Below are 72089 nucleotides of genomic sequence, written 5' to 3'. Positions count from 1 at the left end.
CCATATCTGATCATCCACCATGAGAGTGGGTGAGTCATTTTAAGTCTTTGAGTCTCCCTTTCCACATCTTTAAATTAAGGGTAATTAGATGTGCCCTGCTGGAGAAGGCAATGGCACCCACTCCAGTACTCTTGCCTGGAAAATCCCATGGATGAAGGAGCCTGGTAGGCTGCAGTCCATGGGGTCACGAAGAGTCGGATACGACTGAGCGACTTCACTTTCACTTTTCACTTTCTTGCATTGGAGAAGGAAATGGCAACCCACTCGAGTGTTCTCACCTGGAGAATCCCAGGAACGGGGGAGCAGGGGAGCCTGGTGGGCTGCCGTCTATGGGGTCACACAGAGTCAGACACGACTGAAGCAACTTAGCAGCAGCAGCACCACCAGCAGCAGACGTGCCCTGTGTTTCTCTGAATATTATTATAGGGATCATATGAGGTCATTCATGTAAAAAAATTATTCATAATAAATCTCAGACAAAAGAAAATTTCCAAACTAATTTATCCCTGGCCACTTAATTCCTACCCAGATGACATCTACAGGGATCTGGGGTTCTTATGATCATGCTAAAAAAGGAGTAATCCCACTGAAGTATCCCTTCACCCCAGGCCCTGAAGGAGCTGGAATTGTGAAGAGTATTGGTGACAGAGTGAGCTCAGTGAAACCAGGTGGAAATGGACCACAAAAATCTCTGCACAAACAGCCCACCACCAAAATGCATTAGCATATTTATAGGAGAAATAAGTTGGTTTGCCTCTGAATTGTTTTACCTAATCACATATCATGGTAGTAAATATATCCAGTGATCCCAAGGGTCGCACAGTTTCTCTGCTGTCAGTGCTAGCAATCCAGAGAGGCAGTGGCTGAGCCAAGTGACTAGTCACAGCGGAACAAGAGTTGAGATAGGACCAGTGTACTTCTAAACAGATTAAAATCTCCTTAGGAGCAGGGGCTGCTTCTTTTCTTTCCAAACAGACAATGAAACTATGTTATAAACATTAAACTTTCTAAGTGACTAGATTTTAATTGTTACTGAAACTAAAAGAAATTATAATTACATGACACAATAGAAGTGTTAGCTAATATGAAAATGGCAATCATATTGCAATTTAAATGTATCAAATCAGTAAAACTTACAATTTTGTTTATCAAATATATGTCAGTGAAAACTTTTTTCTACTGAATTATTTGTCAGCAGAAAGGGAAATTTTATAATCTGGCAAGTTCATTTATTCTGACATAGCTGCAGAAGAATTCACTGTTTCCTTTTTTATTGAAATACAGCTGACACACACACAATACTATGCTACAGGAATTCCCTAGCAGTCCAGTGGCTAGGACTCCATGCTGTCCTGCCAACAGCCTGGGTTCAAAGCCTGACTGGGGAACTAAGATCTTACAAGCTGCATAGTGTGGCCTATAAAAATACATCTATGTGTGTGTGTGTATCAGTTCAGTTCAGTCGCTCAGTTGTGTCCAACTCTTTGGGACCCCATGGACTACAGCACCCCAGGCTTCCCTGTCAATCACCAAATCCCAGAGCTTGCTCAAACTCATGTCCATTGAATTGGTGATGCCATCCAACCATAACATTCTCTGTCATCCCCTTCTCCTCCTGCCTTCAAACTTTCCAGCATCAGGGTCTTTTCCAATGAGTCACTTTATTGCATCATGTGGCCAAAGTATTGGGAGTTTTGGTTTCAACATCAGTCTTCCAATGAATATTCAGGACTGATTTCCTTTCGGATTGACTCCTTTGATCTCCAAGCAGTCCAGGAATTCTCGAGTCTTCTCCAACACCACAGTTCAAAAGCATCAATTATTCAGCACTCAGCTTTCTTTATACTCCAACTCTCACATCCATATATGACTACTGGAAAAAACGTAGCTTTGACTAGATGGACCTTTGTTGGCAAAGTAATGTCTCTGCTTTTTAGTATGTTGAATAGTTTGATGGTAGCTTTTCATCCAAGGAACAAGCATCTTTTAATTTCATGGCTGTAGTCACCATCTGCATTGATTTTGGAGCCCAGGAAAATAAAGTCTGTCACTGTTTTCATCATTTCTACATCTCTTTGCCATGGAGTGATGGGACCAGATGCCATGATCTGGTTCACATAATGAATAATAATGTAAGAAATGCTGAGACAAGAGAAAAGTTTAGAAAGAATAGTAAAGATTGGTGAAAGGTAGCCGGAAAGAACATAAAAGAAGGACCAAAAATTTAGACAAGAATTGTGTTAGGACAGAAACCTAATTCAAACTGCAAAATGGGTATTCAGTGGCTCAAATATTCAGCCAAATAATACATGTCATCTGGTTTTAGAAACAGAAATATCTAGAGCAAGCTTTCTCAATCTTGCCAGTCAGTCTGTAATAGGTATTTACTGGTTGCCTGCTGTTTCTCAAGTACTTTCTGTGTTGATGGAAACAATGATGAATAAAAATGTTTTAAATAAGACAGTGTCTCTGAGACCTGCCTTTACTTAAAAACTCATTTATCTTGTTTTTTAATTTACCATTTTATCTTTCTGCCGCCATACTGTCATTTAAAATTTTCAATCTGTTCTTTTTGTTTAAGCTTACTCTTTTCAAGGAAGTATTTTAAACAATTAAATATTACATCATTGATTTTTGGAAAATTATGCATAATTATTGCTTAAAAACATTACATAATAGTATAGTTATGAAGGTAAGAATTAGCTGAAACTTCACAATGGCAGCATAGACACTATTAACTTTTGAGTGAACATCCTTTCAGAACACTCTCTTTTCTATTCTTTTCCATTCCATTCCATTATCTGTCTGTAGAATCTATCTACACATTATTTATAAAAAAGGTATATAGCCTTACGCAAATGAGATTATACTTCAATCAGTGTTTCTCAAAATGTAGTTTGGCAAGATCACCAGCATCAAACCACCCAGAGTTACTGGGATCTGCCTCTGAGTTAATGAATAGAACCCCCCTGTCTGGGGTTTTAGACAGTTTGACTTCCCATTTTTACCTTATTTTCCATTTTTGATTAAGTAATGTAAATGTATAACAAAAAATGAAATATAAGGACCTATAATGAGAAAGCAATTTTTTGTTCCCAACTTCATTAAACAGAGGTATACACACTTAAAATTTCCTGTTTTTAGATCTTTTGGTAGTTACTCCATGGAATGAAGTCATATGCCTATGCTTTATTTATCAATTTTAAACAAAATATATTAATACATTGCATAAGTAACAGCCAAGTCTTTCTTTTTCTTCCTTAAAACTTATTATTATTTGTAGTTCTATTGGTTACATTTATAATTTTAAATTGAAATGATGGAAGTAAGATAATTAGTATTTAGTTCTCTCATATTAAAATTCATATTCTAAGATAGGATATAATATTTTTCAAGAAAAAGCAATAATAGAAATGAAAAATGAAAAGACATGATAGAAAAGACTGGGGAAGTAACAGTAGATCAGGTACAAGAAGAAGGGACCAAAAGGGTCAGGAGTGGTTTCTGCCTTGCTGCTCGTTTCCTTGCTCTGGGCGCTTAGCACAATCCTGTCTTGAGATATGGAAGTGTGAAATCCTACCAATAAGGACAGTACAGTTTAGATTTATTACTTCTATCACACTAAGGTAAGGTAAGGTAAGGTAAGGTAAGGTGAAGTCGCTCAGTTGAGTCCGACTCTTTGCGACCCCATGGACTGTAGCCTACCAGGCTCCTCCGTCCATGGGATTCTCCAGGCAAGAATACTGGAGTGGGTTGCCATTTCCTTCTCCAGGGGATCTTCCTGACCCAGGGATCGAATCCAGGTCTCCCGCATTGGAGGCAGACGCTTTAACCTCTGAGCCACCAGGGAAGCCACTACTTGAGTGCAATCTCAAAAATGACAAAATGATCTTGGTTCATTTCCAAAGCAAACCAAAAATGACAAAATGATCTTGGTTCATTTCCAAAGCACAGTAATCCAAGTCTGTGCCCCAACCACTAATGCCAAAGAAGCTGAAAAGTTCTATGAAGACCTACAAAACTCTCTAGAACTAATACCAAAAAAAAAAAAAAAAAAAAAAATGTCCTTTTCATCATAGAGCACTGAAATGAAAAAGTAGAAAGTCAAGAGATACCTGGAGTAACAGGCAAGTTTGGTCTTGGAGTACAAAACGAAGCAGGGCAAAGGCTAACAGAGTTTTGCTAAGAGAACACTGGTCATAGCAAGCAGTCTCTTCGAACAATACAAGAGACAACTCTACACATGGACATCCCAGATGGTCAATACTGACATCAGATTGATTATATTCTTTGCAGCCACAGATGGAGAAGCTCTATACAGTCAGCAAAAACAAGACCAGGAGCTGACTGTGGCTCAGATGAACCCCTTATTGCAAAATTCAGACTTAAATTGAAAAAAGCAGGGAAAACTCCTAGACCATTCAGGTATGACCTAAATCAAATCCCTTATGATTATACAGTAAAAGTGACAAATAGATTGAAGGGATTAGTTCTGATAGAGTGCCAGAAGAACTATGGAAGGTGGTTAAAAACTTGGTACAGGAGGTGGTGACTAAAACCATACCCAAGAGAAATAAAGACAAAATGGTTGTCTGAGGAGGCCTTACAAATAGCAGAGAAGAGAAAAGAAGTGAAAGGCAAAGGAGAAAAGGAAAGTTATACCCATCTGAATGCAGAGTTCCAAAGAATAGCAAGGAGAGTAAAGAAAGACTTCCTCAGTGATCAGTGCAAAGAAATAGAGGAAAACAATAGAATGGAAAAGACTAGAGATCTCTTCAAGAAAATTAGAGATACCCCAGGAACATTTCATGCAAAGATGGGCACAATAAAGGACAGAAATGCTATGGACCTTATAGAAGCAGAAGATCTTAGGAAGAGGTGGCAAGAATACAAGAACTATACAAAAAAGTCTTAATAATCAGGATAACCATGATGGTGTGGTCACTCATCTAGGTACATTTCCTGGAGTGTGAAATCCAGTGAGACTTAGGAAGGACCCCTACAAACAAGGCTAGTGGAGGTGATGGAATTCAAGCTGAACTATTCCAAATCCTGAAAGATGATGCTGTGAAAGTGCTGCACTCAATATGCCAGCAAATTTGAAAAACTCAGCAGTGGCCACAGGACTGGAAAAGGTCAGTTTTCATTCCAATCCCAAAGAATGGCAATGCCAAAGAATGTTCAAACTACCGCACAATTGCACTCATTGCACATGCTAGGAAGATAATGCTCAAAATCCTTCAAACTAGGCTTCAACAGTATATGAACTGAGAACTTCCAGATGTATAAGCTGGATTTAGAAAAGGCAGAAGAACCAAAGATCATATTACCAATATCTGTTGGATCATAGAAAAAGCAAGGGAATTCCAGAAAGATATCTACTTCTTCATTGACTACTCTAAAGCCTTTGACTATGTGGATCACAACATATAACTTGTGAATTATGTTTCATGGAAAGAGAGAAAGAAGGAAGGAAGGAAAAGAAAGAAAGAAAAAGCACACAGTTGTGTCTGACTCTTTACAATCCCATGGACTATAGCCTGCCAGGCTCCTCTGTCCATGGAATTTTCCAGGTAAGGATACTGGCGTGGATTCCCATTTACTTCTCCAGGAGATCTTCTTGACCCAGGTTTTGAACCTGGGTCTCCTGCACTGCAGGCAGCTTCTTTACCATCTGAGCCAGTCTTAGATAATTAAGATAGTTGAAATCATAGGAGCAGGGACTTAGACACAGAAAGGAACAGTGTAAAAAAACATTATAAGTTATTTGTTTATGATTAGCAGTCCACAGTCAAATATGACCAAATTTTATTCTCTAGAGGTTTTAATAATATTACAAAAAGTGTTGAGAAAAATGAGATCACAGGGCAGAGAATTACATCTCTATTCACTGACCACAAGCATTTAATAGGCATACCACACGTTATAGAAAATTCCTCTAGGCCTGAACAGAGTTTCTATCCCTAGGGTTGTTAATAGTGATGCCTTTACTCTAGGTTTATTTTTTAATCTGTTTAAAGCTGCTTGAGTCAGCTTTCAATAATATTAGATCCTTGAAGAGTAGGATCTTGCTTTCTATCAAAACAAGAGTGTATTAACTAGCAGCAAGGGAAATTATTTAGTAATGGAATTAATAGTGAAATTTTATTTTATGAAAATTCTCAATTGATTCCCCAAATTGACTTTACCACACTAATAGAATAGTCCTCTCACAACTGACTGTCACAGCTGAGAAGTGAAGATTTTTTCCCATGGCTTTCCTTGTCAGCTTTAATTTTAACATTGGAAACTTCAGGAGAGATAATTAGAAAAGTAATTAACATTGGAAGTAAAAAGCACATTTTAACAAATTGAAGCTATTTGGGGAATTAAGAAGATGAGACCAGAACAAAACCACTCTAGATATGTGTTTTATTTTTTCTCAGTGAGACAGAAGACATTTGTTTATACTGTCATATAGCCTTTCACTTATTAACCTATTCATTTTCTATTTCTTTTCTTTTCTGTTTTTCCTCATTTTTAGTCAGGCAGGCTCACTACCTTAGTGTCATTTCAAACTCCTCCCTTTCTGCTGCTTTTCATGTAATTTCATTTGTTTCCAGGCTGCTTGTTCTATTTTTTCAATGATTTCTGCTTCCATCCTCTTGCCTCCACTCCAGTATAGGTACTCTGTTTAATTATTTCTCCCTCGGACTACTATAATAGATTAACAATGTGTCTTGTGTTATTGGCCACTTCTCATTCCGATCATCTTTCTCTTTGTTGCCAGTTCAATTTTCTCAAGACATACATTCACTTATATCCTTCTACCATGAGCCTTCTAAGCTCTGCTTCCAACAACATTCTGACATAAAAAGGGGAGAAATCCTTCAAGTGATTCCCATTGAATGCATTTGTTTATTCAGTCTGTTTTTTCGCTTGCTCTTTAAAAAGATGCAATATCCAGTATATCCCCAATGGTATCCATAAAGACTAATGCAATGAACTGAACCGTCATATATCTGTTAGTTGGATTAAGAAATGAACTGAGGTTATGACAAATCCAGACAATGTTTTTAAAAGCAGAGACATCACTTTGCCGACAAAGGTTCGTACAGTCAAAGCTGTGATCTTTCCAGTAGTCATGGATGGATGGGGGAGTTGGACCATAAAGAAGACTGAGGGCTGAAGAATTGATGTTTTCAAACTGTGGTACTGGAGAAGACTCTGAGAGTCCCTTCAGCTTCAAGGAGATCAAACCAGTCAATCCTAGAGGAAATCAACCCTGAATATTCATTGGAAGTTCTGATGCTGAAGCTGAAGCGCCAATATTTTGGCCACCTGATGTGAAGAGCCAACTCATTGGAAAAGACCCTGGTGCTGGGAAAAATTGAAGGCAAAAGGAGAAGAGGGCAGCAGAGGATGAGATGGTTAGATAACATCACCGACTAAATGGACATGAGTTTGAGCAAACTCTGGTAGACAATGAAGGACAGGGAAGCCTGGCGTCCTGCAGTCCATGGGGTTGCAAAAAGTTGGACACAACTTAATGACTGAAAAACAGGAACAACATACCTTGTTTCATTGCACTTTGCTTTACTGAGCTTTGCAGATACCGCATTTTTCACAGATTGAAGGTTTGTGGCAATCTTGTAGCTGAGCTAGATTATCAGTGACATTTTTCCAACATTTGCTTACTTTATATCTCTGTCACATTTTGGTAATTCTTGCAATATGTCTAAGTTTTTCATTATTATTACAATTGTTACGATAATCTGTGATCAATGATCTTTGATGTTATTACTGCAAAAATATTAAGACTTGCTGAAGGCTCAGGTGATGATTTCCATTTTTTAGCAGTAAAGTATTTTTTAAAGGCATTGTACATTTTTTATCCATATGCTATTATATACTTAATAGACTAAAATATAATGTAAATATAACTTTTATATGTACTGGGAAACCAAAAAATGTCTGTGATTTACTTTATTAGTATTCTCAGGAACCAGACCTGCAATATCTTTGAAGTATGCTTGTAATTTATGTTTTCTCAGTAAATCATTAATCAGCAAGTGTTTCAAACATGTTTGCATAAAAAATTTACATTGCATTTTCTTGTAATGAAAAGAAAATGTCTATCTTTGGTTAGTTTTCTTTCTTACTCCTAATCCTGTATGTGTGTATTTTTGTTTTCTCTCTTTTTCTTGATTTTGCTTTGCTCAAGATCACTGAGGGTGGTACAGGCCCTGGTGAAACTGCTTTTCAGACAATCTAGAAAGAGCAAACTGGCTTGAAATCTTTACATGGAATCTCTGCGGATATTCAATACAGTTAGGCCTGAGGCTCTGGTCTGGTATTTGTATGAGCGCCTTTTCTTTATCTCAACCTAGATCTTGCCAGTTTCTTCTATGTGATTGTATACCATGCAGGTAGGGAGGAGTATGTGTGGCACTCCTGTGATCCACTTGAGTCTCTCCCAATATTCCATTTTCCAGCTATAACTGTGAAAAGACACATGCAGCAACCATAGCTCAGGAATGCTGTGATTCCTCAAGCCATTATGAACCTGCTTGAAAGCATGCCTGCTTTCTTCAGAAAGCCTCATGATGTCAGTAATAAGCCTTTTCATATCCTCTTGGCCTCATCGATGACATGTGACGTGATCAGTGACATCTGTGACATCATCAGTGCACATCTGGACAGATTTTAAGTGAGAGATCCACATTCCTAAAAACAGATTGTTCACTAGGACTTTTAAGACTTGTCAGAAATACTTTGCTCCTGATGCTGCCTATGGCTCTGTCACCAACAAAGATCCTGGTTCTCAGGTTTAGGGAAAAATACCTATGGCACATTAAGCCAGGGGTTAGCACTGTAGAGCCAGCATTGCTGTCGAGGAGGCCCTAAACCCTGGCAATGCTGATATGAGACTCTCTGGAAGAAGAAACTAAATATAGAGTAGAGAGGATTTCCTCCAAGTGTGGCTGGTAACTACCCTAAAAATACAACTATTTGACCCAGCTGTAAATACAAAACTACTAAAAACTTTATAAAATAGAAAAGCAAACAAAAGAAGTTTTTGTGTTTCTATAATATAGGTTCTAAATTAATATCTGCTGAGATACAACAATTGACAAACTTTCATGAACTTAATATTAGGACTCAGGGTATAGTTATAATTGGGGATCCTACTACATTTAAACCAAGAGATTTGACTAAATTTAAGTAAATGGCTCTCTAAACTCTTAAGGGTGTGACCAAATAAAAAACAGAGGAAAATTAGGTATTCCTTATCTTAATGCCTTATCTATTGCCTTGCTTAAATTTCCTATGGTCATATAGCATTCTTGTCCTAAAATATCCCCTAGTGGTTATGCATACTCTGGCCCAACAAGTAATAAAATAAATCTCTGGCACTTAAAACTGGCTTTCAAAAACAACCCCTCACCCCAGTTAAAATAGTTGATACAGCACAATATAAATTAAAATAGGGATTTTAAGGATTGAAACCCATTATTCAAGACCTAATTAAAGAAGGGATGGTTATCTCCACTCTCTCTCCATTTAACAGCCCAATTTGGCCTGTTCTCAAATCTGGGAAGAATGATTGGCTCCTTATGGTGGACCACCATAGCTTTAATGTTGTGGGCATACTGTTAAGGACCCTGAAAGTGAAAGTATTAGTCACTCAGTCTTGTCCAACTCTTTGGGACCCCGTGGACTGTAGCCTGCCAGGCTCCTCTTTCCATGGAATTCTCCAGGCAAGAATACTGGAATGGGGTCCCTGACCCAGGGATCAGACCTGGGTTTCCTGCACTGCAGGCAGGTTCCTTACCATCTGAGCCATTAGAGAATCCCATTGAGGACCCTATACCAATATTATTGAAATGAATTATTATTTTCTGCAAAGAGTTTTTATAGTTACAGCTCTTACATTTAGGTCCTTGACCCATTTTTATTCAAAATGGATCATATGGGGTGAGATAGGGATACAATTTTACTTTTTTGCATGTGAGTATCATCATGTCAGCATTATTTGTTGAAAACAAATTCTTTGCCGACTGAATGGTCCTAGCACCCTTATCAAATATCAATTCATCACAAATGTATGAATCATAGATAATAAACTAGGGCAATTAATTGTAGGGCTCCATTCTTCTGTTTCCTTTCACTCCAAATACTCTTTCATTGCCTAATGTTCTGTCTTAAAACCATTGTCATATACAGATGTGAAAGATATATACATTATATCTATATAATACATGTATATGTATATATTGTACACATTTATATTTTATACACAAATATCATACATGCTTTTTTTTTTCCAGTTCTTTTTTCAGATGGGAGGGTAAATCTCATCTCAGTTACTCATTTTTGACCAGAAGTGAAAGTCTGGGATTAATTCATACTTTTTCCAAATGATTATTTTTTTAATATATGGAAAAAAATGAAATAAGATCTGTCCTCTTAGTAATTGTTGAAGTGTGCCACACATTGTTGTTAACTGTAGGCACAATATTGTGCAGACTTCTAGACCCTTTTCTTCTTTTGTAACTGAAACTTATACACATTGAGCACCAACTCCCTGTTTCCCCTTCCCATAGTCCCTGGCAACAGCTATTCCATTTTCTTCTTCTTGAGTCTGACTACCTTAGATGCCTCATAAAAGGGGAATCATGCAGTTGTCTGTGACGGACTTATTTCAAATTAGAATAATGTCCTTCAGGTTTATCCAAGTTATCACATATAACAAGATTTCCTTCCTTTAGAAGGTTTCTTAGTATTCCATTGAATGCATATGCCAGATTTCTTTATTTCAAACATTCTAGTGTAACAATGGGGAGGGGATTAGTGTTTTCTGCCCTTACATTTTATATGACTGATTTTGTTGTTGTTTACCTGCTAAGTCATATCTGGCTGTTCTGCAAACCCATGGACTGTAGCCTACCAGGATCCTCTGTCTATGGACAAGAATACTGGAGTGGGTTGTCATTTCCTAATGCAGGAGATCTTCCTGATCCAGAGATCGAAACTGCATCTCCAGTATTGGCAGGCAGATTCTTTACCACTGAGCCACCAGGGAAGCCCCATATGACGGATTACTGATGATAAAAAGAAAAATGCTGCACTTAAGTAAAAATTCAAATCTTGTATAGTAGAGGGGAAAATGTAATAAAGGAGAAATAAAATTTTTGCATTAAAAAACCCATTGGTTGTTAAGGAGTGTGTTCCTAATTTCCTTAGATTTGTGATTTTTCCAGCTTTCCTCGTGTTATTGATTTCTAGTTTCATACAGTTTTGATTACAAAAGATACTATATATGATTTCAGAAATCTTTTAAAATTTGTTAATATTTGTTTTGTGACCTAGAATATAATATCTCCTGGAGAACTTCACTTGACTTGAGAGAAGTGTATATTCTGCTGTTGTTTGATGGAAAATTCTGTGTTTGTCTACTTGGTCTAAGTTGTTGTTCAAGACCATTATTTCCATATTGATTTTCTATATGGTTGGTCTATCCATGGTTCATTGTTGCCTATTTCTGCTGAGCTCTGTTAAAATTTGCTTAATATATTTAGCATCCTCTGATGTTAGGATCATATATATTTACAATTGTTATATCCTCTTGCAAGACATGTTCCCTTGGTATCTCTAATTTTCTTGAAGAGATCTCTAGTCTTTCCCCTTCTGTTCTTTTCCTCTATTTCTTTGCATTGATCTCTGAAGAAGGCTTTCTTATCTCTTCTTGCTATTCTTTGGAACTCTGCATTCAGATGCTTATATCTTTCCTTTTCTCCTTTGCTTTTCACTTCTCTTCTTTTCACAGCTATTTGTAAGGCCTCCCCAGACAGCCATTTTGCTTTTTTGCATTTCTTTTCCGTGGGGATGGTCTTGATCCCTGTCTCCTGTACAGTGTCATGAACCTCATTCCATAGTTCATCAGGCACTCTATCTATCAGATCTACTGCCTTAAATCTATTTCTCACTTCCACTGTATAATCATAAGGGATTTGATTTAGGTCATACCTGAATGGTCTAGAGGTTTTCCTTACTTTCTTCAATTTAAGTCTGAATTTGGCAATAAGGAGTTCATGATCTGAGCCACAGTCAGCTCCCGGTCTTGTTTTTGCTGACTGTATAGAGTTTCTCCATCTGAGGCTGCAAAGAATATAATCAATCTGATTCTGGTGTTGACCGTCTGGTGATGTCCATGTGTAGAGTCTTCTCTTGTGTTGTTGGAAGAGGGTATTTTATATGACCAGTGCATTCTCTTGGCAAAACTCTATTAGCCTTTGCCCTGCTTCATTCCGTATTCCAAGGCCAAATCTGCCTGTTACTCCAGGTGATTCTTGACTTCCTACTTTTGCATTCCAGTCCCCTATAATGAAAAGGACATCTTTTGGGGGTGTTAGTTCTAAAAGGTCTTGTAGGTCTTCCTAGAACTGTTCAACTTCAGCTTCTTCAATGTTACTGGTTGGGGCATAGACTTGGATTACCGTGATATTGAATGGTTTGCCTTGGAAATGAACAGAGATTATTCTGTCATTTTTGAGATTGCATCCAAGTACTGCATTTTGGACTCTTTTGTTGACCATGATGGCTACTTCATTTCTTCTAAGGGATTTCTGCCCGCAGTAGTAGATATGATGTTCATCTGAGTTAAATTCACCCATTCCAGTCCATTTTAGTTCACTGATTCCTAGAATGTCAACGTTCACTCTTGCCATCTGTTTGACCACTTCCAATTTGCCTTGATTCATGGACCTGACATTCCAGGTTCCTATGCAATATTGCTCTTTACAGCATCAGCCCTTGCTTCTATCACCAGTCACACCCACAACTGGGTATTGTTTTTTCTTTGGCTCCATCCCTTCATTCTTTCTGAAGTTATTTCTCCACCGATCTCCAGTAGCATATTGGGCACCTATCGACTGGGGAGTTCCTCTTTCAGTATCCTATCATACTGTTCACGGGGTTCTCAATGCAAGAATACTGAAGTGGTTTGCCATTCCCTTCTCCAGTGGACCACATTCTGTCAGACCTCTCCACCATGACCCGCCTGTCTGGGTTGCCCCACTGGCATGGCTTAGTTTCACTGAGTTAGACAAGGCTGTGGTCCTAGTGTGGTTACATTGATTACTTTTCTGTGGTTATGGTTTCAGTGTGTCTGCCCTCTGATGCCCTTTTGGAACACCTACTGTCTTACTTGGGTTTCTCTTACCTTGGGCGTGGGGTATCTCTTCACAGCTACTCCAGCAAAGCGCAGCCGCTGCTCCTTACCATGAACGAGGGGTATCTCCTCACAGCCACCCCTCCTGACCTTGAACGTGGAGTAGCTCCTCTAGGCCCTCCTGAGCCTGTGCAGCCACCGCTCCTTGGACGTGGTGTTGGTCCTCCCAGCCACCACCCCTGAACTCAGACGTGGGGTAGCTCATCTAAGAAGCCACCCCTGACCTTAGATGTGGGGTGGCTGCTCCTGCACTGTCACAGCCTGGCACTCTCGGCCACCGCCCCTGACCTCAGACGTGGGGTAGCTCTTCCTGGCCACCGCCCCTGACCTCGGACGAGGGATAGCTCCTCTTGGCTGCTGCCCCTTGGGCATGGGATTCTCTCAGCTTCTGCCCCGACCTCAGACGTGGAGTAGCTCCTCTGGGCCACGCTTGTGCGCTGTCACAGCCACAGAAGATATTAGGAGGAGGTGGCAAGAATACACAGAAGAACTGTACAAAAAAGAACTTCACGACCAAGATAATCACGATGGTGTGATCACTCACCTAGAGCCAGAAATCACGGAATGTGAAGTCAAGTGGGACTTAGAGCATCACTATGGACAAAGCTAGTGGAGGTGATGAAATTCCAGTTGAGCTATTTCAAATCCTGAAAGATGATGCTGTGAAAGTGCTGCATTCAATATGCCAGCAAATTTGGAAAACTCAGCAGGGGCCACAGGACTGGAAAAGGTCAGTTTTCATTGCCATCCCAAAGAAAGGCAATGCCAAAGAATGCTCAAACTACTGCACAATTGCACTCATCTCACACGCTAGTAAAGTAATGCTCAAAATTCTCCAAGCCAGGCTTCAGCAATACGTGAACCATGAACTTCCAGATGTTCTAGTTGGTTTTAGAAAAGGCAGAGGAACCAGAGATCAAATTGCCAACATCCGCTGGACCATCAAAAAAGCAAGAGAGTTCCAGAAAAACATCTATTTTTGTTTTATTGACTATGCCAAAGCCTTTGACTGGGTGGATCACAATAAACTGTGGAAAATTCTGAAAGAGATGGGAATACCAGACCACCTGACCTGCCTCTTGAGAAATCTGTATGCATGCCAGTAAGCAACACTTTGAACTGGACATGGAAAAACAGACTGGTTCCAAATAGGAAAAGGAGTACGTCAAGGCTGTATACTGTCACCCTGCTTATTTAACTTCTATGCAGAGTACATCATGAGAATTGCTGGGCTGGAAGAAGCACAAGCTGGAATCAAGATTGCCGGGAGAAATAGCAATAACCTCAGATATGCAGATGACACACCACTTATGGCAGAAAGTGAAGAGGAACTAAAAAGCCTCTTGATGAAAGTAAAAGAGGAGAGTGAAAAAGTTGACCTAAAGCTCAACATTCAGAAAATGAAGATCATGGCATCTGGTCCCATCGCTTCATGGGAAACAGATGGGTAAACAGTGGAAACAGTGTCAGACTTTATTTTTTGGGCTCCAAAATCACTGCAGATGGTGATTGCAGCCATGAAATTAAAAGACGCATACTCCTTGGAAGGAAAGGTGTGACCAACCTAGATAGCATATTGAAAAGCAAAGACATTACTTTCCCAACAAAGATCTGTCTAGTCAAGGCTATGGTTTTTCCAGTGGTCATGTATGGATGTGAGAGTTGGACTGTGAACAGAGCTGAGCTCCAAAGAATTGATGCTTTTGAACTGTGGTGTTGGAGGAGACTCGAGAGTCCCCTGGACTGCAAGGAGATCCAACCAGTCCATTCTGAAGGAGATCAGCCCTGGGATTTCTTTGGAAGGAATGATGCTAAAGCTGAAACTCCAGTACTTTGGCCACCTCATGCAAACAATTGACTCATTGGAAAAGACTCTGATGCTGGGAGGGATTGAGGGCAGGAGGAAAAAGGGACGACGGAGGAGGAGATGGCTGGATGGCATCACCAACTCGATGGACGTGAGTTTGGGTGAACTCTGGGAGTTGGTGATGGACAAGGGGGCCTGGCATGTTGCAATTCATGGGATCACAAAGAGTTGGACACGACTGAGTGACTGAACTGAACTGAACTCATATCCTCTTGATGAATTGACCCCTTCATAATTATTTAATCATCTTCTTTTTTTTCTGTCAGATTTTTGACTTATAGTCTATTTTGTCTAATATAAGTAAATATAGCTACTTTTCTTCTCTTTTGCTTTCTATTTTCATGAAATATCTTTTCCCACACCTGTACTTTCAGCCTCTGTGTATCCTTGGAGCTAATGTGAGTCTCTTGTAGAAAGTGTATAGTTGGGTCTTATCCTGTTTTTTTAAAATCCATTGTCAAGTCTATATCTTTTGGTTGGAGAATATAATCCATTTATATTTAATTATTGATGGGTGAGGATTTACTATAGTCATCTTATTGTTTTCTGTGTGTTTTGTAATTCCTAGTTCCTTCCTCTCTTGTCTTCCTTTCAGATTTGACAATTTTCTGCAGTTATGTGCTTTGATTATGTTTTCTCTTGTGTGCTTATTATAGGTTTTTGCTTTGTGGTTACCATGAATCTTACATAAAATACATTTTGTTTTTAATAAAAGACAATTATTTCTACCTCTTTTTTTCCCCTATTGCCACATTTTGTTTCAATGTCTCTTTTTATATTGCACATTCATTAATAAATTATTATAGCTAGATTCAGTTTTAGTACTTTTTTCTTTTAATCTTTATATTAAAGTGATTTACACACCACTTTTATGGTATTAAAGTATTCTGAATTTGACTATATGCTTACCTTTATGAATTTATTTTGTATTTTCAAAAGTTTTTATGTTATTAATTAGCATCATTTCATTTCAGCTTGAAGAACTTTAGTTTTTCTTGTAAACCTGGTCTAGTGATGATTAAACTCCCTCAGATCATTTATGTCTTTATCTCTTTATCTCTTCTTCATTTCGGAAGGACAGTTTTTCTAGGCAAAGTATTCTTGGTTGGCCAATTTTTTAAAATTTGAGCACTATGAATATACCATTCTATTCTCTTTTGACCTGCAAGGTTTCTATTGATAGCTTCATAAGGATTTCACATATGAGATGAATTTTTTTCTCTTGCTTTTTATGAATTTCAAAATTCTTTGATTTTTTACATTTTATTATAGTGTGTCTCAATGAAATCCTCTTTTTAAAAATTATTTTTTAATTAAAAAATTTTGTTGATATATTTTGGCCACACTGCAAAACATGTGGGATCTTTCCCTGACCAAGGATTGAACCCATGCTCCTGCATTGGAAGCACAGAGTCTTAACCACTGGACCTCCAGTGAAGTCCAGATGAAATCCTCTTTTGATTGAATTTGTTTGGGGACCTTCAGGTATATGGATGTCCATATCTCTCTTTAGATTTGGGAATTTTTTTAGCCATTATTTCTTTAATTATACTTTCTTCTTCTTTTTCTCTCTGTTCTCTTTATGATAATATCATAATGAAATACTATTTTGCCTGATGTTGTCCCATAATTCACATAAGCTTTCTTCACTCTTTTGAGTTGGATTGAATTATCTCTATCTGTGTTCCCTTATAGCTTGCTGAGCTTCCTTCAAATAATAAGTTTTTTTTGTCAGGCAGTTTGCATATCTCCATTTCTTTGAGGTTCTCTACTGAAAAATTATTGTGTTCCTTTGGTAATGTCATGTTTTCTTGGTTTTTCATGTTCTTCAAAGTCTTATACTGTTGTTTTCACATTTAAAGAAGCAGTAACCTCCTCCACTCTTTATCAGCAGGCTTTGGATTCACCTGTTAGTCCAGCTAGGGATTCTGAGGCTTTTTCAGACCTCTCTATTGATGCACCTGCTATGCACTTCTTGTTCCCTCTCAGGAGAGGGGCATCCTTAAGACTGTATCCCTTCTCTCAATCCTGCAAAACCAGACCAGGTGTGGAGGGCCCCTCATTTGTTTCCCAAGGACAGTGCCCCAAACTGCTCACGTTTGTGAGCCTTCAGTCCATCTTGCAGAGTTAGGGCAGCTTTCTGCACTTGCTCATAAGCTGTCTGCAGAGGCTTGCTCTTTCTGGCCATGGATGGACAGAGAGGGTAAAGGGCGTCAGTGAGGAATTTGGAGTGTTAGGGATGACAGTGGGTCAGCTGGGGTTCATAGATGAGGCACCCCAGAGGCTCATCAGTAGAATTCCTGACAGAGTCCATGAAATGGTTAGCAGAAAGAACAGTGAGGTGTTTAGTAGAGTTTCTTTGGTGACCTCAGCCCTGGCTGCTATGTTCCAGCCTCTCCCAGTCCTTTCACTCTGCAGACTACATCAGTAATCTGGGTTAGGTGAGAAAGAACTGGGCCTCTTGGAAACTGTCTCCCACGTTGGGGAAACTGGACACTCACTCCCATGCTCTCACTTTCCCCTTTGGGAGAAATTGTCTGTCACAGGGTCTCTCCTAGCCCCAAACCTTGCTGCCTCAAGGGAAGAGTAATGCAGACAAAGGGAAATGTTCTATTTCCCTCTTCAGTGTGTCTGTTCTTAGGATTTTTTGCTCCAAAAATGTGCTAGAATTTCTTTGCTGGACTCAGACTCCCACAAAGGCAGGCTCAGCCCTGAGTCACTGCCAAATCAGTGTTCTGTGGGAGGATGATGGTTAAAATGTTCTATTCTGCCATCTAACTGATGCCACTCCCAGACAAATCTCTTTTCTGAGCTCAACAGTCCTACTTATTTTTTTTTAGTAGTTGTCCTAGGGTTTGCAATATACATTTACAGCTAATACAAGTCCATTTTAAAATAAAATTATAGTGATTCATGGGTAGTGAGTACCTTGTAATAACCAAATGATCCTAATTCTTCCCTTGTTTCCCTTGTATCATTGCTGTCATTTATTTCTCTTATACATAAGCATATAATGTATATATACAAACACACATAATTGAATACATTTTTGCTGCTATTGTTTTGAACAAACTATTATCTGCTATTTCATTTTAGAAAAAGTAAAATGAAAGATTTTACTTTTCCTTTACTTCTTCATTCTCTGATGCTGTTTTCTTTATACAGATCTGAGCTGGACCTATATAATGTTCCTTATTTCAAAAGAACTTCTTTTAGCATGTCTTGCAAGGCAGGTGTCCTGGCAATAAATTCCATCCATTTTTTGTTTATCTGAGAAAGTTTTTATTTTCCTTCAAGTCTTTTCTGTGGATGTGTTTTCTTCAAACTTGTGTTCGTAAGGTGCTAATTAGAGGGATTTGCAAGTTTCTTTTTTCAGGAGCTTGTTGTATCTTGTTTCCTCTGTTGTCTGTGTAGCTCAGCAGGTTCTCTGATTCTGCAGTTGCAAGCCATTCTGTTCTTCCTGGCCCGCCAGCCAGCTCCCCTACCAGGGCCCTGAATCAGGCCAGAGAGATTGCAGACTCGGACCCTCCTCTGAAATGCCTGCTCCTGGATGTGCACTCTGTTCTTCACCTTCTCTCTCACTCTGAGTGGGATGAGACAAAAATTGGTCCATCTGGCAGGCTACTCTCAGAAAAGTTGGTATGATGGTGGCACACTCCACTCCTTTCCCTTCCTTCTGAGGGAGAAGTTTCTGGTTGTGCACCTTCTCTCCATCGAGCAAAGTTGTGAATTCAAAGTGTTAGTCACTCAATGTGTCTGACTCTTTGTGACCCCATGGACTGTAGCCTGCCAGGCTCTTCTGTCCATTGAATTCTCCAGGCAAGAATGCTGGAGTGGGTTGCCATTCCCTTCTCCAGGGGGTCTTCCCAACCCAGGGACTGAAGCTGGGTCTCCTGCATTGCAGGCAGATTCTCTACCATCTAAGCCACCAAGGAAGCCTGAGCAAAGTTGTGCTGGCGTTTTCAGCTGCCTGCCACTTTTTCATCCACACATTGTGCTGGTTCATCAGCCCCCTTATTAAGGGGTGAGGAGAGACAGAAATTAGTCCTTCAGGCAGCTCTCAGAAAATCAAAAATGTAGGCGGCATGTTCTTCTCATCTCTTTCCCTCCCTCCCAGAGAAGTCTCACGGCAAGCTGTTTATCCCAGATAGGCAAAGCTGTGGCAACTAGGCCTTCCAGTTTTCTGCTCTGCTCAGCTGCCTCTGGGCCTCCAACCTACGGTGGTTCTGCCAACAGTGAAAAGTGGGGCAAGACAGAAACCAGGCTCTGAAAATGTGGTGTTGAGTCTGAAAAGAAGGGTTTACTCTGTTTTCTACCAAAACAGAAGTTGCAGGTTGGGGCCTTTCTCCCTTGACACTGAGCTACGTTAGCTTGGGGTGGAGCTGATACAGGTAAAGTGATGCTGCTTTTCTTACCCTTTTCAGTGCAGCTGTTCTAGGTTTTGTGTTTGCTTGTGGTATTGCAACTTCTTAAGTGGAATCTTGGATTAACATAAAGATGTTTGGGTTTACGTGAAAGTGCAAGTGTAAGTCGTGTCTGACCCCATGGACTACAGCCCGACAGGCTGTCCATGGAATTCTCCAGGCAAGAATACTGGAGTGGGTTGCCATTTGCTTCTTCAAGGTATCTTCCCGACCCAGGAATTGAACCCAGGTCTCCTGCATTGCAAGCAGATTCTTTACCATCTCAGCTGCTGGGTTATATCATTACTAAATTGGTGTTTCTGCAGGGAAAGGAGGACTAGGACTTCCTATTCAGCCATCTTGCTGGTCTTACTCTCTGGGATTAGTTTTTCATTGGTAATCCCAGGGTTTATTTTCAGTTTTATGATGTAGGTAATATGTAATTAGGTAGAATGGTCTTCAGATTTTGCCTTGGTGTCTAATAAGATACTTTTACATAGGTAATATCTGAGATGTTATGGAAAATGTGTTAGTGATTTAAAAATACTAGTTTTAATGTATAAGCCTCAATTTTTGCTGTTTAGATGGTTACATAGGAGACATTATAAGAAGCACTTGATAAAGTTCTTGTAAGTAGTGCTCAAAAAGAGCATTCATAATTTAAGTGTATATAGCTATATAAGATTAATTCAATGTGTAGTCACACTTGATATTGGTACCCTTTCTCTGTTTCTAAAACCAGTAATCAGTAACATTGAATAGTTTGGCTGCCTGAAATGCAAAACCAGTGCCCAAACCAATCATTTCCACCAGCCTCTGATGGATGAGCATTTTAAAGTTCAGAGGCTTGAGCCAATTGTCCTCCTGTGAAACTTTCTCCTCATTGATTTCAGGTGCTGATGAGCCCAGTGTAAGCACCAGGTGCTCTGAACTTGAAGATGTTGGCTGGGCACGTTCCCCCATGTTCACTGGTGTACATGTGGAACATGTGATCTTAGCACTCAGAAGTTACATTGTTCAAATTGTTTTACTGGATGAACCTGTATCATCAGCAACCACCACCACTTTGACTGATCTGGCATTGCTACTTCACTGTATAGAGAATGTCTCTGAAACACTCAGGCATGCTCAACAATAGCTCTGTAGTGTGTGGACAATTCACCATTTTTATACCTGTATTTTCCTGTCAAGTAATACATACTGTGAACATTCTTGTGCCACAAAAATGTTAAGAATCTTCCTCTGAAAATGAATCAACTACTTCCATCCAATCCATCCACCAAAAGGGAATTTATTTTTCTGTAATAACATGTAAGCATACAGTAACATACCTAAAAAGAAGGCATACTCTCTGTACCATAAAAAAGGAAACATGAGAATATTGTTAATTGAGCAAGAAGAGGAAATGAAAGGTGATTATAAGTTTGAACTGATTCATAAGATTAATAAAATTATTTAAATACCGCAATTCCATATAGTGAACCCATCCATTAGCTTTTAAGATTATAGTGGCACATGATCACACAGCCATCTCTGCTATTTTAAAGTTAATCTTGGCAAATAGATTTCAGTAGAAATAAAATTTTTAATTATTAAAAAGTTGATCTTTATGTAAATTTTCTTCTTGAAGATCATGGAAAACTATACCCGAGTGACACCAATATCCAAGGCGTGGGATAGGCACCAATTCTGTTTTGTTGGCTGTATCCTCTATATCTATTTGAGTGTGTGTACACACACACACACACACACACACACACACACATAACACTTATGTGAGCACATGTGCATGCATGCTCAGTGTCTCAGTTGTGCCCATCTCTTTGTGACCCTATGGACTGTCACACACCAGTCTTCTCTGTCCATGGGATTTTCCAGACAAGAATACTGGAGAGGGTATTTAGCACATAAAAGGTGCTAAATTCATATGGTGAATAAATGAATGTATGCTGTAGTGATGTTTTCTATTGATAATCTAGTTTAGTGCTAGAAGGCACTGGGGAAGTGGAAAGACCTGTGTTTGCAACCCATTTCTACTGTTAACTAATTGCTGACCTTGAACAGTATTTAATTTTCCAGAGCTTCTGTTTGTTCACATATAGAATAAGAAAAACTTATATTGTAAGGTTTTTGTCAGGATAACTGGAAGGGCCTATAAAGCACTTAGCATACTGTCTGAAACCTCAAAGCATCAAATACATGGAAGCTACTATAAATATTGAATGAAGCTCTTCTGTAGATAATACATGCTTCTAGGGACTTAGAAATTTATTATATTTTTTTTGCAGAGAAAAGACTTCCTAATCATACGGATTGGAGATGGGGAAGTAGGATGACTCGGGTTACTGTTTTAAGTTCCCTCTCTTGTTCAGACAATAGTAAAGATAGTTGATAAGTACTTCTATTAAAATGTTTAGTATAACTTCTAAATTAGTAGATAAAAGGAAATGGTGTGAGGTACTCAAAAAGAAGAAAAGGAATAGCATAGAGAACACAACATAGAAAGAGAGCATAACAATAAGAAAGAAATAAAATCAGGTATATCAGTAATCATAGTAAGTGTAAATAGATTTAATTGTCAGTAATTCAGTCAGACCTTTCCTGTAGCTTGCTGTACCAGGCATATGCTAGGCTCAGTATGTAGAATGGTGAGTAAAAACAATGTGATGAGAATGCAACCTCTCTGCATCTCTTGTATTGCCTTTCCTGTGTATTCATTTCATTCTTAGCTCAGTTGTTTTTCCTTCCTGGAGCTGCTCAGAAGTGTTCTACCAATTTAGCAACCCTGGGAGAAGTAGCTGAGCTCTCTCTCAGAGCTCCAATGGAACTCCTGCAACAGTCTCAGGAGCCTGGCTCATGCCAGAAATCAGACTAGCATGAAAAAGAATCTAAAAGAGTGGAAAATAATCTAAAACAGTGGGTATACATGTATGTATATCCGATTCATCAGATATGGAGAGGGGTATGTTACTTCAGATGTGGTGCATACAGACAATGGATTGTTACCCAGCCACAAAAAGAATGGAATAATGGCATTTGCAGCGACACGGATGGACCTTGAGATTATCATGCTGAGTGAAGTGCGTCAGACAAAGACAAATATCATGTGATATCCCTTATATGGAGAATCTAAAAGAATGGTACAAATGAGTTTGTTTCCAAAACAGAAAAAGAGTCACAGATGTAGAAAACAAACTATGGTTACCAAGGAGGGAAAGGGAGAGGGGGATAAATTGACACACTACTATACATAGGGGCTTCCCTGGTGGCTCAGATGGTAAAGCATCTGCCTGCAATGCAGGAGACTCGGGTTCGATCCCTGGGTCAGGAAGATCCCCTGGAGAAGGAAATGGCAACCCACTCCAGTACTCTTGCCTGGAAAATTCCATGGACTGAGGAGCCTGGTAGGCTACAGTCCATGGGGTTGCAAAGTGTTGGATACGACTGAGCAACTTCACTTTCACTGTATACAAAATATATAACAAGAACCCACTGTGTAGCAGAGGGAACTGCTCAGTACTCAGTGATGACTTATATGGGAAAAGAATCTAAAACAGTAGGTATACATATATGTCTATCTGATTCAATCTAAAAGAGTGGATATATGTGTATGTATTTTTGGGCTCCAAAATCACTGCAGATGGTGACTGTAGCAATGAAATTAAAAGACGCTTACTCCTTGGAAGGAAAGTTATGACCAACCTAGATAGCATATGCAAAAGCAGAGACATTACTTTGCTGACTAAGGTCCGTCTAGTCAAGGCTATGGTTTTTCCAGTGGTCATGTATAGATGTGAGAGTTGGACTGTGAAGAAAGCTGAGTGCTGAAGGATTGATGCTTTTGAACTGTGGTGTTGGAGAAGACTCTTGAGAGTCCCTTGGACTGCAAGGAGATCCAACCAGTCCATTCTGAAGGAGATCAGCCCTGGGATTGCTCTGGAAGGAATGATGCTAAAGCTGAAACTCCAGTACTTTGACCACCTCATGCGAAAAATTGACTGATTGGAAAAGACTCTGATGCTGGGAGGGATTGGGGGCAGGAGGAGAAGGGGACGACAGAGGATGAGATGGCTGGATGGCATCACAGACTCGATGGACGTGAGTCTGAGTGAACTCCGGGAGATGGTGATGGACAGGGAGGCCTGGCGTGCTGCGATTCATGGGGTCGCAAAAAGTCAGACACGACTGAGCGACTGAACTGAACTGAACTGATACCTGATTAACTTTTCCGTATAGTAGAAGCTAGCACAACATTGTAAAAACTGTACTCCAAAGAAGATTAATTAAAAAATAATAACCAACTGGTGCTTTTGCCAGTTTGAATGGCAAGTATATCCCAGGTTGGCTCAAACTTCAAACATCTGCAACACTTGTACTCTAATTAATATCTGCTAATATGACAAGTATTGAACTAAAATTTGATAATTTCTGTGGTTGTTGCTGTTCAGTTGGTGACTCATGTCTGACTCTTTGTGACCCCATAGACTGTAGCATGCCAGGCTTCCCTGATAATTTCTATATTAACTTCAAAAGAAAAAACCAGAAGTTAAACATTAGGTACGTGCTGTGGACATCTGTAGTGCCTGAACCCTCAGTAATGTCTAACTTTTACCAAGGTTCTTTAGCACAGAATCCACTTTCTGGAGCTCTAGACCTCTCCCAGACTTCTATATCTCTCCAATCTTGATATAGCTAGATTTAGAAAATAGGTTCAGAATAGTTTCCATTATAATTTTGAAGTCATTGTTAATATTTTCATATCACTAATGAAGCTGATAAGAGGTATGAAGTCATTCTGATTTTAAGTTTTTATTTATTTACTTATTAATTATTGTCATGATGTGCTTTTTTCTGAAAGATTTTTTTAAGAAAATATTTCTGCTTTGATGTTCTGAAATGTCATAATAATTCATTTGTAAGTATTTTTTCATTAATTGTTTTTGGTACTTGAGGAGGGGTGTTTTTAGTGTGCAAAGAAAAGTATTCTATATTTTCAGATCTTGAAAATTTTCTATTTTTTTTCATAATTTCCTTTTTACTTCTTCTTTGTTTAAATTTCAAGTAGCTGTATGTTTGATATTATGTTTTCTCCTCCTAGCTTTTTTTCCTGTTATCATTTCTGTGGGGTGTTTTTGTCTTCTCTCTTTTTTGAAAGGTTTTCTTCTTAAAGCTTTACATTATTTTTATTAAAAAAATTTTTCAGAAATCATTTTAACTTTCCAAGAACTCTTTTTTATTCTTTTTCATGCCATTCTCTTCTTGCTTCATAGTATTAAAGTTACCATTTGTGCTTAAATACTTAAATGAAGCAAGTCAAACTAATTTCAAAATATATTTTTTAATCCATATGATAAACATAATGCAAAATATTAAAAATTAGAATATACTACCCTGGTTAGTCACAGACTTTGTTATCTTCTAATTACCATAAACCTGTTGACTTTTAATAATACTGGATTTTTTTTTTACTTTAAATTTAATACTTAAAAGGAAGTGATAAAAAAGAACAAATATAGGCTTCTAGACATCCAAATGAGACACATTTTGTTGTTATTTAGCTGCTCAGTAGTGTCTTTTGTGACCCCCATGGGCTGTAGCCTGCCAGTCTTCTCTGTCCTTGTAATTTCCCAGGCAAGAAAACTGGAGTCAGTTGCCATTTCTTGAGGCAGGGATGAAATCCACGTCTCCTGAAATGGCAGGCAAATTCTTTACCACTGAGCCAAATAAAACACATAGAGTTTGTAAAATGTCTAACTTTTACCAATCTATGAATTAGAACAATTAGTTAGAATAACTGGTTTTCTAGTTTAAAATACTGTCAAGTGGTTCTGAGGGCTAAGTACCTACATACTCAACATGACATGTGTTCTTTGCAAAAAGAGTTAAACTATGTGTGACCTTGGGCAAGTCACCTAACATCTCTGTGTTTCTTATTTTTCTCATTTGAAAAAGGGGGCTAGTAACACCCTCCTCTTTATGTCCTTATTGTGTTTTAAATATGAACAATTATGTTGACAGCTGCATCTTTATGTGAGTGTGTGTAACAAAATAAAGAGAAAACCTCACAGATGCAGTGGCTTAAAACAACACCCATTTATGAGTTGATAGCAATGTGGGTCAGAAGTGTAGGCAGGCTCAACTGGGTCCGCAGGAGCCCAGCATCAAGGTAATTGGCTGGGCTGGGCTCTTAATCTGGAGACTCTGGGGAAGAATCTTCTTCTAAGCTCATTCTGTTTATTGGCAGAATTCTTCCCCTTGTTAATTGTAGGACTAAAGCCTTCATTTCCTTGATGGTTGCCATCCAGGGGCCGCTCTTGGTGCTTAGAGGTTAGCTACAGCCCTTCACATGGCACCTCCATCTTCAAGCCAGCATTAGTGCATTGTATCCTTACGTTTCAAATCTCTGAGTTTTCCCTCTGTTTTTAAGTGCTCTTGTAATTAGATCAAGCCAATTTAGACAGTCTCCTTTGGCCAAGTAACATAAAGAAAGAAAGAAAGTGGAGCCGATTATACAGAGTGAAGTAAGCCAGAAAGAAAAACACCAATACAGTATACTAACACATATATATGGAATTTAGAAAGATGGCAATGACGACCCTGTATGCAAGACAGGAAAAAAGACACAGCTGTCTATAACAGACTTTTGGACTCAGAGGGAGAGGGAGAGGGTGGGATGATATGGGAGAATGGCATTCTATCATGTATACTATCATGTAAGAATTGAATCGCTAGTCTATGTCTGACGCAGGATACAGCATGCTTGGGGCTGGTGCATGGGGATGACCCACAGAGATGTTATGGGGAGGGAGGTGGGAGGGGGGTTCATGTTTGGGAACACATGTAAGAATTAAAGATTTTAAAATTAGAAAAATAAAATAAAAAAAAATAAAAAAAAAATAAAAATAAAGTGGAAAGGGAAAAAAAAAAAAAAAAGAAAGAAAGTGAAGTTGCTCAGTCATGTCCTACACTTTGCGACCTCATGGACTGTGTAGCACACCAGGTTCCTCCGTCCACGGAATTTTCCAGGCAAGAATACTGGAGTGGGTTGCCATTTCCTTCTCCAGGGCATCTCCCCAACCCGGGGATAGAACCCAGGTCTCCTGCATTGCAGGCAGACGCTTTACCATCTAAGCCACTAGGGAAGCCCCTAGTTATTCATGTAACATAATCATGGAGATAATAGTCATCTAATTCACAGGAAATCTTGGTGGAGTATGGAAGATGTTTTGGAATTCTGCCTGCCACAACTCCATTTACCAGTGTGCCTGGATATATATTACAAATAACTGCTTTCTCCTTACCCCTTCTCCATCCTTGCATTCATAGCATGTCTATCTGATTGACAGTTAAGCAGCTATATCAAGTCATTTATTGTAGGTAATCCAGTGTGGTTCATCTCACGTTTTCTGTGCCTGTTTTTGTGCTAAGTACTTCAAAACCACCAAAAGGAAACTGACAAAAGTAAATTCTTTTTAGGAAGCAGTTCTACAAATGATTTGATTTTTTTCTTTTTTAATATTTGAAAATTTTATTTTTCATCTATAGTGTAATTCTATTTATCTTTTCACCTTATTTTTATTTTATGGTGAAATATAGTTGATTTACAATGTTGTGTTAGTTTCAGGTGTACAGCAAAGTGATTCAGTTACACATATACATATGTCCATTCTTTTTCAGATTCTTTTCCCATATAGGTTATTACAGAATATTGAGTAGAGTTCTCTGTGCTGTACACTAGGTCCTTGTTAATTATCTATTTGTATAATAGTGTGTGTATGTTAATTCCAAACTCCTAATTTATCCCTCCCCTAATTTTTCTCCTTTTGTAACCATTATGAATGCTTCAATTTTAATGAAGAGAATATATTTCTGAACTGGGAGTAAAAAGGCCTGAACTGTGCAGTACAGACTCACTTTGAGTTCAATTTTCCAGTTGGAAAGGGTTCTTAACTTTCCAGACTTCAGTTTTCTTGTCTATGAAATGAGGACACTGAACTGTAGTATCTCCTTTAACTTCCAGCTCTAAAAATTCTATGCTTCTATGTGGTTTTTTGGCATAAAATTTTCAGTTATTAGACCCAGAATCCTGAATGTCTTCATATTCATTCTTTCCACACATACACTGATCACTCAGTCAAGAATATTTTTCTCAGATATCTCTGGTACATCACCCTCTTTTATTTTCTTTCCAACTCCCTTCATAATCTGTTCATTTATTTATTCACCTGTTCATTATGTCACTCCCCATATACCTGGAAAATAAAACTTGGGATCTCACTTTCCTTGTTGATCACCATGTCTTCAGTTTAAGAACAATGTAGCATACATATTTATTAGGCATATGGCAGATAATAAAACAGAATAAAAGATAGATTTGAGAAATATCTGAGTTATTAGTATTGGTTTAGTGTTTAAAAACCATTTTTTTCTATGAAAATTTATGTTCTGTTTTAATAATTGAAAACATGGTAATAGTTCAGCTATTGTGTGCTGGGTATTATGCTAAAAGTCTTATAATCTCTCATTTCACTTATCTGGGATGCTTTGCTTTTTAATAATTTTCAATATCTTGATAGTTGGATCTGTTCAGACTATGACTGACCTTCTGCCAGTGGATTAAGTAAAGTGAAGTGAAGTCGCTCAGTCATGTCCGACTCTTTGCGACCCCATGGACTGTAGCCTACCAGGCTCCTCCGTCTATGGGATTTTCCAGGCAAGAGTGCTGGAGTGGGGTGCCAGTGGATTAGATAGGATCATATTTGGCTGCTCAAACATAAATACCCGAGTTAAAGTGGCTTAACTGAGATGGGAGCTTATTCATTGTCATGCATGGCCAGGGGGCTGTCTGCAGCTGTCACGGCAGCCCCACAACTGTCAGGGACCCAGACTCCTTACTATCATGCTGCCCTGTCATCTTCAGTACGCAGCTTCTGTCTTGCGGCTAAGATGGCCTTTATCATGATCCTATCTCAGCCAGCTGGAAGGAGATATAATAGAAAAGTGCTGTTGCCTTTAGGAGCATCGCCTAGTACTTCATTCATCATTTCTGCTGGAACCCCATTGAGCAAAATTTGGTCACATTACCATACCAATTTGTTAGTGAGACTGATGAAAGTGATCATTACTTTAAAAAGCTAAATTTCAATGTTATTTTTGAAGGTTCTTATTATTAAAATTTAAAGCATTAAATTTCAATATTTTTATTATCAAAGGGAGAACATACACAAAGAATAATTAGTGGCTCTGCCCCAACGAATAAATGGGGTTCACGTTTTCTCAACTTTGGGAAGGCACTAAGATATGAATATTTATGTGTTTTTATAGGATGGCTAATAATGCTAATGACTATATGATTAGTTTGGGCACATTTTAGAAGCTAAGAAGCAATAGATCTATGTTCTACACGTTCAACCCCAAATTCAGAAATTTTATCAAAATTTCTAACATGTGAAATCTTAAAGAATTCCATTACTGGAATTCTAGATAACTCTGAGCAGACTTCAGATATTGTCCCTCCACTTCAGAAAAAGTGGCCTCCTCACATCCATGGATTCATTAATTCATTATTGTAAATAACAGTGGATCCTCTTACTGTGAGCAAGATTCTGAGATAGTCATTCATATTTAAAAGGTAAACAAGATAAGCAAGTTTCCTATTCATTACAGGCACATCCCCAGGTTTTTAAAATTGGGGACTTGAGCCAATATTAGTATAACATGTTGAACATTGGCTTTAGTTACTTGTATCATTTAAAGCTATGCTTTGTGGGGTATATGAACTCCACAGATTAATGAAATCAATGGATGTTCAGTTCCCTTTCATTTAGAATATTTCACAATTTTTATTTTTTAACAAAACTACGTTTGACTATTTAATTTTCTTTTGTTTTATGTCTGAAATTTTCAGAAGTCATTGTTATATTTAGCAGAGTCTCCTACCTTAAAGATATTATTTAGTTGTGATTCAAGGCTGGTTCAGTTCAGTTGCTCAGTCATGTCTGACTCTTTGCCACCCCATGGACTGCAGCACTCCCGACTTCCTGGTCTATCACCAACTCTCGGAGTTTACTCAAACTCATGTCCATAGAGTCAGTGATGCCATCCAACCATCTCATCCTCTGCTGTCTCCTTCTCCTTCACCCTTCCACCTTCCCCAGCACCAGGGTCTTTTCCTTCACATCATGTGGCCAAAGTATTGGAATTTCAGCTTCAGCATCAGTTCTTCCAATGAATATTCAGGACTGATTTCCTTTATGATGGACTGGCTGGATCTCCTTGCAGTCCAAGGGACTCTCAAGAGTCTTCTCCAACACCACAGTTCAAAAGCATAAATTCTTCAGTGCTCAGCTTTCTTTATAGTCCAACTCTCACATCCATATATGACTACTGGAAAAACCATAGCTTTGACTAGACAGACATTTGTTGGCAAAGTAATGTCTCTGCTTTTTAAAATGCTGTCTAGGTTGGTCATAGCTATTCCTCCAAGGAGCAAGCGTCTTTTAATTTCATGGCTGCAGTCATCTGCATTGATTTTGAAGCCCGCTCAAAACAAAGTCTGTTACTATTTCCATTGTTTCCCTATCTATTTGCCATGAAGTGAAGGAACCAGATCCCATGATCTTAGTTTTCTGAACGTTGAGTTTTAAGCCAACTTTTTCACGCTCCTCTTTCACTTTCATCAAGAGGCTCTTTAGTTCTTCTTTGCTTTCTGCCATAAGGGTGGTGCATCTGCGTATCTAAGGTTATTGATATTTCTCCCAGCAATCTTGATTCCAGCTTGTGTTTCATTCAGGTCGGCATTTTGAATGATGTACTCTGCATAGAAGTTACATAAACAGGGTGACAATATACAGCCTTGACATACTCCTTTCCCAATTTGGGACCAGTCTGTTGTTCCATGTCCAGTTCTAACTGTTGCTTGAGCTGCATACAGATTTCTCAGGAGACAGGTAAGGTGGTCTGGTATTCCCATGTCTTTAAGACTTTCCCACAGTTTATTGTGATCCACACAGTCAAAGGCTTTGGCATAGTCAATAAAGCAGAAGTAGATGTTTTTCTGGAACTCTCTTGCTTTTTCTATGATTCAATGGATGTTGGCAATTTGATCTTTGATTCCTCTGCCCTTTCTAAATCCAGCTTGAATGTCTGTAAGTTCATGGTTCATGTACTGTTGAAGCCTGGCTTGGAGAATTTTGAGCTTTACTTTGCTAGTATGTGAAATGAGTGCAATTGTGAGGTAGTGTGAGCATTCTTTGGTATTGCCTTTCTTTGGGATTGGAATGAAAACTGACTTTTCCAGTCCTGTGGCCACTGTTGAGTTTTCCAAATTTGCTGGCATATTCAGTGTGGCACTTTCACAGCATCATCTTTTAGGATTTAGAATTCAAGGCCATATATATTTTGAAAATCCATGTATTCAGTGTTTGTTTTTACATCACTTCTGTATATTTCAGTTATGCATTTTTAGTTTATACTAAAAATTCACATTAGTACATTAGAAATAAAGTGAAAGGTAAAAGATCTTCATCTCCTTACAACCCAGATTAGAGGAATGAAAAATAGCTTTGTTAGATATTAGCTAGCTGGGGGCTTCCCAAGAGGTGCTAGTGGTAAAAAATCTGCCTGCCAATGCAGGAAACTCAGAAGACATGGGTTTGATCCTCGCACTGGAAAGATCCCTGGAGGAGAAAATGGCAGCCCATGCCAGGATTCTTACCTGGGAAATCCCATGGACAGAGGAACCTGGTGGGCTACAGTCCATGGAGTTGCAAAGAGCTGGACATGACTGAGCACACACATAGAGATATTAGACAGCCAGTTTATGGTGCAGCTGAAAACACCAAGAATTAATAGTACTTCACAGGTTTATTACAGTCATGGAATATATTGACAAGGAGAAAGGGGGCAAATCTGATTAAAGTCATATATGCTGTTTTCCTTCCACCTCTATTCAATCTCTATGATATCATTTGTGAGAAGTAAGAAATGAAAGTTAGCTAGCTGGGTCTAGCTTATGGTTTTCTGTCCTGTGAGCTTGGGAAGAACACCTGGGCAGTCAGGAGTTCCATATCCATATACATATCTGTATCTATGTCCATATCCATATGTACTTAGGTTGCATTTTAAAAGCAGAGCTGCTGAAACATCAAGCCTCAGTTCTTTCCTTTTTTTAAACTCGTGGCATGAAAAGAATCCCTGACTGCCTGTTCCTTCCATTCCCTACTGTCCCATTTCCTTCACAACCTGAAATGAATTCAGTCTATCTTTTCACTCTCTACTCAGTTTTTGGAGCTTTTGTGTCACAAGATCATATCCACTGTGCTTTTCTCATAGCAATTTATTTATACCACAAATACAGGAATAATAATAATGATAAATGATTGAGCTTCCCTGGAGGCTCAGATGGTAAAGAATCTGCTTGCAATGCAGAACACCTGGGTTCAATCCTTGGGTCAGGAAGATCTTCTGGAGAAGGGAATGGCAACCTACTCCAGTATCCTTGCCTGAAAAATCCCATGGACAGAGGACCTGGTGGGCTACAGTCCATGGGGTCACAAAGAGTTGGACAGGACTGAGTGACAAACACTTTCACAATAATAAATATTAAGTATCCTTATTATTTATGAACTCCTTGCTAAATGGTAATAAAGAAAAATGATTTAGAGCACAGCCTTTATATTGCTTATATTTCAGTCTTTGTTTTGTCACATAGCTATTTCATAGTGAGCGAATTAATCAGTCTCTCTGTATCTTAGCTATTTCATCTGTGAAGTGGAGATAATATTCCCGAACACATAGGGCTAAGATGAAGATTATATGATGATTGTGAAGTACTTAGCACAGTGGCTGGTATTTTGTAAGTACTCCATTATACGCTGGTGGCTTATTTAGGAAGTTTATATAACTCTTTGAACTTCCAGCATCCATTGTATATAGTGGATAAAAATTGAAATCATCAGACAGGCAGCTGTTAATGTTTACCTTTAAACATAACAGTGGACACAAATTCTCATCCATTTTAGCTTTGTTCTATCATCTCTTCTTCCTACATCTTCATTATTCTTATGCTTTCTGAATTGGAGTTTCTCAGAGAATTATTCTTTTTTCCTGCTTCTCTGCCTTCCTTATTTCTGAAAATAATCATTGTTTTAGCCTAAAGTATTGAACAAAACTTCTTAACTTTTCATTAAGTTTTTGTGATTTATTCTCTCAAAAAAATTCATTGAGCGCTTACTTTGTACCAGATACAGGGGATAAAGATATGATATGCCTGAAACAGTAAACCAGGAGATACTCTTAATAAAGTGTGATAGTGCTATTGTGATCTCACAAGAGAAATAATGACCCCCCTAGCACTCTGACTTCTTGAAATCTGAGAAAGATGCCATGAAATTAATAATTCTTTGTCCATTTTATTTCAAAAGCAAACAAAACATAAAACCTGCTCAACTGTCCTGGGGGGATAGAACATGAGACAACTGGCCACAAAAAAAGCAGAAGTGAGTGTGTGAAATAATGTTTTCACAAATGAATAACTGGTGACATTTTGAAGACAGTGTCAGAAATAGAAGGAAACGCCCTAAGGGCTATGAGGTAGCAAAGAGATATTATGAAAGCTATAGAAATATGCCTAACTAGGACTCTTTTTATAGAATTGTTCAAAGATCAATCACAGAGGAAAAGACAGATAAGAGGCAACAAGGACTTCCCTAGTGGTCAGGTGGCTAAGCCCCCATGCTTCCAATGCAGAGGACAAGGGTTCCATCCATGGTTAGGGAACTAAGATCCTGCATGTTGCACCATGCTCCCAACCAAAAGAAAAAAAAAAAGTGGAGGCAACAATTTTGATGCAATACAATCAACTTAGTGTCTCTCTAATCGTGTCTGGGGACAGTGAGGTTCAGGAAAAAGCCTTCCATCTAAGTGCATCTTTCTCCTGGCCCTGCTGTGTGTTTCATGGGTTTTTGTTTTGGTTTTTCTTTCCAAGCTTCTGTTCAAGTGTAGAAGTCTTCCAGCTTGGGGGACAGTTCTTGGTAGCTGGGTATTTCTAACCCCAAGCTTCTAATAGAACTCTGGTATCAGCTCTTTTATTTTTCCAGTTGTGTTTTGTTAAGAATACATTCTGTTACTAATTTTTTCATGATTTTAGGTCACATTGGTAGCTTTTATCTATGTAACAAAATAGTTATTTTATTCTTTTGAAACTCAGTTTCTCCTAGCCTTGTCTTTCTATTCTTTAGAATGTTTGAATTCTATAATTTTTATTCTTAAGTTCTTAAGTTTAAAATGCCTTAATTTCTTTGCCTTTTCTTTTCCCTTTCCTTAGATCTTAATTATTCTATTATTTAAAATTTTATGTTTTCATTTTATTTCATTTATACAAGTGATCTCCAGTCTTAAAAATCATCTTATAACATTACTCTTATTTTCCCACTTGACAATGTGGCAGTTGATACTCAGAGCGGGAAGGGCTTGTTAAGGTGACAGAGATAGCCTGGCAGGATTGTATTTAACGCATTCACTTAAGAAAAATTTTCATGTGTTTTTTAAAATTCTTGGACCTTCCCTCATTAAGTCAGCTGGACATTTTGAGCTCAAATCTCAGGAAGGGATATTACAAATGAAACAAGATTATAAAAGAAATTTTCCTTGTGATTTCTTTGTTTCAACAGCAAAAGTTTAAGGAGAATGTAAATGACTCAAGAACAGATGAAAAGCAAAAGGACAAAACTAGATAAAAGGAGCTGTTTTTATCCTTCTCCCAATCTCCCAGCCTTAGTGAGGAAATAATTATATTTGTTTAGTGAAGAGAAAAAGACTTGAAAAGGAAGTTATGAGGTCGTAGATGAGTTTCTTTTAAAGAGTCCTACACATGCTTCCTCGGGGTGCAGGTGGCAAGATTTCCCAGATATGCTTTTCTGTTTGAAAGCACAGATGGGAACTGAGCCTCAGCACGTCATGGGCATTGCAGGCATAGGATGGTACGAAGACCCCAGAATAGAAAATGGCTCACTGTGTCCTGAGAGAGCCTTTCAAGAATTTATGAGACCCCATGCATTGTAGAAACAGCAAAATCATCATGTAAACCCTGGAGTGGTGTGAAAGATACAGAGAAATCTGTATATTGAGGATAGGAATAAGGGATAACTCAGGGACAACGTTCATGGACCAATGACAGAGATTAGTTGGGTTGATGGACATATCACAAATCTTATCAATCAAATCCCACCATCCCCTTTTTTTTCCACCATCCCTTTTTTTAATGTCACAAAATGAATTATATAACATCTATTCTCTAAGAGGCTATTTTATTATAATTAAATTCAAGGTGAACTTTTTTTTCATTTTTATAATCACACTGCATTTCCATATTTTTGCTGCTCTTTTCACTGCACTGGCACAATCAGGGAAGTGAAACAGGAAAGGAATAAACTCCCCAAGGATATTCTTGCACCTTTCATTATTTGGGATCTCAGAACAGCAGAACACAGCGGATCCTGAAACACAGAAGTATAATAATAAAGCGGTTGAATTCCTTGAGAAACAGTGATATCAGCAAAGCAAATTACACCCTGTATTGAAAAACTGAGTTGCCTATCCCCACCCCATTCCACCTTTATCTAGTTTACCTGTAAGAAATATAGGATGGGGTGAAAACAGGACCCCAAATCAGCTATAATAGGAAGACCCCAGCTTTGAGCACCATTCCTTCTGGCTACATAATCACAAAGACATCCAAACCCTTTGCTACAGCTTCTGATCAGCTTCCATCAATCCTAGAATCTAATACCACGTCTAATTAGGGAAGAATAAATGGGTTCCTTAGTTCCTTTCTGTTTGTAGTGTGTCTGCTACCTGTTAGATCCATTCCCCTCCTCTATTATTTGTTTCTAAAATTTTAGATGAGTTTTCTTGACTCTTCTTTCTTGATTTAAATGGGCTGACATGCTAGGTCTAAACCAACAAGGTATATAGCAGGCTAAAATTTAAATACCTATCTTAAAATAAAAAGAAATCATAAAACAAGCAAACGATATAGGTAAAGAAGTGGGGAGAGAATAGGAATGAGAGATGTTTTTAAGAACCAGAATCAGAAAGTCAAAGAATTCATCACAGAAGTAATTCCTCATTTACTCCTTGTTACTTGCTCTCCACTGTCTCCAGCACTCAGGACAGTCCTGGCAAAGAGTGTACCATCACTCAATATGCACTGAGTATATAAATGAACACACTGAGTAAACACTTCATCCCTAAAGGTATGCTAGCTGGAGCAGACTGACATTTGTTAAGAAATGATATAGAAAGGCTTTGTGCTGTGGGTAGTCTGAACCTTTGCCTTGAAGATCCTTGTAAGATTTTATGATGGCAGTAATGTCAACTCATTTATTCTAGATCATTTCTCTAACCAGAAAAATAATGCATAATTGACCAATGTGGAGTAAACTGGTGCTTAGTGTTATACCGACTCCTCAAACATTTCTTTGAGATAGGTTAATACAGGTCTTTCCCAAAGAGGAACTTGCAGATGAAACCTTTTCTTATCCTTGTGACAACAGGAAATAGGATAGAGTATATGAAAGAAGGTCTTCAAGTAGCCATCTTTTTTTCACAAAACCACTTAGGAATGTTTGAAAAGTCATTTTTTTCTGTGAGTTCAGGGTACAGAAGTTCATCAAAGAAAACACTCACGTTTTTCCAGCATGATACAACTCAAAAGCTTTGTGGAGTTGGTCAAAAGGCAACTGATGGGTTATTAATGGATCTATATTAATTTTATTTTGTAGGTAAGCAGTCACTAGTTGGGGAAAACAGTCTCTGGTTTTATAATCTGCAAAATAAAAAGGCTGTTGTAATAAGATTTGAGAAATATCAGATTAACCAAAAGAAAAATAAGTAAGTTGTGGAGATGGGTAAAGTATTCTGAAAATTTGCCATTGATGAGTTCATTTGTACATCAGAAGTTGTTGGCTTTTGTTGCTAAGTGTGGCGGCTACAGACAGTTCTGTTACCTGGAACATCTTTGGAAAAAAATTGGGTCAATATTCACACATTATTGGGTTAAAAACTAATTAAAAATAAAGTAGAGTCTCCAGCCCACCTCCTGGGTTTAACATTATACAACTATTTCCTCATCTCTCTATTCACACACAATGAGATGGCATGGGAACTTTTGATCAGAGCAATGGATGGAGATGGGAATATTAATTTAGTAGGCTATTGGTCAGTACTGCTCAGAAATAAGGGCTCCTATGGGAAGACAAATATCAGTGCCAAATACCAAGTTGGTGCCTGTAATTATCCAGAAAGCCTTGCTGTTAAAATGGCACAACAAACTTTGAGTCCACCAGTGCAGAACTGAACTTAGCTGGATTATTCCAAACACTGGGGAAACCCAGAAACTATTTTGTAGGAAAACCCAGAAACTATTTAAAAATTTGTATTTAAATGTAAAAAAAATAACCTATTTAATTAAATTAACTAATCTGCAAAATATACCAATTCATTGGAGGAGAAGTCTTTGAAAACTTATACCATTATAGGTTTGTTTCCCCAAGGAGAACATTTTTGAATTACATGTTTCTACAAAGTTGAAAGAGATTTTGTGAAAGCGAAAACAACTGACTTACCTCCTAAACATGTACCCTTCAGTGTCCGTCCAGTGGAAACTGATTGAGCAGAAAGGGAAAACTTTGAACCTGGTGCAGACACTCCAATAATTATACAGACACCATGGCTCAGGTGGCAGGAGTCCCAAGCAGCAACCTGATAATGAGAAAAATGACCATAAGTAGATGCGCATACATAAGTAACAACTATCTGCAGTGTTGGAAGGAATTGTGGAGTTCCTAGATTTCAGACCTCTTCCTGGGCAGAAGCTACTTACTTTGAGCTCAGCTTCAACATTGCCAGTGATGGAATCTCATTAGAGAACCAGAAATGGCAACCCGCTCCAGTGTTCTTGCCTGGAGAATCCCAGGGGCTGCGGAGCCTGGTGGGCTGCCGTCTATGGGGTCGCACAGAGTCGGACACGACTGAAGCGACTTAGCAGCAGCAGCAGCAGAGTTCAGTGGTAAAGAGCACAGACCCTGCCATGGTGTGACTTTAGGCAAGTTACTTAACCTCCCTATGTCTATTTGTAAAAAGAAGAGTAATATCACCTATGTCATAGATTTGTTACAAGGCTTAAGTGATTAAAACATTTAGAATGTTATCTGGCACAGCGTAAGTACTGTGTGTTTATTTAATAAAATTACCCACCGCCTCAAAGACCGCACATACTATTATTCTTTGCCTGACCTTCTCACTTGTATAACTCTGTTCAGTTCATTTATATTTAATAAAAACAAATATATATACATATGTGTGTGTGAAGCTTCATTAAAAAAAACAAGTTTTTTAAGGGTGTAGAGTATACTTCACGTCAATCTATTTTGCTTCCTTTTCTGGTTCTTAACCTTCTATCTCTCCCCTGCCTGCATTTTGCCTATGTCTCTTTCCTGTTACATCACTGCATCTACTTCCTTCACCCTTGAACCATGTACATTAGATACACGCTGAAGTGAATCAAATGCCTAATTCTTTCCTCTACCCTGTCAGTTCCGAGTCTGCTGCTGCTGCTGCTGCTAAGTCGCTTCAGTCGTGTCCGACTCTGTGCGACTCCACAGACGGCAGCCCACCAGGCTCCCCCATCCCTGGGATTCTCCAGGCAAGAACACTGGAGTGGGTTGCCATTTCCTTCTCCAATGCATGAAAGTGAAAAGTGAAAGTGAAGTCGCTCCCTCGTGTCCGACTCTTAGCGACCCCATGGACTGCAGCCTACCAGGCTCCTCCGTCCATGGGATTTTCCAGGCAAGGTACTGGAGTGGGGTGCCATTGCCTTCTCCAGTTCTGAGTCTAGGGTCTACTTTATTCTCCCTGAACCTAACATACTGGTGCATAGGCTCATTTTTCAAATAATGAATGGTTCTGATACAGAACACACATGAATATCATATGTGAATTATATAATGTTGATACTTAAATATAAAAACATGTTCGTGGATAAAGAGCTAGGACTACAGGAAAGGAAATAGTGCTTGTTTAAACTTCATATATTGTAGTGTCATATCTTTAAAGTATATATTGCTTTGATTTTTAAGATGGATATTTTAGAGTGACTATACATTCCATTTTTAGGTCTGTGTCCACAGGTCCAAAACATATGTTCAGGGGAGTTTTATACTTAGTGGGTCCCCACCCACTAAGCAAGCATCTATAGACACAATTCATTTTGCTGTGCTTTGCATTTTTCAGATATTGCATTTTTTACAGATTGAAGGTTTGTGGCAACCCCGTGTTGAGTAAGTCTATCAGCACATTTTTTTTTTCCCACCAGCATTTGCTTCCTTTTTGTCTGTGTCACATTTGGTAATTCTCACAGTATCTCAAACATTTTCGCTATTATTAAATTTCTTATTGTGATATGTAATCAGTGATCTTTGTTACTATTACAAAAAGATATATTGTAAAGTAAAACAATAAATAAATAAATAAAACTGAGATAAAAAACAAAAAGATAATGACTGTCACTGAAGGCTCAGATGATTAGCATATTTTAACAATAAAGTATTTTAAAATTAAGATCTGTACATTGTTTTTTCTTAGACAAAATGCTATTGCATACTAATAGACTATAGTATAAACATAATTTTTATATGTGGTGGAAAACCAAAAAATTACTTAGCTCACTTTATTACAATATTCACTTAATTGTGCTGGTCTGCTTCTACTCACTGTGACCCAAACCTACACACCATGGTTTCTGCGAGTCCGATGGCCTCAAAGGCAAAGTCAACACCGGTGCCTGTCATTTCCTTGACCACCTCCTGGACGGGCTTCTTGAGATTCGAAGGGTTGAGACAATCTGTGACCCCTAATGCTCTTGCCTGAGGAAATTTTTCCTCATTGATATCAACTCCAATGATTCTAGAAGCACCAGAGGCTTTACAGCCCATGACAACAGCTGAGCCGATTCCTCCAAGTCCAAAGACCACACAGGTAGAACCAGGAGTGACCTACAAATTCACAAGTCATGTTTGTGTTAGGAATCAAATCTGGACACTTGTATAATTAAGAAAACAAACAAAAACAACCATTGAGGCTTTTGGAACCATTGACCCCAGTTGAAACATTTGGACCGTTTTGGTCTTGTTTTTATGTTTTCTTGGCAGATCACTATAACATACTAACACACAGCTGTTTTCCTCACCTTGGCCGAGTGAACAGCCGCCCCATATCCTGTAGCCACCTCACAGCTTATGACACAAATCTTGTCCATGGGAGCAGCAGCATCAATTTTCACCACTGAAATCTCAGGCACAACAGTATATTCGGTGAATGTACTTGTGCGGAAAGAATGATAGATCTTTTCTCCTTTGCAGGTAAACCTGCTTGTGCCATCCAGCATTAATCCAGAAGGGGGTAGAAAGCTGTTCAGCAGTGACACAGACAGGCACAGCATCAACCCAGACACATAGAGTTGTAAAGAGAGAAATGAACACCTTTAGCTCCAGGTCAGTGCTTGCACAATAAAAACGGTTTAATAAAAAGTGACAAGATAAACAAAAGATGGGCAAATCTACTAACTCTTGCTTCTCACAGAAGTTTCCCTTGGGATTCAAGCAGGCACTGCATTCTCTACACTGTGGAACAGCAAGTGTGAGGACTTTGTCTCCTATATATAGGAAAAAAAAATCGTTTGTTTAAAATATTATGGAAACACAATAGTGTGGTGATAAAAACTTTATTGAATGATCTGATAACTTGCTGCAGACAGATTATGACAAGTATAACATATCCCATGGCTATTTTGGAGGAAAAATCCTATAACCTGGTTTCAGAAATCCCATTATTATTTTGGGCAAATGATGGAAATATGGGGATATTCCTTGCTGGATAGATAATTGTAGGTCTGCTTTTACTCTGGAAATAAACTAATAAAACTGGGAATAACCCTTAGAGATGTCATCTACTCTAACCTTTTGGCTTTCCTTTGAGAGATTTAAGTCCGCAGTGGTCGTTACCTGCCTGAAGCTGGATAATAGCAGAGACCTTTCTATTGAGCCTACCTGTCCCACGATGGAACATGGACCCACAGCAGGTCTCTGACATGTTTTCTTTAGGGGGCTGTGGCTCAAGATATTCTCAGTTCTGAGAGTAAAAGGAATAGCTTTCTTTCTGCAGAGAGAGGCTGCTTCTGGAGCGTTTACTACAGAGGGTGGTTTTTCGGTTGCACAGTTTTAGAATGCATACTGATTATGTGTGGGTCCAATAATTAACCCTCCTGGGACCTAGGGTTACAGGCTGGGAAGGTGAAGAGAATTAATGAACACAGTCATCACAGACTTATAAAACTGTACAAAGCCTTGTCAAAGGTCTATAACCTTGTCCCTAAAAGTGTGTACGGTTCTTACATATATTTATAATCCCCTTTGGCCTCTTGCAGAGTTCAGATAGCATTAAAAATCTCTTTGAGTTTATGAAACTTCCCTGGTAGTCCAGTGGCTAAGACTCCACACTTTTAATGCAGGGAGTCGTGGTCAGATTTGATCCCTGGTCAGGGAACCCTCTGATCCTGTGGGTCAGATTTGATCCCACACCAAAACTAAAGATCCTGCATACCACAACTAAGACCCGGTGCAGCCAAATAAATAATTATTTTAAAAAGTCCCTAGTAAGTTTAGATAAGGAACATCTTAACTTCACTGGCCCTAAAAAAATCCAAGGATACTGGATCTCAAAATCAGGAGAAGCTCAGATTCTGCTGCCTTATCTTTTCTCTCAAATAGTCATCATTTTCCACAAAACTTTCACTGAGATTTGTTCAGTTAAAGAGGAGTTAGCTCCCTAACAATTGGCATTATCTTCTTGGAGTTGTGGGGAAGGTCGTGTCTTTTTGCTTTTGTCCCTCCCACTAGGCCTAGTGTCAGAGGCATGGCAGGTCCTCGATCATTGTTTGCAAAATGAATACCCTGATGATAGCTTTGTGAATGTCCTGACCACATGCCCTTCACATGAAGCTCACACATGGACTCTTCACATGTGTGATTGCTCTTATTTATTCTGACCATTTCAGATGTGCTAAGAATGGCTGTGTCAAGGTCCTTTGTGATATGCCTGGGGAAGAGTGTTTACTTTTTTTGATTCTTTGAAATATCATTATCATCCTGTCAACAAAGTTCTACTAATATATTCTACTTGATAAGAACATTCATTCGTTGAACATTCATTCGTCAATCATTCAATGCATTCCAAACCTGAACAGGCACTATGCTGAGTATGTGGGGGACACTATATATATAGCAGCAGCAGCAGAGAGAGAGAGAGAGAGAGAAAGTGAGAGTGAGAGAGAGAGAGCTGTCCCTCAAAAGCAAGCCAGTGGGACTACATTGGACTAAAAGACTCAGGCACAGCTAAGGAAACTATATAAACAAAATGAAAGGCATGCCTACTGAATGGGAGAAGATATTTGCAAGCAATATATCTGATAAGGGACTTCCTTGGTGGCTGAGACAATAAAACATCTGCCTACAGTGCGGGAGACCTGGGTTCAATCCCTGGGTCAGGAATATCCAATCCCCTGGAGAAGGAAGTGGCAACCCACTCCAGTACTCTTGCCTGGAAAATCTCATGGACACAGGAGGCTGGTGGGCTACAGTCCATGGGGTCACAAAGTCAGACACGACTGAGTGACTTCACTATCTGATAAGGGGCTTGTATACAACATTTGGGCTTCCCTGATGGCTCAGATGGTAAAGAATCTGCTTGCAATGCAGGAGACACAAGTTCCATCCCTGGGTTGAGAAGATCCCCTGAAGAAGAGAATGGCTATCCACTCCAGTATTCTTGCCTGGAGAACTCCATGGACAGAGGAGCCTGGAGGGCTATCATCAAAGGGGTTGAAAAGAGTTGGACATGACAACATAATAACACACACATGCAATATATACAATGAGCTTATACAACAATGAACTTAACATCAGGAAAACAAGCAACCTGATTTTTAAAATGGACATAGAACCTGAACAGACCTTTTCCCAGAGAAGGCATATACAGATGGCCAACAGACACATGATTAAAACCACAATGAGATACCACCTCACACCTGTCAGAATGACTACTATCAAAAAGACAACTAATAAGTGTTGATGAGGATGTGAAGAAAAGGGAGCCCTCGTGCACTGTTAGTAGGAATGTAAATTGGTGCAGCAACTATGGAAAACAATATGGATGTTCCTCAAAAAATTAAAAATAGAACTTATATGTGATCCAGCAATTTCACTTCTGGGTATTTACTCAAAGAAAACAATTAATTCAAAAAGATACACGAACACCAAGACTTATTGCAGCATTATTTGTAATAGCCAAGGTATGGAAGCAACTTAAGTGCCCACTGATTGACAAATGGATAAAGACGTGGTGCGTATATATAATATGCATATGTGTGTGTGTGTATATATATATACCTGGGGCCTCTGGTGGCTCAGAAGTTAAAGCGTCTGTCGGGAATGCGGGAGACCAGGTTCGATCCCTGGGTTGGGAAGATCCCCTGGAGAAGGAAATGGCAACCCACTCCAGGACTCTTGCCTGGAGAATCCCATGGAGGGAGGAGTCTGGTAGGCTACAGTCCATGGGGTCGCAAAGAGTTGGACACGACTGATCGACAAATGGATAAAGATGTGGTGTGTATATATACTATACATATGTGTGTGTGTGTGTGTGTGTGTATATGTATATATATACATATATATATACACACATATACATACACCCAGGGGAATATTATTCAGCCATAAAAATATGAAGTCTTGTCATGTGTAATAACATGGATAAATTTAGAGGGTGTGATGCTAAATGCTGTTGTCCCAGGTGGTGCAGTGGTAAAGAATGTGCCTGAGGTACAAGAGGTACAAGAGACACAGGTTTGATCCCTGGGTCGGGAAGATTCTCTGGAGGAGGAAATGGCAACCCGCTCCAGTATTCTTGCCTGGAAAACTCCATGGACAGAGGAGTCTGGCAGACTACAGTCTACAGGGTCACAAAGAGTCAGACACTACTGAGCGAATGGCACACACATGCAGGCTAAGTGAAAAAAGTCTGACAGAGAAAAGCAAATACCATATCATCTCACATATATGTGCAATCTAAAACACAAAATGAAACAAAATGAAACAGATCCATAGATGCAGAGAGGTTGCCAGAGGGGAGGGAATGAGAGGACAAAAGAGGTGATGAGGATTAAGTACAAATCTCAAGTTATGAAATAAATAAGGTGTAGGGTTGTAATATACCAGCAAAGGAATATGATCAATAATATTAAAATAACTTTTTTGGGGATAGATGGTTAAGACTTATCATGGCAATCATTTCGTAATGTCTACAAATATCTAACCACTCTGCAACACACCTGAAACTAGCATTATATGTGTGTGTATACACACACACACACACACACACACACAAAGAATGCTTAAACTACCATACAGTTGCACTCATCTCACACACTAGCAAAGTAATGTTCAAAATTCTCCAAGCCAGGCTTCAACAGTGCATGAACCATGAACTTCCAGATGTTCAAGCTGGATTTAGAAAAGGCTGAGGAACCAGAGATCAAAATGCTAACATTCACTGGATCATAGAAAAAGCAAGAGAATTCCAGAAAATCATCTACTTCTGCTTTATTGATTATGCTAAAACCTTTGACTATGTAGATCACAACAAACTGTGGGAAAGTCTTAAAGAGATGGGAAACCAGACTACCTTATCTGCCTCCTGAGAAATCTGTATGCAGGTCAGGAAGCAACAATTAGAAATGAACATGGACTAACAGACTGGTTCCAAATCAGGAAAGAAGTACATCAAGGCTGTATATTGTCACCCTGCTTATTTAATTTAAATGCAGAGTACATCATGTGAAATGCCACGTTGCATGAAGCACAAGCTGAAATTAGGATTGCTGGGAGAAATATCAATAACCTCAGATATGAAGATGACACCACCCTTATGGCAGAAAGTGAAGAGGAACTAAAGAGCCTTTTGATGACAGAGAAAAAGAAAAGTGAAAAAAGCTGACTTAAAGCTCAGCATTCAAAAACTCAGACATGGCATCCGGTTCCATCATTTCATGACAAATAGGTGGAAAAACAATGGAAATAGTGACAGACTTTATTTCCTTGGGCTCCAAAATCACTGCAGATGGTGACTGCAGCCATAAAATTAAAAGATGCTTGCTCCTTGGAAGAAAAGCTATGACCTACCTCAACAGCATATTAAAAAGCAGAGACATTACTTTGTCAACAGAGGTCCATCCGGTCAAAGCTGTGGTTTTTCCAGTAGTCACATATGGATGTGATAGTTGGGCTATAAAGAAAATCGAGTGCCAAAGAATTGATGCTTTTGAACTGTGGTGTTGGAGAAGACTCTTGAGAGTTCCTTGGACTGCAAGGAGATCAAACCAGTCGATCCTAAAGGAAATCAGTCCTGAATATTCATTGGAAAAGTGGTGCTGAAGCTGTGGCCAATACTTTGGCCACCTGATGCAAAGAAACTCATTGGAAAAGACCCTGGTGATGGGAAAGATTGAAGGCAGGAGGAGAAGGGGACAACAGAAGATGACATGGTTGAACGACAGAGGATGAAATGGTTGGATGGCATGAATTTGAGAAAGCTCTGGGAATTGGACATGGACAGGGAAGCCTGGCGTGCTGTAGTCCATGGAGTCCCAAAATATTGGACACGACTGAGTGACTGAATTGAACTGAACTGATACACACACACATATATGTATTTGTGTAGACTTATAGGATCTTAGTTCCCCAGTCAGGCATTGAACCCAGGCTGTTGGCAGGACAGCATGGAGTCCTAGCCACTGGACTGCTAGGGAACTCCTGTAGCATAGTATTGTGTGTGTGTCAACTGTATTTCAATAAAAAAGGAAACAGTGAATTCTTCTGCAGCTATGTCAGAATAAATGAACTTGCCAGATTATAAAATTTCCCTTTCTGCTGACAAATAATTCAGTAGAAAAAAGTTTTCACTGACATATATTTGATAAACAAAATTGTAAGTTTATATTGATTTGATACATTTAAATTGCAATATGATTGCCATTTTCATATTAGCTAACACTTCTATTGTGTCATGTAATTATAACTTCTTTTAGTTTCAGTAACAATTAAAATCTAGTCACTTAGAAAGTTTAATGTTTATAATATAGTTTTATTATCTATTTGAAAAAAAAAGAAGCAGCCCCTGCTCCTAAGGAGATTTTAATCTGTTTAGAAGTACACTGGTCCTATCTCAACTCTTGTTCCGCTGTGACTAGTTACTTGGCTCAGCCACTACCTCTCTGGATTGCTAGCACTGACAGCAGAGAAACTGTGTGACCCTTGGAACCACTGGATATATTTACTACCATGATATGTGATTAGGTAAAACAATTCAGAGGCAAACCAACTTATTTCTCCTGTAAATATGCTAATGCATTTTAGTGGTGGGTTGTTTGTGCAGAGGTTTTTGTGGCCCATTTCCTACCTGGTTTCACTGAGCTCACTCCTTCGCCAATACTCTCCACAATTCCAGCTCCTTCATGGCCTGGGATGAAGGGACACTTCAGTGGGATTATTCCTTTTACAGCATGATCATCAGAACCACAGATCCCTGTAGATATGATCTGGGTAGGAATTAAGTGGCGAAGGATAAATTAGTTTGGAATTTTTCTTTTGTCTGAAACTTATTATGAATAATTTTTTTTTACATGAATGACCTCATTTGATCCCTCTAATAATATTCAGAGAAATACGGGACAGGTCTAATTACCCTTAATTTAAAGATGAAGAAAAGGAAGACTCAAAGACTTAAAATGACTCACCCACTCTCATGGTGGATGTTCAGATACGGAAATAAACTAGGCTTTTTGAAATCTACTCTGTATACCCTGTGTCATCAACTAGTTTTGCAATATGAGATTCTATTCTATCCAATGAAGGAATTTTGACCACGTATCCACAGCACCACCATTGAGAAACCAAAAATTTTAAGCCCAGTTTTGTGGAATGTTTTCCCAGACCTCTGGGAAAATTGATTTTAAACCAGCATATTGAAAACATTAAGTTAATAATGTAAAATGTGTTTGAGTTTAACTGTTGCAAAATTTAATTGGCATTGAAAGTTTTAAAACTTCTCAGTTAATAGACCAAGTTTTCTTGTCTGTGGATAGACTCAATCCACTTATACTGATCATAGAAATGAAACATTTCTGGTACCATAGCCACTGTATTACTGCTCTGCCTGGAATTCAGCCAGAAAGCATACAGGCAGGGATACGGACTAGCTGTTTCAGTATCAGTAGTGGGAACGCTGGAACACTGGGAACAACTTGATGCATGAAATAAGATTTCCCTACACTTGCCTTCACAAGCACAAGTTCAAAGATTTAAATTTACCTTAATACGAACTTCCCCAGCCTTTGGTGGCTCAACCTGCACTTTCTCAAGTGAAAGAGAAGAGTTTGTTTTCCAGGCAATGGCTGCCAGGCATGTGATTGTCTGTTGACCCAAGGACAATAAGATGACATCATTTAGCGATAACATTTAACTTCTGATCATACAAATGACACTTACTTGCTATAATTTGTAGCAATAAGAAAATCACACAAAAAAAGAAAAGAGATCATTGCAATTTCAGACATAAGCTGGTAAAACTTTAGCATATTTCTTTTGAGTCTCTTAAAATAATTTTTATACAGTAGAGATCATGTCATATAAGCAGTTTCGCATTTTAGGGTTGTTTTTTTTTTTTTTTGCCAGCGAAAGCCACCATATACTGAACTACTGTTTGCTTGTTCTAAAATGTTTTCTCATGATTTCAAAATGCTTTATAATTTTAAATAGCTGTTTTATATTTCATCATTTGAGTATATCCAAATATTCTTAATCAGCAACTACCTTAATCAAAACAATCATTTCCATTGTTTTGACTATTATAATTTATATTGTATATAATTTTGACTTGCCTGGTTTCCTTAAGTAAGAATTACTAGAAGAAGGATAGAGACATGGTTAGAGTGAAACTGATTTCTAAATAACTCTACAGAAAGTTTGAATGATTTGGCACAACGCCTAGAACTGTAAAACAGTATCTGTCATCATTTTTCCCACTCTCATTAGCATTTACTGTGGTCATTAAAAACAAAGTGACTGTCAGAAAAAGCTAGCTATTTCTTTTTATTAGCATTTTTTAATATTAAGAATGTTGAAATTTTTTATGTTTATGTGAGCCATACATATTTTCTTCTTTTTGTGAAATGTTTGGTCCTATATTTTATGTAAGTATCCACTGGCATCTTGATATTTTTTTACTATCATTTGACCTATTTGTGCATTAAATGAGTGATTGGTTGTCTACTATCTCGTCATACATGATTTTTCCTTCTTGATTTTTGACCTTTAATTTTTTGTGAAGCTATATGTGCATATATACATGCATAACACACATATTAAAATTTTGATTTGTAAAAATACGTTTTCCTTTATTATTTCGTCCATTTCCGTGGTTTGAGAATTTTCTCCAGTGTTGATGTTGCTCAGTCGCTCAGTCTTGTCTGGCTCTTTGCGACCGTGGGAACGGCAGTGCACCAGGCCCTGTCCTTCACTTTCTCTCCATATAGAGACCAAATAGATATTTGTTACCTTCTTTCTAGATTTTTATAGTTTGATTTTTAAATACTTAACTCTTAAATCTACTTCAAATTATTTTGTGTAGTATAAATTTATAGAATCTAAATGAATTGGCTCAGCATGAAATCTTGATGAATTTTTCTTTCATTTATACTTAAATTAGCACCTTTACTCGGAGAAGGCAATGGCACCCCACTCCAGTGCTCTTGCCTGGAAAATCCCATGGAGCCTGGTAGGCTGCAGTCCATGGGGTCGCAAGGAGTCAGACATGACTGAGGGACTTCACTTTCACTTTTCAGTTTCATGCACTGGAGAAGGAAATGGCAACCCACTCCCAGGCAGTGTTCTTGCCTGGAGACTCCCAGGGATGGGGGAGCCTGGTGGGCTGCTGTCTCTGGGGTCCCACAGAGTCAGACACGACTGAAGCGACTTGGCAGCAGCAGCAGCAGCAGAACCTTTACTATATAAGTTCTTTAATTTACAAGTTTCCTTTTGTAAACATAAATTTATCTTACTGTCTATTCTTGCACTGACATTTCAGTGAATAACTTTTTGATATTTTTAAATATCTGGTGGTACTAGAGCCCTTCATAATTTTATTGGTGCTTCATTTGCAAGTTTACTGCTTTAGTAACTGTAAGACATTATGAGTGGAGTAAACTATGTCTTAAAGAAACTTAGAAATCAATCAAGGAGATAGTACATGTTTTATAACACAAAGAAAAGGGAAAAATGTCACAAGAGAAGTTCAAATAAAAAAATAAAATTATATACTTTATGGAAAACTTCTCCTACTTCAGAAGTGATACACACTCAAGGCAAAAATTTGAAAAACTCAGATAAGTGTAAAGGAGGGAAAACTTCAAGTCTAGTACCCAACAATCAGCATTTTTAAGATTTTTATAAACAGATTAACTAAAGTATTTTTAACAAATTTTTATTGGAGAATAATTGCTTTACAATGTTGTGCTGGTTTCTGTCAAACATCAACATGTATCAACCACAAGTATACATATGTCCCTTCCCTCTTGAGCTTCCCTCCATCTCCCACCCCATCTCACACCAGTCAGAATGGCCATCATTAAGAAATCAACAAACAATAAATGCTGTGGAGGATGTGGAGAAAAGGAAGCATTGTTTTTAAGAGTATGATACTGGAAGGAACATAACGTCTAATACTAGGAAACTGACTAAATAAATAAATAAAAACAACATAATTATTTCCTTGGAATGAATTTCTTTGTTAAATTATAGGCACACTTTTAAGGCATTTAGTACCACAGTGTCAAACTATCACCCAGTAAGTTTCCATCAGTTTACTTTCCTAACAGTGGTGCATGAATTTCCATCGGTAGGAAAACATTGAGTGTTATCCACAGAAATCTTTGATAAGCTGTTTGGAGAAAGTGTCTTAATTTTGTTTCAAAGTGCACTTTTTGGATAACTAATAAAGATGATATAGACCTATTTGAAAAGTAGCACTTACCTTTCCCATAGTGTCCATGGTGAGTCTTCTATTTTCCTCAGTGTCTTATAATGTCCCAAACAATATCACTTCTTCAAATCTGCTCATGGGAAACTGGACTATTTATGTGCTAAGGGTAATTAAAAATAATGACATACTGGAGCAGCTGTGAAGAGATACCCCACGCCCAAAATAAGAGAAACCCAAGTAAGATGGTAGGTGTTGCAAGAGGGCATCAGAGGGCAGACACACTGAAACCATACTCACAGAAAACTAGTCAGTCTAATCATACTAGGACCACAGCCTTGTCTAACTCAATGAAACTAAGCCATGCCCACAGGGCAACCCAAGACGGGCGGGTCATGGGGGAGAGGTCTAACAAAATATAGTCCACTGGAGAAAGGAATGGCAAACCACTTCAGTATTCTTGCCTTGAGAACCCCATGAACAGTATGAAAAGACAAAATGATAGGATACTGAAAGAGGAACTCTCCAGGTCAGTAGGTGCCCAATATGCTACTGAAGATCAGTGGAGAATAACTCCAGAAAGAATGAAGGGATGGAGCCAAAGAAAAAACAATACCCAGCTGTGGATGTGACTGGTGATAGAAGCAAGGTGCGATGCTGTAAAGAGCAATATTGCATAGGAACCTGGAATGTCAGGTCCATGAATCAAGGCAAATTGGAAGTGGTCAAACAGGAGATGACAAGAGTGAAGGTCAATATTCTAGGAATCAGTGAACTAAAATGGACTGGAATGGGTGAATTTAACTCACATGACCATTATATCTACTACTGCGAGCAAGAATCTCTACTAAGAAATGGAGTAGCCATCACGGTCAACAGAAGAGTCCAAAATGCAGTACTTGGATGCAATCTCAAAAACGACAGAATGATCTCTGTTCATCTCCAAAGCAAACCATTCAATATCACGGTAACCCAAATCTATGCCCCAACCAGTAACGCTGAAGAAGCGGAAGTTGAATGGTTCTAAGAAGACCTACAAGACCTTTTTAGAATTAACACCCCAAAAAGATGTGCTTTTCATTATAGGGGACTGGAATGCAAAAGTAGGAAGTCAAGAAACAGCTGGAATAACAGGCACATTTGGCCTTTGAATGTGGAATGAAGCAGGGCAAAGACTAATAGAGTTTTGCCAAGAAAATGCGCTGGTCATAGAAAACACCCTCTTCCAACAACACAAGAGAAGACTCTACACATGGACATCACCAGATGATCAACACCGAAATCAGATTGATTATATTCTTTGCAGCCAAAGATGGAGACGCTCTCTACCGTCGGCAAAAACAAGACCAGGAGCTGACTGTGGCTCAGATCATGAACTCCTTATTGCCAAATTCAGACTTAAATTGAAGAAAGTAGGGAAACCACTAGACCATTCAGGTATAACCTAAATCAAATCCGTTATTATTATACAGTGGAAGTGAGAAATAGATTTAAGGGACTAGATCTGATAGATAGAGTGCCTGATGAACTATGGCATGAGGTTTGTGACATTGTACAGGGGACAGGGATCAAGACCATCCCCACGGAACAGAAATGCAAAAAAGCAAAATGGCTGTCTGGGGAGGCCTTACAAATAGCTGTGACAAGAAGAGAAGCAAAAAGCAAAGGAGAAAAGGAAAGATATAAGCATCTGAATGCAGAGTTCCAAAGAATAACAAGAAGAGATAAGAAAGCCTTCTTCAGCGATCAGTGCAAAGAAATAGAGGAAAAGAACAGAATGGGAAAGACTAGAGATCTCTTCAAGAAAATTGGAGATACCAAGGAACATTTCACGCAAAGATGGGCTCGATAAAGGACAGAAATTGTATGGACTTAACAGAAGCAGAAGATATTAAGAAGAGGTGGCAAGAATACACAGAACTGTACAAAAATGATCTTCATGACCTGGATAATCACGATGGTGTGATCACTCACCTAGAGCCAGACATCCTGGAATGTGAAGCCAAGTGGGCCTTAGAAAGCATCACTATGAACAAAACTAGTGGAGGTGATGGAATTCCAGTAGAGCTATTTCAAATCCTGAAAGATGATGCTATGAAAGTGCTGCACTGAATATGCCAGCAAATTTGGAAAACTCAGCAGTGGCCACAGGACTGGAAAAGGTCAGTTTTCATTCCAATCCCAAAGAAAGGCAATGCCAAAGAATGCTCAAACTACCACACAATTGTACTCATCTCACATACTAGTAAAGTAATGCTCAAAATTCTTCAAACAAGGCTTCAGCAATATGTGAACCGTGAACTTCCAGATGTTCAAGCTGGTTTTCAAAAAGGCAGAGGAACCAGAGATCAAATTGCCAACATCCGCTCGATCATGGAAAAAGCTAGAGAGTTCCAGAAAAACATCTATTTCTGCTTTATTGACTATGCCAAAGCTTTTGACTGTGTGGATCACAATAAACTGGGGACAATCTTCAAGAGATGGGAATACCAGACCACCTGACCTGCCTCTTGAGAAATCTGTATGCAGGTCAGGAAGCAACAGTTAGAACTGGACATGGAACAACAGACTGGTTCCAAATAGTTAAAGGAGTACGTCAAGGCTGTATATTGTCACCCTGCTTATTTAATTTCTATGCAGAGTACATCATGAGAAATGCTGGACTGGAAGAAACACAAGCTGGAATCAAGATTGCTGGGAGAAATATCAATAACCTCAGATATGCAGATGACTCCACCCTTATGGCAGAAAGTGAAGAGGAACTAAAAAGCCTCTTGATGAGAGTGAAAAAGGTGGCTTAAAGCTCAACATCCAGAAAACGAAGATCATGGCATCTGGTCCCATCACTTAATGGCAAATAGATTGGGAAACAGTGGAAACAGTGGCAGACTTTATTTTGCGGGGCTTCAAAATCGCTGCCGATGGTGACTGTAGCCACGAAATTAAAAGATGCTTACTCCTTTGAAGAAGAGTTATGACCAACTTAGACAGCATATTGAAAAGCAGAGACATTACTTTGCCGACTAAGGTCCGTCTAGTCAAGGCTATGGTTTTTCCAGTAGTCATGTATGGATGCGAGAGTTGGACTGTGAAGAAGGCTGAGCGCCAAAGAATTGATGGTTTTGAACTGTGGTGTTGGAGAAGACTCTTTAGTGTCCCTTGGACTGCAAGGAAATCCAACCAGTCCATTCTGAAGGAGATCAGCCCTAGGATTTCTTTGGAAGGACTGATGCTAAAGCTGAAACTCCAGTACTCTGACCAACTCATGCGAAGAGTTGACTCATTGGAAAAGACTTCAATGCTGGGAGGGATTGGGGGCAGGAGGAGAAGGGGTCGACAGAGGATGAGATGGCTGGATGGTATCACTGACTCGATGGACATCAGTCTGAGTGAACTCTGGGAGTTGGTGATGGACAGGGAGGCCTGGCGTCCTGTGATTCATGCGATCGCAAAGAGTCCGACACGACTGAGTGACTGAACTGAACTGAATGACACAACAACATGGGGAAACCAGAGAGGTGAATGGTTGTCAAATATGTGAAAGTGAAGGACAGCAAGGAATATGAGAGAATGATTCAGGAGGGTGTCAACAACAAGGAAGCTCTATTGGGAAGAAGCAGTTTGGAGAGAAGCAATAGATGAAAAGGCAACGAAGTGAGTATAAAAAGAGTGAATGAACTAAGAGAAAGAGCAGCTCATAATTAGCTCATAAGAATTTCTGGAGTATCAATTAATGCCAGGAATTGCTAGATGCAGGTGATACCAGTATAACACTGGGTGTCCAAGAGTCGAAGAGATGGAAAAGCACAAGTAATAATATAAAATACTGTTTAAAAGCTGAGAGATAAGTGATGACAAGGACATGACAAAGACAAATAGATGACAAAAAGATGACAATGTGAGGTCATTATGAATGATGAGAGATGAGATTCAGATGAGACTTGCCATCCTTGTTTCTATCGTGGTGAGTATCCCTGCCTGTCACTTGGGAGACTGCAGTTCCCTGGTGGGGAGGCAACAGGCTCTTTGGGGCTTCCCTAGTGGCTCAGATGGTAAAGAGTTCACGTGCAATGCAGGAGACCTGATTTCGATACCTGGATTGGGAAGATTCCCTGGAGGAGGGCACGGTACCCCACTCCAGTATTCTTGCCTAGAGAATTCCATGGACAGAGGAGCCTGGTGGGGTCGCACAGAGTTGGACACGCTGAGCCACTAATAGGGGGTTCAGCTCAATCAAGGTAAAGTGAAACTGTGTAATGTGGGCTTGGAGTAATGCTGCTGATGATGATGAAGCCTCTGCTCCTGTTAATATGGATGATATTTGGCTTGATAGTTGGCTTCTGCTAGAGATAGATACTAAGGCAAATATTAGATCAGAAAACACCAAGGGCACTGTTTATTAACTTGCAGAGTAGGAATGTGAGTTCTTGGCTGGTCACTCTGGCAGCCCCTGATTCACATCCCTTAGACACGATTGATTCACTGTCCTTCAAAGCTTCCCTCGAGGAAGTCAGTGAAACAGCTTCTTTGATGAAAACCTTTATAGTTTGCAGACGCCATGAGGTGTGAGTAATTTAGGTATCAGTAGGTGTGAGAGAATAGTTTGAAACTAGATTCAATAATTGCATGTCTCTAGGCTTGGAGCGTTTCTAGCAAAAGAACTCTCTTAACCCCCTAATCACATGTTCATAACTGTGTTTTCTTTTGTAAGGGTTTCATAACTGCTATTTCATTTTCTCAGGGTCTTGCCCTAATACTGCTTCTCTCTTGTTCTCCCTAGTAATTATTGAAGCTCGAATCTCAAGACTTGGGTGAGAAACTGGGCTGTGCAGAGAGGGCTGGCTTACGAGCTCAGGAGAATGCTCTTAGGAGGCATTCCAAGTGCCTATGCTTTATTTAGGGAGCTATCAGTCATATAGGCAAGAAGGTATGAGAGTGGAGGTGTCTAAACGGGATTGAAGGGACTTAATCTTGTTCATTTCTCTCTTTTTAAATAATACCCTGATCTCTAAGCTTTCTGCACCAATGCATCTACTCTTAGAATGTATACATTATTCCTATTCAGCAAGGCTTGGGCTGACTGACTTGAAATGAAGTCTGGCATGAACAATCAGAAGGTCCAGCTTGGGCTTGTCTCTCCCATAGGATCTTGCTAAAGACCAAAACAATAGTCATTTGTTTCCTACTCTGTTGCCTAAATCTAGACCTTTATTGGGTGTATATTCTGAGCCCGAAGCAAACAGCCAAACAAGGTCAAGAGTAGGACTGCAACTGGGAGCAGAAACTCGGATCAATTCCACCTCAGTAGGATTTTCCCTCTCTGTTACATGAGGCAGTACAGTGCAGTGGTTAAAAGCATGGATACTAACATTAACAGACTTATATTCCAATCTTAGTTCCATGTCCTACATGCCTTATGTCAGTAAGAAATCCAACTTCTCTGTCCTTCCGTTTCCCCATAAATAAAATGAAAATGATCATAGAGTTCCTACTTTATAGGTTTGCTTTAAACATTAAGAGAGCCAACATGCGGCAAATGCTTGGAACTGTGGCGGGCACATAGCGCTGCCTTTCTGTAAGTGTTATCCATTAATAATACAGTGTCTCCCAGGATATTATTTCATTTTCTCAGCACGGCCTTGCTTTTGGGGAATATGCCACAAAAAAGCCACCCATGGTTATGAAATCTAACAGCTGCAATGAGAGAGTTCAGATTTCTCTCAAGTCCAAAAATGAAAGAAAGGTTCTTTTTGCTTAGCTTGGGTTGGGTGTTCACTCCTGGAAGAAGGAAAACTGGCGAGAGTTGTAGGTTGGAAAAGAACTTGTTAGCTATGATCACAGCCAGGCTGACATCCCTGAGCAGCTGAGGGTGAACAGGGAAGATCAACAGGGAAAATCACAGGGCAGATTGGTTCCACTGTGAAGTATGATCACCAAGACAAATGAGATGTCAACTTTGCGTGGCAATCCAGTTTTCCCTAACCAACTTGTTGTCCAGTTTCCTGAGATAACTGTCCCTCTTGCAATACTCGTACCAAACATCTGACCATCATGCCCCCATCCCTGCCCATTCTCCTCCATCCCCATTCCTCTCGTGAGAAAGCTTACAACATCCTGAAAAGTCACCCAGTTGCTTCAGGCAAAAACCTTTCCCTTTTTATACCCAATATACTAAAAGCTCTGCCAGCTGTCTCTGATGCATTTCCCTAATTTGTCAGTGTTTAATGTCTGTATCCCTACAGTTCCTAGAAGAACAGAGGCTTTGAATCTCTTGCTATTTTTCTCTACTCCAAGTATCTGGAAAGGTGCCTGATACAGAAGTATTGATTACATGGCTTAGAGTGGATGTTATCAGAGGGGCCTCCCTTTAGGCCTGTTGCTAGTCATGTGTCTGCATCTGCGCTCATCCTCCTCTCCTTCCTCATCGCCTGTCTCCACTTGTGAAGCGTGATGTTATTGATGTCTTCTCTCGATGTGGCTTGGCAGCTTTTTAACACACTCTGCCACTGAAAAGAAAAGCAGAAACAAGCTTTCATTGCCCCAAATCTCTTTCCAGCTGCCACGGGGAATCAAGATGGATGTGCATGTGGCTATCTGAAGCGAGGGTGAGGAATTCCAAGCCAAGCACTACTAATCTGGGCTTCTGTTGACCGGCCATGAGCAAGAACGATTGTAGTGAAGTAATTGGAACTTCTCAATCTGACTAAACAGTGGATTGACTTTTCAGTTTGAATAACTTGAATTTGATTTAAAAAAGGATACCCATTTATAACTTGACTTTGTAATTTGGACTTTGCAGCTTTGGGGAGTTTCTATAGTGGTGTCAGGCAGTTACTTTATAGCCAGCAACATACCAGGGTCATATTGTCTAAGAAAAGACACAATTTAAGAAAAAGACCCTTTGTATTCATTGTCTCTTTTTCCTCACCTTCCTCTCAGTCCTTCAAACATGCCTTTGTGTTTTATATCCCTAACACTCCCCGGAAAGAGCCATTATTTAATCTTATTACTGCTGTCCATTTTAATAAAGCCAAGGAACATTTTCAGCAGTCATCCTGACAGTTCAGTATGACTGATCATGTTATACCTAGTGTCCGAGTCCCCAAAACTGAGAGAATAAGACATCCACAGCAATGCAAAAGCATAAAGGGGTTTATTGCTAGCTCGAGCTAGGGCTCAAGTCTCATCCAGCGCAGCGGAGTCTTGACGAGAGCCCCGAGCTCTGAATCACATCTACTTTTATACAGACGGTTCTTTGTTCCTGTAACAGCATAGCTGATTGGTTAAACCGTATGCGTGCGCGGGACTTTTAAACCTCGTATCCCTATCCGGATTGGCTCAGGTCTGGCGCTGGCAGGGGGCTCGGGGATTTTTTCTGATTGGTCGAGCTACACTGCCTGTGGGAGTTCCCAGTGCCTCAGCTTTCCTAGAGACTAAACCTCAGGCCTAGCCTGCCCCTTAGAGCCTGTCCTGGCTTCAGTTTTGTCCTAACATTTTCCCCTGTCTTCAGCTACATAGAGGAATCTTCCTCTTTATTTTGGGGCAGGGCCTGATACTGTTGCCTCAGTACCATCAGTTGGACGGTATTGACGCAGTCTTTTACAAAGGCAACAAGCTTAGTTATTATGCATGGATCAAAAGTAAGTATTAATAGTAGCACTATTAGAGGGCTCACCAGGGTGGAAATTAGCGTTGTTAACCACAGGGACTGTTGGAACCAGGACTCAAATCAATTTTGAGACTTTTTTTTCTTTTTGATTTAGCCCTTCTCTTATCTTGGCTGGGGACTCCCTGATTATCCCTGAATGATTTACATAAAAACAACGTTCTTCCCCTAACACAGCACATAGGCCCCCTGAGAGACTTCATACTCAAGATACTTTTTGGGAATTGGGGCCGAGGTCTCTTTTTTCTGTAACTTCTTCCTGCTGTGCATGGGTGTAGGCCTGCCTAGCAGAGCAGAAGTCTCTGTACCTGATCTAAGTTGGGGTTTTCTACATCTGACACCAGCTTCTACCCTTGTAGTTGCAGCAATTTAGTTGGCCCCTCTCAGAGATGAAATAGACAAGGGCCAAACAAGAGACTTAACAGGATGATCATCTCTGGTCCCCAGAAACAGAGGGCAACATTTGGGGTGAGGGTTACAGGGTTTGTGACCCCTTCTGATTGGTTGGTGGTGAGGCAACAGAGCAGTGCTCCAAGAATCTTGTGTTCAGTCTGAAGTTACCATCTTCCACCTGGGTGGGGGCTCAAAGACATTGTTATGCATATTTTTTTGAGTAGGAACCAGGACTCTGTCTGGAGGCTGTACCAACCTTTGATTGTTTCTGTTTTTGTATCCCCTCCCTTCCCTGATTAGCAATTGTTTGAATCCATGCTTTGGAATTCAGGGAAGGCCAAGGAGGCTGAACAAAGTCTATATCCTACAGATAAGAAATGGAGAACACAGAGCAGATCTGTACTCCAGAGCCCCACAGAGTCCCGCTCAGTTTTAATTTTAGGGAACTAGGCAACAATGACTATGATAACTTCCTGTCAAAATGGGGCATAGGACTGCCCCAGCTTGGAGCAATACAAGCTCTAATCTGGAAGTACACCCATAGCATCACCTAGTTATTTTCTAGGATATCTGAACCATAGCTACTCTATTTTGACTTTTAATTGTAAACTATTTTTTAATAGCCAAAGCAGATTTCACTGTTAATGACGCCAGTGTTTCTCTAGATATGAGAAGATGCAAGAATTGGGACTCATAAAATCTTTTCCTGAAAAGATCTAACTATCTGAAGTCCTGTTCTGCCAGTTTTTCCCAGAGCACAGAGTGCCTCATTCTTGATTTTTACCCTGAACTCTTTTCAGGGGCGTTGAAAGTCAGCAGTTGCAGCGGCCATGATTTAATCTTTGTAGATGCAGATGGCGATTGTCAGTCTTCAGTTGGCAGAGCCCCTTTTTGCTCATAAACTTGACCATGATTATGAGGGGGGGCACTTCATGACCATTTTATCTCATGGTGCTGAGAATGTCCATTCTCAGGTTTGGCAAAGATTCTGTTGACAGGCCACTCAATGTGCTGTTACTGGATTAGGCCATAAAACAGTATCTAAAATTCTCTGGACCACCTGTCTTATTAGCTTCTTGGTCCAGGAAAATATTCCCTCTTGTTGCTTCTTGCCATATCTAGAGTTACACTGTTACCATCATCAATTTTATATGGGACTATATATTATTCTATTAGAGGCCTCATACACACATTTGACAGTGTAAGAAACAGCAATTTTGTAAGACAGGGGAAATACAAATAACATAGCCAGCAGTATTAGTAAAGTCACAAGTAAGACTTATGTTAAGAACTTCCATTAGATGTAGCCCAGTATATCTTCAGGTCATCTGACTCAGTCTGTCCTGTAGAATCTTTATCTTCCAGGGAAATTATATATTGGCACCATCTATAAGGCACATAGCCCAGTTTTTTAGTGTTACTAGACCTATTATCTTTAGTATGATTTACTTATTTATTCATTTTGTTTAACAGAGGAGACTTTAAACCTAAATTATTGTAGCCTGGTATTATTTATATAAATCCATCCCATAATTGTGGGAGATTTTTTCCCTTCTTTGTGGAAACTTTTTTGTTCTGATTGAGCTTGGGTAGTAGAGAAAAGCTCAAATTTATACGCAGAGTCAGAGCAGGCATTATTAATTGGCCCGATGAGGGGATCCTATCTAGTAATACCATAGTGACCTGAATATGACTATAATTTTTAAGTAAATTTTCTCAGGGCCAACCAGTTAGAGTCTGGTAGTAGAGAAATTTACCAAGGTAACCCAGAACTAGACACAGGTAATTGGCCACAAACCCAACAATTGGATTGATTTTTAAAACTAGTATAGGATCAGGCCTATGATAGAAAAGCATTTGACTTATATGCAAAGGTCTAAGAAGTCAAGAAAACATAAATGATCATACGAACCAGGTCCAGCATCTCGGGGAAGCTGTCTACCTCTGATGTTGTCATCTTCTCATCCTGGTGTAGTGTAGTTTCTCATGATAAAAAAGTCCTTCCATCCATGTTGGAGACAGTCCCTTAAATTATGTCTTTTTCTAGTCTTGGTTGCAGGTCATGAGGCATCTGATCTTCATCCAAAGATAGATTACTGAGATAAGCTTCAGAAACAAACTTAGGGTGTTTTTTTAAGAATTTAATTAAATTTTACATCAATATCACATAACTTCAAAGAACTATCTAAGAGATGAGTCTTACTAGATGCAGACCTCCATTAACAAACTGGGATTTAGCGTTTTGAAATTTTTTTTTTCTTATAGTTACCCTTATTTTTATTAAATATAACCAAATTAAGGCTAGTTTATTTGCAAAATAGGTCTGTTCTCACTGATTTTGGTCTGATGATTTTTTATAACCATAATTGATTATAGGCTTTTTATTTTGCTGAAACATTTATAGTCTCAGACTGAACTTTTAAAATAAAACAGGGCTGGGAAACTCACACCAAAGGCTTATCACAGATTCTGCCTAACAAATCTAGGTGAATTTTTCCCTTTTAAGGTCTCAAAAATTTATTGAGATTTTTGTACCCATGAGATAACCTTCCTAACTCATTTGATAAACTTACTGGAAACCTAAGAACTCCCAATTTTTAGAGGAGTCAGAAAATATAATTGTTTTGTTTATAACGTTTAATTTTACCAAAGTATTATCATAATTAATTTGAGAGGAAGATTTTCCCTACTCCCTGAAAACATAAGATTCAAACCCATAATTTTTTAGATAGAAACCATAAAAGTTATAAGCATATTTACTGGTTCATTCAGTCCTTTTGTAAACTTTTGTGAAGTCATCAGGTTTTCCATTAAAATACCAGGACATATCAGAATGTTAAAAATTCCATATAATTTTTAGGATATCTGTATTAGTTAATTTACCATACATTATAACATGAGCAGATGTATTATTCATTTGATAATCTTTTCCATGCAATTTAACCAACCAAATAAACACAGTTTAATATCTCTCCTTGGGATGTTCCAGGGGCCCTCTGAAGCACCCCAAAGTTAGCTAGAGATATAAAATCTCATATCTCATTTATATTTTTAGAAGTTTTTTCACTTGAAGTAATTTCCTTGTTGACAAACTTGTAACGGATATAATATTTAACTTATATTAATCCTAGGTACAATGAAAATATTTTACTTAACATTAATTATTTTAAGACATGTCTATATTAGATAGGTCAACAAACAAACATTAATATCAGGTATTTAACATTGAATATTTCCCAGTTCACATGAACCTGGAATTTATTGTTTAATTTAGAACTACTTGATTTGTAAGAACTTACCCCCCCTTTTTTTTAAGCCAAATAAATAGAGCTCATATACATATTAACCACAAAAATATTACCAAGACATATTTAGACAGACACAGTGCAAGATCTAGCTTCAAGTCTTTTTTTTTTCCTCAGTGTCAGGAGTTGGAGATGGTCTAGATAAGTGTTCCTGAGAGCCCTGGTCTCAAGGCACAGGGAAAGAACATCAAGTTCTAACAAAATGGCGGCAGGTCTAAACCACATGGTGGCCAGACAAAGCAAAATTTCTTTCTCCAGGGGATCTTCTCGACCCAGGGATCGAACCCAGGTCTCCCATATTGCAGGCAGATGCTTTAACCTTGGCTCCACCACGTAAGCCCTTAAATGCAAAAATATAGTCTCTCAGGAAACCTCCTATAGAGACACAGAACTTCAGATCTAAGTACTAACATCAAAGATTTCAAGGGAGGAAAGGAAGCCAGGTTGAAAGAAGAAGGGGGAGGAGGCAGGAGAGGGGGGCAAAAGGGGTGGCCTTACAAACGTCTCCTGCCACCTACAGATACCCAGGCATTACGGGACTTTTCCCTGGGCCTCCAGAGAAGGGAGGAATGGAACTCAGCCCTACCAGAAATCAGAACCAGAATTCGAGTTCTCTGCCAAGAGGAGGTGATCAGTCTCCAATCCTCAGCTCAGGCTGAGGGCCCTTTGACCAGATTTCTGCGTCCAGGACCGGGGGAGGGACTAGAAAAACAGGGAAGGATAGGAAGGGTTAAGGAGAGGAAAGAGAGAGGAGAGGGGAGAGAGGTCAATAAAGTCTCTTGTTCTTTACCAGTCGGGGCACTCTGGCCAATTGTCTGCATCAGGAGGAGACCAGGGACAAAAGGATCCCGGTTGCGGCCACTGGGTCTGGTCCATTGGCAGGCAAGCTGGCCCCTGAGTACCCCGAGTGGTCAGGATGTCAGTCTCGGCTTTTTCACCAATAATTTTAGAATTTGCGCCCTAGATTTGAAATCAGAAAAATAGTCAGTCATAAGGGACAAAGGAGTAGAAGTAGCTTGCCCCATGATTACAGAGAAGAACACAGGAGACAAAATGAACACACAAAGAGCAGAGACAGTGCCAGCACTCACACAGACACGACAAACAGATAACAAATACACATCGGCCGAGAACACAGCACTAGGTCTTTCTGGGCCCCCCTTTTGAACACTTTCCCCCCTGAGAGTATCTTACCGGCAGGATGTCCACAGAGCCAGCCGCCTCCCCGGCATGATGCCAGGCCTCGGCCTTACGCTGGACTTTACCAGAAAATAGAGTCAGCCGCCTCCCCAGCACAATGCTGGGCCTTGGCCTTATGCTGGACTTTACCAGAATTAACACCGGTGTTCAGAGATCTCTCCTCCTAGTGAGGAAACCCCTTCTGCCGGGAGAGTGTTGTTCTTCCCAGTTGAAGGGATCCCGGATGAACCCCCAAATGTTATGCCCAGTGTCCGAGTCCCCAAAACTGAGAGAATAAGACATCCACAGCAATGCAAAAGCATAAAGGGGTTTATTGCTAGCTCGAGCTAGGGCTCAAGTCTCATCCAGCGCAGCGGAGTCTTGACGAGAGCCCCGAGCTCTGAATCACATCTACTTTTATACAGACGGTTCTTTGTTCCTGTAACAGCATAGCTGATTGGTTAAACCGTATGCATGTGCGGGATTTTTAAACCTCGTATCCCTATCCGGATTGGCTCAGGTCTGGCGCGGGCAGGGGGCTACGGGGATTTTTTCTGATTGGTCGAGCTACACTGCCTGTGGGAGTTCCCAGTGCCTCAGCTTTCCTAGAGACTAAACCTCAGGCCTAGCCTGCCCATTAGAGCCTGTCCTGGCTTCAGCGTGGTCCTAACAATCACTCCTTGAAACTCTTCCTTTGAATTCTTGCCTCAAAACTCTCCTGAATTTTTTCTATCATATTTGACTATCTCTTTTCTAATTTTTTTTAATGTTTCATCCTTCTCTTCTTAGCCATTAAGTGTTACCATCGAGTTTTCTGACTTGGCAGAGCAGCCTTGCTAAGGCTGAGAATTCATCCTTCCCTGGAGCTCCAGTACCTCTGTTACTAAGTCTTAGACCTGAATCTCGGCTATGGTCTGCCCTCCAACTTAAGGAGATTAGATATGAAATGTTTCTCTCGGGATTGTTTTTTCATATTTTCTCTTTCTAAACCATTATCTTTTGTGTATATAAATAACTTTTAAACAAGATGCTTATTATTTTTCTTTATTAAAGTAATAGTTTTTCTTATTGTAAGTGATATATGTGTACTTTAGAATATTTATAAAATATAGGAAGCATAAAGAAAAAATAATTCTTATAATCTCATTAATTATTAATCACTATAAATATTTTAGAAATTTTTCTACACATATATACATTTTATTTTTTCAAAGTTGACTATCTTATATATATAGTTGACTGTGTGGTACTTTGCTTCAGTCATGTTTGAGCCTTTGCAACCCCATGGATTGTAGCCCACCAATCTCCTCTGTCCATGAGATTCTCTAGGCAAGAACACTTGAGTGAGTTGCCATGCCCTCCTCCAGGAGATCTTCCCAATCCAGGGATCGAACCCAAGTCTCCTATCTCTCCTGCATTGGCAGGCAGGTTTTTACCTCTTCCACAACCTGGGGAGTCCTATGGTTGACTCTCTCTCCATATATATATATATGAAAGTGAAAGTGTTAGTTGCTCAGTCGTGTCCAACTCTGAGTGACCCCATATATTGTAGCCCTCCAGGCTCCTCTGTCCATGAGATTCTCCAGGCAAGAATAGTGGAGTGGTTGCCATTCGTTCTCCAGGGGATCTTCCTGACCCAGTGATCAAACCCAGGTCTCCCGCATTGCAGGTGGATTTCTTACAGTCTGAATCATCAGGGAAGCCCATATATATATATATATATATATATACATATATATGTATATATATATATATATACATATATATATATTTGTGTTCTGCATCTTAAAAATCTACAATTACATTATGACTCCTTCCCATGTTTTTAAGTATTCTTCCAAAGCTTAGCTTTTAGTGGCTTTATTGTGTTTCATCCACAGTTATCTTTCTTCTGCAATTTCTTTCATTGTGGCAAGTAGGAGCTGCTCTCTGGCTGCAGTGCTCAGGCTTTGCATTGTGGTGGCTTCTCTTATTTCAGAGCATGGGCTCTAGAGTGTGTGGGCTTCAGTACTTGTGGTGCACAAACTTAGTTGCCCTCACCATGTGGGATCTTCCAGTACCAGGAACTGAACCTGTGTTCCATGCATTGGCAGGAGGATTCTTAACTATTGGACCACTAGGGAAGTCACCATTTGTATTTCATCCTTGTTTCTCTCTCTATCCACATAACTAATGAGATGGTAACAGGCAGGAAGGCCAGTAGTTTCCAAATGGAGAAAATAGGCTGCAAGTGTCAGACATATTTTATTTCTCTCTTAAGCAGCAGGAAGTAACAAACTAGTGATATATTTCCCCCCCTTCTCTATACAAATTTAAAAAGAGGTTTCTCTTAAAATACTGTGTTGCCATGACACCTGGTTCCACTTGAACTTAACTAATCTCAAACCTTGAGCTAACCAATGCATTTTCCTTATGGAAATGTTTATCTTAAGCTATGTTAATGTACTAGGCATTTACCCCAGGCTCTGTCTTCAAGTCGGTTCTACCTAATGGCTCAGAACCGACTTGAGAAACCAGTATGTTATACTCAGACATTGTTCCCCCAATCTACATAAACGAAACTATTTGTAATCTGTAATTACTATTTGGTAATCTGCCTTTCTACAAGATTCAAGTCAATTGTTTTAGGACCCAGGATGACTCATCTGGTGCCAAGATTATCCCAAAATATGTCTTATGCGTGAGGGGCCTGGTGCCATTCTCTGAGTTTTAAGATACTCCTTTCTTTCATTAACAGACTACTAGTAACTATATAACATCCAGCTAAAAACTAGCAGGCAGGTATTCTTTCTGCCCCCTTCTGATGTCTGTGTCAGAAGCTTTATCTCTTTTATACTTTAATAAAACTTTATTACACAAGCTCTGAGCAATCAAGCCTTGTCTTTGGCCCCGGATTGAATTCTTCTCCTCCAGAGGCCAAGAACCCTGGCGTCTTTTGTGGTTCAGCAATAACCTTTCACTAACAAGGGTTTTGTTTGTATAATTCATTTGGAATTTAGCACATACACTCTTTTTTGTTGTCTGTTTTATGGGTGGAGACTACTCTCTGGATTAGATTTGAGTCAAGAAATTCAGAAGTCAAAACTGTAGAGAAAAACTTTTCTTCTTCTTCCCTTTTTCTTCCTCCTCTTCCTCTTCTATTAGGAGAACTGGATTTGAATCTTTACCCACGACAGTTTAATGATGGTTATTTTTAGAGATTAAATTTGCTTAGATATTTTTAATCTTGAATATCAGTATTAAGTTGATTTCTATTCAATTCAATCATTATCGATCTTTCTTTCATATCAATCTCTATTTCACCTCGTAGAGCTGTTATCTGTAAAAATATATCTGTAGAGAGACTGGCGCTTGTTCCAGCACTCTCCTCCTATTCACAGCACAGCAGTCAGACACCAATCAGTCAGCAAAGATGCTCACCTTTCCCAGTATTTCTTTCATTTTTTAAAATATTAATTAATTAATTAGGCTGCATCGGGTCTTAGTTGTGGCACTGGGGATCTTCACTGTGTCATGCGAGATCTTTTGTTGCAGCGTGCACTGTCTAGTTGTGGTGCCTGGGCTTCGTAGTTGCTCTGGAGCATGTGGGATCTTAGACTAGTGATTGAACCCATGTCCCCTGCATTGCAAGTTGTATTCTTAACCACTGAACCACCAGGGAGGTCCCAGCATCCCTGGCATTTCTCCTCCACTCAATACCAATCAGCATCGACTGAACACCTCCTCATTCCAGGCACTCAGGTGGGTTCAGCAGAGTGACAATGATGGATAAGAGTTGGCCTCTACCTATGCCAGGAGGCAGTATGGGGCAGTAGTTATAACATAGATATAGATTGGGGAAGATCTTATCCTTACTATCTATGTGAACTTGGAAGTATTAACTATCTTTGTCTGTTTTTAATCTACAAAAAGAGGGGTGAACAAATGAGGTAATCCTTTTAAAGCACTTATCCAGGAGGCTGACAGATAGGAGAACCCTCAATAAACATTAGCCACAGTGATAAAAACAAGCTTATAATCTATGGGAGGGAAGACAGGCAGACAATCAAGTCGTGTATGTATCAGCCTGTCTGGGAAGTGCTGTATCACGGGTATAAACTAGTGCTTTGGAAGCAGAGGAGGAGGTGGCATTCTGAGTGGAGGGCTCAGGAAGCTTGGTAGAGGAGCCAATGTTTGAGGTAGACTTTAAATAATCTTGGAGAACAGAGAAGAATGCTCACTGGGTCATTTCTATTGCTCTTTGTTCAGTGTAAGCAGTATGTGTATGGTTTCCAGAGAATAGGACTTTGATTTTTCTTCTGTCCACGTTTGGAAGCCTCGTACAATCCATCATACAGTCAGCTATTTAATTCGAGGTTGTCTGTCAACGTGAATAAATCAACAAAAAGGACATATTTTCCTAGAATTGTTGAGGAAACTTCCGTGCTGGCTCAGACAGTAAAGAATCGTCTGCAATACAGGAGACCTGGGTTCAGTCCCTGGGTTGGGAAGATCCCCTGGAGGAGGGCATGGCAACCCACTCCAGTATTCTTGCCTGGAGAATCCACATGGAGAGAGGAGCCTGGCGGGCTACAGTCCATGGAGTTGCAAAGATTCGGACATGGCTGAGCGACTAAGCACAGCACAGCACATTCTGTCAATGTGGATAAATCAAAGAAAAGAACACATTTCCCTAGAATCACTAAGGGAATAATTTCATGACTAGTTCTTTGCCATGTAAATAAGCTTTAATTGTGTAGTTGCTGAGAAAACACTGAGAACCGAGGAACATTCATGCACCAGAGAGGCAAGGGTGGTGGTACAATTTCAAGTTGCTTCCAGTTTAGAAGGGTCTGAAGGAAAGAAGAAAGTCCAGATCTTGTGTTCGGTGTACAAGGTCCTTCATAATCTGATGCTAACCTTCTCATCCACCTTACCCCTTCCTACTCTCCAATACAGCACCTATGTTCTTTATAAAGCTTTTATTATTATACCCCAAACAGAAACCCATTCCTCATTTAACCCTTACCCATCATTTTCCTTATTCTCTTTTCTGTCCTCTTGGTCTATTCAAAGTGAAAGTCACTCAGTTGTGTCCAACTCTTTGCATCCCCATGGGCTATAGCTCCCCCTGCCACCATGGACTATAGCTCCCCCCCTTGCCCCACCAGGCTTCTCTGTCCATGGGGATTCTCCAGGCAAGGATACTGGAATGGGTTGCCATGCCCTCCTCTAGAGGGTCTTCCCAACTCAGGGATCAAATCCAGGTCTCCCGCGTTGCAGGTGGATTCTTTACCAACTGAGCCACCATGGAAACCATTCAAATCCTACCCAAATCTTGAGACTGAGGTCAAAGGGGCCTTCTATGTAGATTTGTTAGCTCTGTTTCATAGTCATCTTGTCAGCACCAGCAATACTCTTGTGTCATATGAGAAACATTTTTTGTTTTGAACTTTTAATTTTGTGTTGGGGTATAGCTGATAAACATAGGTTCGATCCCTGGTTCAGGAAGATCCCCTAGAGAAGGAAATAGCAACTCGTGCCTATATTCTTGCCTGGAGAATTCCATGGACAGTGGAGCTGGGCAGGCTATAATCCACAGGGTCACAGTGAGTCAGTCAAAGAGATTGAAGTGACTTAGCATGCATAGCCAATTAACAATGTTGTGATAATTTTCGGTGAACATCTAAGGGACTCAGCCATTCATTTGCATATATTCATTCTCCCCCAAACCCTGCTCCTATTCAGGATGCCACATAAGAGCAGAGCTCCTGTGCTATACAGGGGCCTTTTTTTTTTTTTTTTTCCTATTGCTTTCTATATTTGATATAGAGATCAATTACTTTATTCTACTGGAAATTTCTGGTACTTTCTGGGACCTTCTTAAATTTCATTTATGTTCTCAATGACATTTAGTAGCATGTATGCAATAGATGTTTAATAAATAATTATTGAGTTCTTGTGCTTAGTTACCTTAGAGCAAGCTTGTGCTAACCATGAGATATCCAAGGAAGTCACTACTACCTGGCCTTAGACATTTCCCAGTGTGACGTTTGTAGGTTAGCAATACTATTAAATGCTTACATGACTGAAAATGCTTACATTCTGCTCTTTAATGCTGAACCCTCTGTTTGGGAAGTCCATTTATCCTTCTATAAAACTCGTCTGCCCATTTTTGGATTGGGTAATTTTTTTTCTTAGTTGTATGAGCTCTTTGTATATTTTGGAATAAGCCCTTCTTGGCTATATCATTTGCACATATTTTCTCCCAGTCAGTGGGCTGTCTTTTTGTTTTGTTATGGTTTCCTTTGCTGTCCAAAAGACTGTAAGTTTGATTAGGTCCCATTTGTTTATTTTTGGTTTTTGTCTTGGGAGGCTGAAGAAAGGAAACATTGGTATGATTTGTGTCAGAGAATGTTTCACCTACATTCTATTTTAGGAGTTTGTGGGATCTTGTCTTATATTTAGATGTCCTTTGAGCCATTTTGAGTTTAATTTTGTGTATGGTGTGAAGATGTGCATGCAGCTGTCCAGCTTTGCCAACACCTTCTTTCTTTCTGTATATTCTTGCCTCCTTTGTCAAAAATTAATTGTCCATAGGTGTGTGGGTTTATTTCTGGGCTCTCTGTTCTGTTCCATTGATCTGTATGTCTAATTTTGTACCAATACCATGCTATTTTGATTACTGTAGCCTTGTGGTATTGTCTGAAGTCTGGAAGGGTTATACCTCCTGCTTTGCTCTTTTTCCTCAGAACTGCTTTGGTAATTCTGGCTGTTTTTATGGGCCCAAATAAATTTTAGTATTATTTGTTCTATTTCTGTGAAAAATGTCATAAGTAATTTAATAGAGATCACATTTAATTTGTAGATTGCTTTGGGAAGTATGGCCATTTTAACAACATTAATTCTTCCAATCCAAGAGCATAGGATAGTTTTCCATTTCTTTGAATCATCTTTAATTTCCTTTATTGATATTTTGTAGTTCTCAGCATATAATTCTTTCATCTCCCTTGGTGAGGTTTATTCCTAAATATTTTATTTTGGGGGGTGTAATTTTAAAACACTGCTTACATTCCTTTCTGATATTTCATCATTAGCATAAAAAAATACAACTGATTTCTGTATGTTAATTGTGTATCCGGCTACCTTTCTGAGTTTATCAGTTCTAGTAGTTTTTGTGTGGAGTCTTTAGGGTTTTCTACATATATTATCATGTCATCTGCTGATGATAACAATTTTACCTCTTCTCTACTAATTTGAATACCTTTTAGATCTTTTTCTTGTCTGATTGCTGTGGCTAGGACTTCCAATACTATGTTGAAGACAAGTGATGAAAGTAGGCACCCTTGTCTTGTTCCAGATTTTAGCAGGAAGGCTTTCAGCTTTTCACTGTTGAGTATTGTATTGGCTGTGGGTTTGTCATAAATAAATTTTATTATGTTGAGATATGTTCCATCTATCCACTTTCATAATGGTTTTTATCATGAATGGATGTTTAGTTTGGTCAAATGCTTTTTTCTGTATCTATTGAGATGATCATGTGGTTTTTGGCCTTTTTTTATTTATGTAGTGTATCACATTAATTGATTTGCATATGTTGAGCCATTTTTGTGACCCTGGGATTAATTCAACTTGGTCATGGTGTATGACCTTACTTATGTGTCATTGGATTTGGTTGCTAATATTTTGTTGAGAATTTTTGCACCTATATTTATCAAAGATATTGGCCTGTAGTTTTCTTTTTGGTAGTGTCTTTGTCTAGTTTCAGTATCAGAGTGACAGTGGCTTTGTAAAATGTCTTTGGGAATATTCCTTCCTCTCCAAACTTTTGGAAGAGTTTCAGAAGGATTGGTATAAGTTCCTCTTTGACATTTGGTAGAATTTCCCAGTGAAGCTATCAGGTCCTGGATTTTAGTTTGTAGGGAGTTTTATTTATTTATTTATTTTTAAATTTTTATTTTTACTTTATTTTACTTTACAATACTGTATTGGTTTTGCCATACATTGACATGAATCCACCATGGGTGTACATGCGATCCCAAACATGAACCCCCTCCCACCTCCCTCCCCACAACATCCCTCTGGGTCATACCCATGCACCAGCCCCAAGCATGCTGTATCCTGCATCGGACATAGACTGGTGATACGATCCTTACATGATAGTATACATGTTTCAATGCCATTCTTCCAAATCATTACAACCTCTCCCTCTCCCTCTGAGTCCAGAAGTCTGCTATACACATCTGTGTCTTTTTTGCTGTCTTGCATACAGGGTCATCATTGCCATTTTTCTAAATTCCATATATATGTGTTAGTATACTGCATTGGTGTTTCACTTTCTGGCTTACTTCACTCTGTATAATAGGCTCCAGTTTCATCCATCTCAACAGAACTGATTCAAATGTATTCTTTTTAACGGCTGAGTAATACTCCATTGTGTATATGTACCACAGCTTTCTTATCCATTCATCTGCTGATGGACATCTAGGTTGTTTCCATGTCCTGGCTATTATAAACAGTGCTGCGATGAACATTGGGGTACATGTGTCTCTTTCAATTCTGGTTTCCTCGGTGTGTATGCCCAGCAGTGGGATTGCTGGGTCATATGGCAGTTCTATTTGCAATTTTTTAAGGAATCTCCACACTGTTTTCCATAGTGGTTGCACTAGTTTGCATTCCCGCCAACAGTGTAGGAGGGTTCCCTTTTCTCCACACCCTCTCCAGCATTTAGTGCTTGCAGATTTTTGGATCGCAGACATTCTGATTGGTGTGAAGTGGTACCTCATTGCGGTTTTGATTTGCATTTCTCTGATTATGAGTGATGTTGAGCATCTTTTCATGTGTTTGTTAGCCATCCGTATGTCTTCTTTGGAGAAATGTCTATTTAGTTCTTTGGCCCATTTTTTGATTGGGTCGTTTATTTTTCTGGAATTGAGTTGCATAAGTTGCTTGTATATTTTTGAGATTAGTTGTTTGTCAGTTGCTTCATTTGCTATTATTTTCTCCCATTCAGAAGGCTGTCTTTTCACCTTGCTGATATTTTCCTTTGTTGTGCAGAAGCTTTTAATTTTAATTAGATCCCATTTGTTTATTTTTGCTTTTATTTCCAGTATTCTGGGAGGTGGATCATAGAGGATCCTGCTGTGATTTATGTCGGAGAGGGTTTTGCCTATATTCTCCTCTAGGAGTTTTATAGTTTCTGGTCTTACATTTAGATCTTTAATCCATTTTGAGTTTATTTTCGTGTGCGGTGTTAGAAAGTGATCTAGTTTCATTCTTTTACAAGTGGTTGACCAGTTTTCCCAGCACCACTTGTTAAAGAGATTGTCTTTACTCCATTGTATATTCTTGCCTCCTTTGTCAAAGATAAGGTGTCCATATGTGTGTGGATTTATCTCTGGGCTTTCTATTTTGTTCCATTGATCTATATGTCTGTCTTTGTGCCAGTACCATACTGTCTTGATGACTGTGGCTTTGCAGTAGAGCCTGAAGTCAGGCAAGTTGATTCCTCCAGTTCCATTCTTCTTTCTCAAGATTGCTTTGGCTAGTCGAGGTTTTTTGTATTTCCATACAAATCTTGAAATGATTTGTTCTAGTTCTGTGAAAAATATGGCTGGTAGCTTGATAGGGATTGCATTGAATTTGTAAATTGCTTTGGGTAGTATACTCATTTTCACTATATTGATTCTTCCAATCCATGAATATGGTATATTTCTCCATCTATTAGTGTCCTCTTTGATTTCTTTCATCAGTGTTTTATAGTTTTCTATATATAGGTCTTTAGTTTCTTTGGGTAGATATATTCCTAAGTATTTTATTCTTTTCGTTGCAATGGTGAATGGAATTGTTTCCTTAATTTCTTTTTCTACTTTCTCATTATTAGTGTATAGGAATGCAAGGGATTTCTGTGTGTTGATTTTATATCCTGCAACTTTGC

General features: G+C 39.2%; 1 protein-coding gene across 1 annotated transcript; it reads right to left on the bottom strand.

Annotated features, from left to right (window-relative positions):
• Positions 1–34955: 34955 nt before the first annotated feature.
• LOC128049908 (alcohol dehydrogenase 1-like) lies at positions 34956–49702 on the bottom strand. Its single transcript, XM_052642225.1, has 9 exons — positions 49685–49702; positions 46966–47067; positions 46055–46193; positions 40109–40196; positions 39732–39951; positions 39277–39537; positions 37111–37246; positions 36173–36311; positions 34956–34980 (listed from the first exon to the last, which is right to left on the bottom strand). The coding sequence occupies exons 1-9, from the start codon at positions 49700–49702 to the stop codon at positions 34956–34958; spliced, it is 1128 nt and encodes a 375-aa protein (XP_052498185.1).
• Between the last annotated feature and the right edge of the window lie 22387 nt (positions 49703–72089).

The sequence above is a fragment of the Budorcas taxicolor genome, chromosome 6 (assembly GCF_023091745.1).
Source record: "Budorcas taxicolor isolate Tak-1 chromosome 6, Takin1.1, whole genome shotgun sequence".
Taxonomy (NCBI): Eukaryota; Metazoa; Chordata; class Mammalia; order Artiodactyla; family Bovidae; genus Budorcas; species Budorcas taxicolor.
Note: the sequence above shows the minus strand (reverse complement) of the source record. Positions and strands in the feature narration are given on the sequence as shown.

Bases quoted from the DNA above. Each gene is read 5' to 3' on its own strand.
- LOC128049908 (XM_052642225.1), bottom strand. The intron at 46,194-46,965 runs GTAAATTTAAAT...ATTCCTACCCAG, and splicing joins CTGGGGAAGTTCGTATTAAG to ATCATATCTACAGGGATCTG. The intron at 39,952-40,108 runs GTTAGTAGATTT...ACTGCTGAACAG, and splicing joins AACTTCTGTGAGAAGCAAGA to CTTTCTACCCCCTTCTGGAT.